Consider the following 69,818-nt stretch of genomic DNA (forward strand, 5'->3'; position numbering starts at 1 on the left):
GCAGGGAGGCCTGCTTCCTGTCCGAGACCCCCTGGCGGGACTGGCACAGGCTCCCGTGAGTGGGGAAGAGGACCGCGCTGGGCCAGGGACTCTGGACAGCTCTCCAGGCCTCTGGTCCACACGGGGCCACCTCCTCCCCAGAGGAGTCCCACCTTTGCGGAGTGTGGGGCGGCCCCTGCCTCGGAGGCACTCCCTGGTCGCTCCTGGGACGCTGGCCTTCGGGGACACTGGGAGCTCCGTGCCCAGGAGGACCCAGCCCCTTCCTGCCTGCCCGGGGTCCCCAGAGTCGCCACAGGAACGCACGAGTTTGAATTCACCTTCACGAGTTTGCAAGTGGCCTTGACCCCAGCCCCTGGGGGTGGGCACAGGGTGTGATGCCTGTCCCCACTCCGAGCACCCTATGCGGGCGCTGGGGGCTGAGCTCAGGGCTCAGCCAGTTCCCAGTGCCGGAGGCTATTCTTAACCAGCGGCTGCGCCCAGGGCTAAAAATACGCCCGCAGGCCTGTGGGAAAGCTGCCTGCGCTATTTCCGCTGCTTTGTGCTCGGGCTGGGACCCCTGGGTGCTACCAGGGTGGAGAGGGCGCCGCCCCCTGTGCTGCTGAGCCCTCGGCCTGCACTGGGCCACCCGCAGCCTCTGCTACCGTCCTGGAGGCGGAAGAGCCCAGAGTCCCAGCTCCTACACTTTGGTTTCGGGGAAACTGACTCAAGAGGGAAGCCAGTCCCTGAGGCCACAGCGGGGACTGAGAGGGGAGGCCCGGCGCCCTCTCCCTAGGAGGCCCTCACCCGGGTGGTTCCAAGCGGCTTCCCAGACCACGGACATGTAGGTCCCCTGAGCCTTGTCCCCCCAGTCAGTGGACATGGCAATGTGGGCCCCTTGCTCGTCATGTGGATGCGAAGTCCACAGCCCAGGAACCTGAGGCTTAGCTCTAAGTGGCCACTGCGAGGGGCCAGGCCACTGCCCAGCCGTCAGTGTGGGACCCGCATCTTGCCAGGACTTCCTATGGCCCCTCTCCGCCTGCAAGGCACGCTCAGGGTCCCTGTGCCTGCCAGTGTCTGGTGGGCCTCGTGCTCTCAGATGGGAGGGCCCTGCCCGTGGAGGTCTGAGGGCCGGACCTTGGTGGAGGTGGCCTGCCACGGCGGCCCCTGTGGCCAGCAGCCGTGAGCCACCTCCACCAAGGAAGAGCCCTGGCAGGTGAGCGTGCCCATCTTCTGGACGGGCGGCACCACTGCCCTGTGCCCCACCTGCCCCGCAGCTTCCCGAGTCGGCTGAGAGGCCCTGCCCACCATGCCCCAGCACCAGACCTGGGCCCCTCCACGCACCTGCTGCCTGGGGGGGCTGAGGCATGAAGCCCACCTGCAGGGCTCGGAGGAGCCACTGGAGGGGCCCGGAGGTGGCCTGGCCAGTTCCCCAACCTGGGCACTGCAGCCCGAGAGCCACGACTTGGGTGTAAAGACACCTGCTGGCCAGGCTGGTCAACTTCTGAGCCTCTGTGAGCAACGTGCCATTGGCCGGGGTGATGGAGGCCTGTGCTGGGGAGGACCTCCATGCCTGGCAGACACCCGTGGCGTCAGGAGAGGACGGAGGGAGCCTCTGCCGCCAGGCTGCTGGGCTGGGCCCGGCCGGGGAGAGAAGGGCAGGGGCCTCGTCTGCTTGCAGCATTGCGGGCAGAGGTCGGAAGCCGAGGGGTCGGGGAAGGACGGTGACCTGGTCTGGGAGGTGGGCAGCTTGGGCAGGGCCCCTACGCGTCTGTGCCGTGGTTCCCCCCACGCAGAATGGCCTCCCCGGGAGGACAGAGACGCGGAGGCACCAGGGCTGCCAGGCTGTCCCGCAGACACTGGGCTGGGCTCCCCAGCCTCCTCGGTGGGAGGCCTCCAGAAGATTCCCTCTGGGCCTGGATTTTGCCCCTGGCTCTGCGTGGGCCACCTGGGCAATGGAACCCCAAGGAGGGCTCCAGCCAGCACATGTGGATGCCATCTGGCCCCTTCCGGAGGACCAGCCTGGGCTGGGCCCCGCAGCACGTGCCCTCACGCTGGCCGTGCCCAAACGCCATCTCTGTTCTCAGGGGAGAGAACAGCGCAGGGAGGACAGTGGCTTCCCCGGGGGGCCAGGAGCAGCCCTTGAGGCCCTCGCCCCTCTGGGCTCCCTCTCCTTTCCCCGCAGTTAGCCTCAGCCGCCCGCGGACTCCGGGTCCTGCTCCCCCACCCTCCCCTCCTTGTCCCCCGCCCCACCACTCTGAGTCCCTCCCAAGCCTTGGGGACCGAGGCTTGGCCTGGCATTCTGCACTGCTTTTGTTTACAGGACACCCCAAAATACCCAGCCCGCGGGAGTCGACCGCGGCCTCGGCCCCTGGGAACACACTCGAGAGTCTTGGCAGGGCCACGGCCCAGGGAGCTCAGGGCGCGCAGAGCCGGAGGCCAGGGTTGGGCCACCCCCATCCCAGCGCGGCTTTTGGGGTTAGTCCAGAGGAGGAGGCCAGGAGGGGACCTCAGGAATGCTGTAGCTCAGTGCTGACACACAGTTTCCTGCCGCCCGGCTCCCAGCACTGGGACAGCGGGGCAGGGCTGGGGACACAGCGTGGCCAAGGGACGCAGCGAGACCAGGGCCGGGTGGGAGTCAGGAGCCTGCGTGGAGCCCAGGTCCTGGGGACTCAGAGGTCTGCGGATGGGCTGGGCCTCGGGTCTGGGAGTGGCCCCTGTGTGTCCCCTCCCCGACCTGGGTCCCCACAGATGGCACTCCCCCGTGGACAGCTGTGGAAGGGCAGGCGCTCCCTGGGCCCCTGGAGTGCTTGGGTCTGAGCCCCAAGGACGCGACCCTCAGCACCTTCCACTCTCCTGGACACCACTGGTCCCAGAGGCTTGGGCCCAGCTCAGTGGGCCCAGGAGGCAGACGGACGCCACCCTGCCGGCTGGACTGGAGCCAAGCTGGGAGCCCAGCCCTGGGACCCTCCAGCTCAGGGTGCCCTCGGAGGGTCCTACCTCGTCAGCACAGCACCTGCTCCAGGGAAGGAACCTGGGACGAGGGGCACAGCCTCCCCTCCCCTCCTGGTGTCTGGGGTCAGCGTCTTTTGAGTGAATGACGTCTGTGTCCAGTCACGTCAGGAGCATCCCCAGCCCTGGCTGAGGACACCGAGCCCTGTCCGTCCTTTCTGCCCTGGACCCGCCTTGACAGAAGGAATGAGAACCAGGACCTGGAGGGCCTGGGCCCCTTCCTGGCCGCACCACGTTCCATGTGCCTCTGACCCTGTTTCCTTACCTGGGGCTGATCTGTCACCCAACTGCCCGCGGGTCAAACAAGATCCCATGTGCAAAGGGCCAGATTTCTGGTTTGCCATGGAAGCCGCACCCCTCCCCAGGCCCCAGAAATCCAGCCCACGTGTGTCCCACGCGACACGCAGGCTCAGCTCAGGACAAGGTGCGCTGGGCAGGGGTAGGAGGTGAGGTTAGGGCTGGAGGAGGGACCTCTTCTCCTGGAGCTGCCTGTGGGCCGTAGGCCTCACGACCCAGCCACAGAGAACTGTGAACCCCGCTCGAGCCGCTCTGGGCAGACCCCAGGGGCCCCCGATGCCCTGGGGCTGCAGGTGGTCCTTTGGAGGGCAAGGTGCTGGAGGCCTTGAGTGCCACCCAAGCGCAGGTGGCCTGGGCGGCGGGGAGCAGGCGTGCTTCCTTCTCTGCAGAAGTCCCCGCCTTTCCTAGGGCCTGAAGCAGCCCTGCCCCCGAGACCTCGCTCCTGGTTGAGGAGGGAAATGCAGGCCAGCCGAGGCCAAGGACAGCCAGCCTCAGTGGGGACTGGCTCGGGGGGTCTTCGATCTTTCGTTCATTCTGTTGTCCATCCACCACTCGGTGAGTTTGTCCACAGAGCAGGACGCTTTTAAAAGAGGACGAGGGGTAGGTGCTGGGGTTTGGGGCTTGGGGAGGGGCACGGCTTCCATGGCAGACCAGAAATCCGCCTCTGGGCCGGTCCCGCCTCGTGACCGGAGCCTGGGCGGACCCTTCCCTCCTCCACCCTGCAGGGTGCTGCTTCACTCTGTGACTCTGCTGTCCACCTGGAAGGCTGCGGACACAGCTCGTGGGGTGTCAGGCAGAGCCCAAGGAGAATGCTGTTCCCTGGGGCCAGCACAGGGGCTTGCCTTGCTCATGCACAGGCCTGTGGCCCTGCAGTCGGGAGACTGAGGCCCAGAGAGGGTGCTGCCGGTGTGGGGTCTGGCCAGCGAGAGGACATCCCTGGAGCCTCAGCCTGCCCCCGGGGGCCCGGGGCTCAGCTGCCCCAGACAAAGGCTCCTCTTTGAAGCGCCTCAGCTGAGCCCCTGGTTTCCGGCACGGGCCCAGCAGCTGCCTCCGCTGCAGCCGGGCCGGCCCGGCTGCCGGGGCCCTGGTTCGTTGTCGCTTCCCTGCCAGGATTATGCTCCAGCGAACGCCGTCAGCAAGCAGAGCAATCGCGGACCACCCGCCTGGGGTTCCTCTCTCATAAAGCGGTATGTGGTGGGCTGCCCTCCAGCAGCCCCGCCAGAGAGAATCCCCTCTGACCAGGACCTGACCGCAGAGGATCCCACAGGCCGCTGAGATCCAAAGCCGCGGGCCGGTCCCAAGGCCACTGTCTTCAGCCTTCCCAGTTGCTTCTGGAAACGCAGGACCGGACACCCTTCCCTCAGGGACAGTCTCTGCTTATTTAGCCAACAATGACCAAGCCCTCACTCTATTCCAATGCCTGACAAACGGTCCCCATTTTACCCTGACAAAGACCTAGGAGGTAGGCATTGTCGTCATCCCATTTTATAGAGCAGGAAAATAAGGCACAGAGAGGGAAGGGAACGGGCCTAAGGACACACAGCTAATGAGAAGCTGGGCTTCCACCCCCGGCTGTGGGCTCCAGAGTGTTCATCCTGGACCCAGAGAAGCTTGGGGTAGGGCCCATGGGCGGATGGCCCAGCACCCCGACAAATGAGGGAAGGGGCTGCAAACCACAGTACCCTCCCCAAGGTGCCAGAGGCTGAGCAGCGGATCCCTGAGTTCTTCCTCACAGGGTCAGGAGTTGGGGTGCCTGGGCCCCGTTCCCAGGTTGAAGCTTTGGCCCCAGCTCCGCCGAGTGAGTGCTTACTAGGAGGAGGGTCTTTACAGATGTGATCGGGTTAAAGCAAGTCCGCCAGGTGGCTTGAAATAAACTGGACTGAGTCCTCAGGCGAAGAGGACCTACCGCAGAGGACCACGTGAGGACCAGGGAGACGCCGCCTGCCGGCCAAGGAGAGTCCTTAGAGGACTCGGCCTGCAGCACTTGGATCCCCGCCTTCTGGTCCCCAGGGTGGGGACAACCCTCGGCTTTACCAGCCACAGTCAGGAAAGGCGACAGGGCAAGCTCTTCTCAGGAGCACCCAGAGGGAGGTGGCTCCAGGGGCACCCAGTGCTGCCCAGAGACGGGCAGGACACACCTCCAGGTCGGCTCCGACAGCGATGGGGACAGACGTCTGCTCATCCTGCTCTACAGGTCACGAACGCAGCAGGGTAAGTGAGTGGGAACTGGGGTCTTTGGGTGGCATCTGGTGCTTAATAACACACATTTTGCTGCAGATGCAGTTGGTCAGGCGCAGGGACCGATTCACTCAACCAGGGTTCCCCACACACACCCTGTGTTTTGGCACTGACCGGTTTGCCTGTGTTGGCAATATTGGGAATTAACCCACCAGCAGCCTTCCTCCCTGCCTGCCTCTCAACCATCCACCTGCCATCCATCCATCATCCATTCTCTACCCACCCACCCACCCATCCATATGTCAGCCAGCCAGTCAGCCATCATCCATCCATCCATCCATAACTATCCATCCATCCATCCATCCCACCATCCATCCATCCACCTATCCATGCCAATTATCTATCCACCCACTCATCTATACACCCATCCATCCATCCATCCATCCATCCATCCTCCACCCATCCACCCGTCCAGCCATACGTTAGCCATCACACATCCATCATCCATCCATCCATCCATCCACAACTATCAATCCATCTATTCACAATTGTCCACCCATCCATTGACCCATCTACCCATCCACCCACTTGTCCATCCACCCATCACCCATCCATCTGCCACCCATCCATTCATCTGTCCAAATATTCACCCATCCATTCATCCATTTACCCACCATCTGTCCATCTACCATCCATCTATTTGTCCAACTATCCATCCATCCATCCATCCATCCATCCATCCATCCATCCATCCATATGTATCTATCCATCCATCCATCCATTCATCCAACCATCCATCCAACCAACCATCCATCCATCCATCCATCCATCCATCCATCCATATGTATCCATCCATCCATCCATCCATTCATCCATCCATCCATCCAACCAACCATCCATCCATCCATCCATCTATCCACATGGCAGCCATCCGCCCACCCACCCATCCATCCATCCATCCACAATCGTCTCCCCGCCCACCCACTCCTCCATCCTCCATTCTACCGCCTTCCTTCCTGCACATGGAGCCTCTCAGAGCTGGGGAACCCTCGGTGGTCTGGTGGTGCCTGGCCCTACCCCTCCAAGTTGGGGTCTGACCCTCTGCCCACAGGTGCTCAGGGCTGCCATGACTGCCCTCCTGCCCCTGCAGAGGTCTTTCCTTCTGGCTTGCAGTGTCTGCTGGACTTGGTTCCCCTCAGGGTTGCTCTTGTCACAGGACATCCTTCCAGGCAGGAGCTGGAGGGTCTGCTCCTGCCGCCTGCAGTGTGAACAGCCAGGTTCTGGAGGTAAAGTGGCTTGTGGCCCTGGGTGAGGGGCACACCCTCCTGGAGTTCCAGTGTCCCCATCTGTAAAATGGAAACTGAACCAAAAGCTGGCCCGCAGCTGCTCCAGGACTGAATGGGGTGAAGCTGGTGGTTCTGGACTGTGCTGACGAGGTGCCACGTGCCTGCTGGAGGGGCCAGCACAGCTGCCCTCCGGGCCAGTATGCAGAGGGTGCCCAGCGCAGGGCCCACGGTGCTAGTGGAATGTGCAGGGGGCCCCTCTTGGCTGGTGGCCTGGGGCCCCCGAGGGCCCCCTGGGAGCCGGGAGGCCTGCTACTCCTGGCTCCCTCCTTGGGCCGCCCTGCGGATGGCCTCGGCCTCTCCGACCTCTCCACGCCTCTTCTGTAGATGGGCTGGGGTACCTAGGTGTCCACCAGGGGCTGCACTGTCCCTGCCCGCTCCCAGCCAAAGCCACCACAACGGGCACCTAAACACGGGGTCCAGGACTCCTGTTGGGAAGAGGACTCCCGTTAGGCTGTGATCACACACCCCTTCCCAAGGGCTTCACAGGAGGCAGGTTTTGGGATGAAGACCGAGCCCCCAACAATTCTGAGGGTGGGAGTGTCAAGCAGACCCTCAGGAGACTGCCATGCCTCAGGATTCAGAGATTCAGAGAAGAAGCGACTGAGCCATAACCAAGGAGCGTCCCCAGCATGCCAAGGGGAGAGCACATGGACTCCCGCCAGAGCTCTGAGTGCCCAGGAGGACCACACGCTGCCCCTGGGGCCGGGCACCTCTTCGGGCCAGCATGGACTCCTGGGAACTCTTCCTGGGAAGCGGCCGGGGTCCTGGGACCTGCTTGCTCGGGGTGAGGCCTGCAGAAGGAGGGAGCTAGTAGGAACCAACTGTTGGTCCCAGCGCAGGCTGGGCAGGCCAGGCCCGTCCTCCCTTGCCCACCCTCTCCCCTGCCTGCCCCGAGAGTGTGGCGGCAGAGGCAGCCAGGCCCCTCCATCCAGGGCCCACGCTCTGGGACGGTCACCCACTCAGGGGCAGGTGGGACTCAGGAGGGCACTTTCATTCGCAGGTAGGGGACCTCACCCGATTGTCTCGCTGGTCGTGAGGGGACACAAGAGTCTGGTAAACATGTGGACAGCACCAACCCTTGGTTGTGGGGCGAGGAGCCACAGGGAGGGTCAGTGGAGGCTCTGCCTGAAGCCCAGAAGGCCACACCTAGAGCCCGACTCGGAGCAGGTGGTCTTGAGAACCCGGAGAAGGGGGTCTCCCAGCCAAGGTGTCTGAGGAGAGGTGGCTTCCCAGCAGACTGTGAGCGAGGGCTGGCGTGGGCAGGAAGGTGGCTGACGGGGCGGCAGCAGCAGGTCTGTAAGGGGGACGCCTGGCAGGGGTGCCGGGTGGGCCTGGGTGGAGGCTCTGGCCAGGTACCAGGGCACGTGGAGGACAGGTGTGGGGGCACCTGGGCAGAGGTTGCTCCTCCACCCTTGGCCTCCAGGTTACCACAGGACCTTCTCACCCCTGGCGAGCGGTACCAGGCTTTTCTGGATGAACGTGATAATGCCCTCGCTGACCCTCGCTGACCCCTCGGAGATCAGGAGGAGCTCTACGCCCCGCGCCCACTCCCCGCTGTGCTCGCTCCTGGTTGTTGGTTATTTCATAGCAAGGCGCAGCTATGCTATCTCACAAAGTCCCCACTTCATAAGGTCACCGTCGATGCTTTGAAAAATGTTCCTTTCTGCACGTTAAAGTGTCTCTACCTGGAGGGGGAGCTGGGGGCGCCTGGGCTCCGAGAGGCCTCGGGCTCTGGGCTGGGCGTGGAGGGCAGGGTGCAGGTCCTGGGCCGCCGGCCACTTCCCAGCCTCCACTCCTTGGCGGGCCGAGCCTCCTCCCGGAGGATCCCAGGCTGAGGCAGAAGCCAGGGAAGGCCCGCGCCGTCCCTGTGGCTGCCCTGCTGTCCAGGCCCACAGGGCCCTCTTGGGCCCTCTTGGTTCTCTGCCGTGGGCAGGGATCTCACGTGTCAAGGGCCCGGCGTGAGCCTGCTCTCAGCCGCCCAGACCGGCTGAGTCCCCCGGCCCTGGCTTCCCGCTCTGCGGTGGGGAGCAGGCCTGCCGTGAGCCTCGGGTCCCGGACAGCCCTGAGCGGACGCTGCACGCGGACTTGTGTTCTGGCTTGGTTCCCACGGCCGCCCAGAGGATGGTCTCATTTTTCCAGAATGTTCTGCAGGTGAGCCGGGGAAGCCCGCGGGGCCCCGGCCTGGCCCCTGTGCCCATCTGTGCCTGGGGCTGGGAATGGTCTGTTCTCTTCCTATCAGCCTGATAGCCTGGCCTCGGCGGGAGCCGGACCCTCCGGCATGCCGATGCGGCTGGGCTTCCTCAAGACACACTCCCAGTGGCCTAATTTGCGAAGACAATGGGCCCCGTCCACATTGACGACCTTCGGGTGACCCCTTTGGGCGCCTGTGCTGCGGTGTACAGGCTGTAATCAGCAGGGCTCCGGGGGCTCTGGCCTAATTTGGAGGGACAGGTCTTATCATCACTCTTGATTCCCGTGACCCAACCCGACAGGCCCAGGCTGCCTGTATGGCGCGACCACGTCAGAGGCGGCTTCTTCCCAGAGGCCCACCCTGGTGCTGGGGGACGGCGGCCGCCGGGCGAGGAGGGGCCGCACCGGCCCACTCGCTGGGAGAGGCCGCTGGGTGTGGGGAGGGCAGGGTTTGGTCAGCTTGGGGAGCATCAGGCCGCTCCCTGGACACACGCTCTCGACCACCCACCGGCAAGCGTCTGCTGCCTGCTGCCTGCCCGCACCAGGGACTGGCACAGGCTGGCCGCCGGGAGGGGCCTGGAGCTGGGGGAGGGTTGGGGCAACCTCTGCCAGGCGGCGCAGTCACCAGCCGCCAGGGTAGGAGAGCGGACGCTCCTGCCGAGTGCCCAGGAGCTGCCTCGGCTCGGGCGGCCGCACCCTCGCACACCAGGGAGACTGGCACTCCGCAGGGAGCCCTGCAGGCTGGCCCTTGACCTCGGGCATAGGACAAGGTCCCCACGATCCGGGTCAGGAGCCCATCCGAGGTCCCAGGCGGGCAACGGCAGGCGGAAGAGACGTCCCTGAGCCCTGGCCCTGACCCTGACCCTGGAGTGGGGCTCGCAGTGTGGGGCTGGGCCTCGGGGCTTGCCTGGGCCCACAGTCCTGTCCCCAGGTTCATTGTCTGAGGCCGCAGCCCCCAGGTGACAGTGTCCAGGCGGCCTCTGAGGTACTCAGGTCCCGAGGGTGGGCCCATGGTGTCAGTGCCCTTGAAGGAAGAGGTGCAGGGACCTGGCCCCCTGCCCTCTCCACAGGGCAGGAGCCCCGGGCAGGTTGCCCTCTGGGACCTGGAAGTGGCGCTGGCCACACGGTAGCTGCTGGCATCTTGGCCTTGGCCATCCAACCTCTGGCGCTGTTCACGGTGTAAGCGCCCAGCCTGCCTTGCTCTGACCGAGCAGCCTGAGGCGAGGAAGCCGGTGCTTGGTTCAGAGAGGGACACAGGAGGGGTCCTGGGTGCACAGGGTCCATGCCCCGGGGCTGGGTCTCCTTGGGCTGCCCGTCTGGTGCAGGAGGGCGGAGAGCTGCCGGGCACCTCATGGAATGGGCAGACCCTCAGTCCTCTGCCCCAGCTCTCCTGCTGCACCCCATGACCAAAGCCCCGCACCAGGCCAGGCCCACACTCTGTCCCAAAGGGGAGAGCCACACAGTCCCGGGCAGGTGGACAGACGGGAGCCACGGTGTCCTCCAGTTCCCCACCCACCCTCGGGACTGCCTCCACTCTCCTCCAGGAGGCAGGCGGGCCTCCTCCGTCAGGCCCAGGCCTCCTCCCAACCCGCCTCCCAACCCGCTGCCCATGGGCATCCCTGCTTGGGGCCTGGCCCCCCAGGCAGAACCCCGTCCCCAGCACTGCTTCCCTGCACCTCCAGCAGGCTCCACTACCCCCTGCCCTGGGATGCCCCCTCCATGGGGCCTCCCTGGACCCCAGGTCTCCACCAGGGTGTCCCCGGGACCCCCGCTTGCTCTCCTCTATCCACCTCTTGGACCAATCTACCCACATCTTCTAACATGGTCCTTCTGACAGTCGGCAGACCCACCTCGTTTTCCTTTCTGCCCCTGGGGCCCCACAGAGGCCCGACGTCCCCCCAGTTAGGAATAAACAGGTGAAAATGTGCGGGCAGTTCCTGTTCTGGAGTTTCGTGATGGAGAAGGCAGTCTTTGCAAATATGGCCGACCGGTGTCAGCCCAACCCCGAAGCTGGGCAGCTTCCTGGCCCTGGGCCTGCCTGGGGGTGGAGTCCAGAGGGAGCAGAGCCTAGTCCCCGTCCCAAAGATGCTCCTGGAGAGGAGCCTCCAAAGGAGACAGCAGGGCTATTCATTTAACGTATTTTAGTTCATTTCAATTTGATTCGGTTCAACTCATCCCAGGCTCAGTTCAACCGAGCAAGTGCTTTCTGAGTCCCTCTGGGGGTTGGGCTAGCCTGCACTCACTCAGTGGCTAGCCTGGGCTAGTCCGAGTGTGGGAAGGAAGAGTACCTCTCTCATGCCTTTCAGGCCCTTCCAATCCGGGAGGGCCAGAAGGCCGCCAGACGGGGTGGGCTCTGTGACCGGGCGGGTGGCCAGGGCCAGCCTTGGCCTTTCTCCTAGAGGCAACCTTCCCACCCTGTGGCTCCTCTGGTCGGAGCAGGGAAGAGGCTCTGTGTCTGTCCTGGCCCGTCTCTGCCCTTGAACCTGAAGGCAGAGCCCTGGCTGCCCTCGGGGTTTCCCTGGCCAAATCTCAGGGACTGAGGGCTCGGCGTGGTGAGGGAGGGACTCCACCTGCATGTGGGGGGCCCGCTGCCTCTGGATCTGCCTCCGGTCCCCATTCCAGTGGGGTTCAGTCCCCAGGTCGAGCCCCCTGTGGTCACTCTCCTCCCTCTCTCCCCCACCAGGCTCCAGCTGCTTGGCAAGTCTGCTATGTCGGGCAGGCCTGGCCGCCCAGCACCCATCGGGCTCCACCCTCTCTTGCCGCCAAGGTGCCAGCTGTGGGCCCCCAGGCCCGCATCTGCAGGGTGGACGGCACCGGCCTCCTGCAGTGGGGAGGGAGGTGGAGTCGGTGGAGCCAGGAGCGGGCGGAGTCCGTCTTCGGCAATGTCACCTGCAGCCCCCCTCCCGGCCCCGTCGGTTTCCAAGCCTCGCTTCTGCCGTGGCTCCCGGGCCTCCCGCGTGGCCTGTTGGAGGGCAGGTCCTGCCTGTGGGCCTGCTGTGCCCAGCCTGTGGACCTCCCACAGTGCCTGGCCCTCAGTGGACATTCAGAAAACACTTGCTGAACAAGCGGACAGATGAAGGACAGGGTGAACCTCTTCACGACGGCCAGCCATGCCCAGCTCCTGACTGGCCCCGAAGGGATGGTGGATTCCGTTCCCTGAACCTGGTCACACTCCACCTTCGACCCTGTGCCACTCCTGGCTGCTCCTGGGAGCCCCTCTTCTGGGGTCACGGGAACCTCCCAGCCTGACCTTGACCCTTCCCCGCCTGCCTCCTGCCCCTCCGGCAGCCTCCGGGGTCCTGGGCTGACCCTCAGCCTCCCTGTCTCCTCCTGGATTCTGAGTCGGGCTGACCGTCTCAGCGCCAGTGCCGAGTGAGCTGGGAAGTGAGGTCCCCAGCCCAGGGCTCTGGGCCTCCCCTGTCCCTCAGCGCCCAGCCTCTGAGGCGGGCGAGCCCTCCCGAGGGCACGGAGCCCCTCCCCCAGGTCTCGCCGGCCAACTCCACAGGCCTGGGTCTGCGCTGGGGGGACGTCCATCTCACTCCCTGACACTGCCACCCCCCACACCTGCTCCAGGGAGCCTTAGATGGAGGACGAGGTGCTCTGACCAGTGGCCACCGTCCTCCTTAATCATGCTGGGCGACTGGTTCTTCCTGGGTCACACCTGAAGGAACCGGGTAGCCTCTGCTCTCCTGGCCTCCTGCAGCAGAACCCTTGGAGGGCCGGGGCGAGGGCCGCTGCCCGTGGCCTCTCTGGTCCCTGGGTGGGGCCTGGTGACCTGCATCCCAGCTTCACTTGAGGAGTGTCCAGGAAGGCCCAGGAACCGCCTGCTGGCGCGGCCCAGGGGAGCCCTCACTAGCTCCGGGACCACCTGAGGCTCAGGAGCACTCCCTGGGTGCCAGCAGAGCCACCCTGCCCGCCTGCCCCTGCCCTCTCCCTTCCCTCCACCCCAGTCCAACGAGGGAGGGAGGACGAGGCCACACTGGCTCCCGCCTGCTGTGTCGCCAACTTAGGAGCAACTGCGCCACTCTCCGTCCTTCCGATTTGTGTTTCAGGCGCCGTGAGGCTGGGCGTTCCTTCTGTGGTGCCCCTGGGGCCGGTTGCCCACTCAGTCTCTTCGGCTGCCTGCATGTCCCCCTTTCAAGATGGCAGGACTCCCTCTGGCCACCATGTGGGTGCTCTAGTGTGAGACGTGGAGAGAGCGAGTGTGTTACCCTCCCCCGGCCCCGACCCCAGCAGCCCAGAAGCCCCGGAAGCCTAGGGGCAGCTCCGGACCCCTCAGGTCTCAGTTGGTCCTGGAAACCCCACAGCATGGGGCACCCACAGGACCACGCTGGAGGACGGGCCCGCAGTGGGATGCCGGCTGCCCCTGCGGCTTGCTGTCTCTCCTGTTACTTCTGTTGGTCTGTATTCACGTCTGTAGGGCTGTTACTTGGAAAGATCAACCCTTCAAGCGATCGAGGATGCTGTCCCCCGCTGAGAGTCTGCTTGCGAGGCTGTGGGCCTGGCGTGCCCCTGTGTCGGGGGCTGGTGCGCTCCGGTTGCTCCCCGCCGTCTGGCACAGGCTGAGGTGGGCCGCCCGCGCCCTGCCTTCCTGCTTCTGCAGAGCCTTCTGTTCTTGCTGCTCCTGAGGGTTCCTTAGTAAATGACTGAAAACAAAACCCAGAACCTGGTCTTGGCTGAAATTATGGCAGGTTTTCTCAACCCACGTCCCGTACTCCAGGGAACCAGTCCCTAAAACACAGGTCACCTTGCGAATGGGACTTGTGGCCCGAGAGCTTGAGATACCCAAGTGTGCCTTCCCCGGCGGTGACTCTCCTGCTGTGGCTCGCTGGGGGACCTACCTCCCAATCATCACCCGGGGCCTGGGCTCCTCCACCGCCACCTGATTTCCTGCTGCTGGAGACTTGCCAGACTGCAAGTCCTCGACCTGCAGTTCTCCGTGTCACCTGCTCCCCTCTGCAAGGGGGGCGGGCCCTTGCAGAATGTCACCAGGGCAGGGAGTTCTGAGGTCTAGCTTCCAACACCGCTGGCCCAGCGAGAAACTGCTCCAGCTTCTTCCAGCCCAGCCACCAGGCGCCACGGCCCCTTGGCCAGTCTTGTTTTCTGGGGCCCGAGCCGTGCGCTTGTCTCCACGGATGCTGAGAGAGGGCAGACCAGAAGCACGCCTGTTTCTACGCAGGGACATTGTCTGGCTGCTGCGCACAAAGACGTGAGTTGTCCCCCGAAGCTCCCCTGTGAGGCACGGCAACAAGGTTCAGAGGAGAGCCTTGACCAATCAGTTGTTGAATCCCCTGTGGGGACTGAAGTGGTGGGTGTGGCTGGAGGAGGTGGGCGTTGGGGCCAGGCTGTGGGTGTGTGTCTGTATCTGGAGAGCGGAGTCTCTCCCTGTTTCCTGATGACGTGAGCTGCTTCCCTCTGCCACGCACGCTCCTCCGCCACGATGTCCAGCCTCACCTCGAGCCCTGAGGAATGGAGCCGGCCTCCAAAACCGTGAGCCCCCAAAGAAACTTTTCCTCTTCTATAATTGTGCTGGTCAGAGCCTTTTAGTCACAGCAGGAAAACAAAAACAAAACAAAACAAAACAAAACAAAAAGCTGACCAAAACAGACACTGAGAAGAGACCGTGGTCAGACATTCCTCTTCTTTCCCAGAAGTAGCTGTGACCCCGCATCTTGTGGAAATTTGAATGGCAGGGTGTGTTTTCCCTTTTTGCATTGGCTTCCAGGGAACTCAGAGTCCAATTTGCCACCCCCTCAATGCAGGGTGCTGGATGGGGCATTGGACTCCTCTTCATCCCACGTTTTCCCCACCGGCTGACTGAAATCCTGATGCACTTTGTGTGTTTTTGTAGCCACCTCAAACCTTTTGTGACACTACAGAAGCACAATGCCTGGGCTCCTTGCCTCTGGCGGCTCTCTGGTTGCCCAGGGACTCTAACCTCCCTCGCAGCTGCAGGTGCTCTGGCCCCACCCACCACCTGCTGGTTTCTGCCGCCACTTCCCTGTTGCTCTGGCTCAGCAGGCGGCTCAGCACAGCTCTCTCCCCAGCCTCCCCTTGGCCTCGTCCACGGGGAACCTTACCTCTGCCCCTCTTGGCTGGAGTCACCAGACGATGGCCGCTCCAAGGAGGCCAGGTTCCAGGGACAGCAGCCTGTGCCCATGTCTCTCCACAGGCCCCCATGGGGCACCTGATACTGGGTCTGACCCCATGGGCACCAGGAGCTGTCTGCAAAGTACCTGCAGGGTCTCCACAGGATGTGGTCTCCAAAGTTCTGTTGTGTCCTGGGTGGGGACATCCTGGGAGACCCTGGGCACCTGGGGGATGTATAGTGCCACCTTAGGGCATCTTAGGCCTAAGGATTATGGGTCAGCCTGGATCCCATCTGGGCCCCAGCATTTAGGAGCTGTGTGACTCTGGGCAACTTCCTTACCTTCTCTGTGCTTGCCTTTACTCATAAGCAAAAGGGGTAAGAAGAGTAGTCCCCCGAGGGGAGGGAATAAGAGGACATATCAAGCACAGAGGAGCTGCTTCTCAGGTGGCGAGTGCTCAGTAGACGTGAGGCTCTATTGTCTAGAGTCTCCTAGGGCAGAAGCCCCTCTGCTCCCCAGAGGCCCCTGAGGTCTCTGTTCCCCAGAAGTAGGAATGGTCCTGGGCTGAGAAGAGCAGGCATGGGCACTGCTGGGTCCAAATGCCCCCGTGCCGGGCCAGCCCGACTCTGGCTGGGGGGCGTCACCTGCCCGAGGGGCCATGCTGGGCTTGAGTTGCAGGTGGCAGAGGCGGAGGTGGGCGTGGACGTGAGCCCGAGGCCAGGCCCCACCTCCGCCGCCTGGCTGGGGCTGCCTGTGCAGATTTCTGACTTGCCCCCAGGCTTCCTTCCCCTCCTCGCCCATGGCCAGTGGGCTTCCGAGGTCCCCTGGCCGGGGCACTGATCCCTGGGGCTCCTTGGCTCCCAGCCTGGAGTCCCAGCAGCTGAGGGGACCCACTTCCCCTGGCCGGCTGGAGAAGGCTGGCCGGGCCCCAGGCTGTCAGCTGCTGGGGGACGGGCTGCAGGGGCCGTTGCCCTGGAAACCCAGGCTGATGTTCTAAACAGCTCAATTATTTGTGGTTTCTCTGTCGAATGTCCCAGCAGAGCAGGCCAGGATGGTGGCCGGGAGGGCTGGGGCTTGAGCAGCCCGGGAAGGCGCCCCTCCTAGGCCCTCGGCCCTGCCTGGGCCTCTCCTCGGGGAAATGGTCCAAGGACACTGAGAAGCTGGGAGACAGGAAGGGTGTGTTTGGAAAAATGTGCTGAGGTCATCAGGTTTGCTTCCAAAAGAGCTTCTGTGGGCCAGCACGGGCCAGCGCGCTCCTCTGTGGCGCCCACTCCTGCCCGGCCCCTGGCAAGGATGCCAGTGCGTCCCGCAGGGCCTGCAGCCACGCGTGGGCCCCAGGCCGTGGCTCCTTATTAGTCCATCTGCCTCTGCGGCTCCCAGGACTCCAGAGCCTCCCTCTGCTCCTCTGTGGGATGGGGACAGCGTCCCTTGGCCAGGAGAGAAAGAAGCCTGAGCACGGAGGCCCTGAACGCAGGAGAGCAGCCACTGGGAGGGCACCGAGGTTCCGGGGGCAGCGGTCTGGGGACAGGCAAGTTGTGAGGCGTCCCCAGGTCCAAGACGTGCAGCTGCTTTGCTTTTGAGAAAGTAACTTGAACCAGGCATCTTGCCACCTGGGCGCCCGGCGCCGTGGGTGGGCAAGCAGGCTGGGAAGCTCGGTGACTGTGTGGGCAGCACCCACGCTGTGGGGGACCAGCTCCGACTCCTGATCAGCCAGAGGCCGGGCCCACGGCAGACCCGTCCCCACGCCGGGCAGTGGAGGGTGGGGGACTGGCATGGGTTGCCGAGGGCTTATGAGCTGTGACGTCTTCTTGAAAACCCTCCAGCGGGGGGAGGGAAGCTCTTCAAGGCACGAAAGCCGTTTGTGCGTTCTGGAATGTGCCAGAAGAGCGAGCCACACTCCGGCCGCCCGCCACTGCCTCCAGGGCTCCTCAGACACCTACTTGATGGCAGCGCTGTGTCCTGCAGCCTAGCCTCGCCCCCCAGATCATCCCAGTGACACCAGGCCGCCAGCCCTGGCCAGGTCCACGCCCCGTGCCCTCCCTGCACCTGACCCAGTGCCAGGTGCCCCGACTTGTGTCTGCAGAGGGCACCAGCCCCTGGAGTGGGGGAGCTGGTGTCCAGCAGCAGCCTTGCCGTCCCGTCCAGGCGCCCCGTCTTTCCCTGGGCTGCGTGTCCCTCTGCTCTCCCAGGGGCCAGACTTGCTGTGAGGCAGGGGCCGGTGGTTGTTCCCGAACTCCACATGGCCGGATACCACCAAGGAGCCCGGCTTGTTCTGACTGGGCAGGTTTGGGGCTAGCCTTGGATCCGACCTCTCTCACCAGCTCCCAGGCTATGCCAGCACCGCAGGAGGGGGCTCCGAGCCGCAGGGCTGCAGATGACCCTGGGGCAGGAGGGGCGCTGAGAGGACCAGGGGAGGAATGGCCAGCCTGGACTCCCCATGGGAAGGGAGCGGCGGCCCCGTCCTCTGCCGAAGGACAGGGGTTACGGACCTGCGGCCCAGGCTCCCGCACCCTCCCAGAAACCGCCGGGCTTGGCCCCTTCCTACGCTGGAGAGGGACGGGAGAGGTGGCTTCCCCTGAAGACGTCTGCTCCCCTGCAGCCCCGGAGGCCTGAGCCGGCAGGGTCTGGGCTGAGATGGGCAGGGCCACCCTCTCCCACCTCCGCCCAGGCTCTCTCGCACTTCCCAGCAGGACAGGCGTGGCTTGGGGTGCACTGCCTCTGGAATCTGTCGCAAACCTGCCGTCCAGCTACCACGGTGCAGATGAAAGACGCCCAGCTCAGCCACCATTTGGTTTGTTCACAGGCTCGGTGGCTCAGGAATTGGGACAGGGAGCAGCAGAGAAGGCCTGCCACTCAGTCTGGCGTCTGCTGCGGGTTCTGGCTGGACCTGGGGGTGCTGCTGGCCAAGACACCTGGGTGTGGCCTCATCATGTGGCGGGGGCTTCCTCCCAATGTGGTGGTGAGGGCACAGGGACTGAGACACAGCCACACTGTCATGACCTGGCCTTGAAAGTCACCCAGCTCCACTTCTAGTGCGATCTGTTTGCCCAAAGTCACCAAGTCCAGCCAGGTTCACTTACGGAAAATACAGTATGGCGCTGGCCGCCCTGGCCACATCCTCCCACACACAAACTCGCTGCTCCTCGTCCAGGCCACACCCCCGTCGCCCTGACCACACCCCCTTCGCCTGCGCTGGCAGGATCGAAGCCAGGATCCCACCCTACAAGTGGCAGACACTCCCCCATGGGCCTTTCTGGATGCAGGTCCTCTGCACAACCCCAGAATAGGGTTCCCCTCAATTTGTGCGACTGTGAGCCAGAACCCAGCTACCTGCCTGCACCCCAACCCAGCGGGCAGGCAGAAGAGGCCTCATGGACACCCGACTCGGAGTGTAGCTGGTCCACCGCCATGCTGAAATCCAGTGGGCGTGTGACAGGGGCTCAGCTCCTGGGACGGGTCCCTGACGTTTTGTCTTTGTCCTCTGGTCTCTTGGTTCCATCCTCTGAGTCTGCTCCTCTTTTCAAGAGAAAAGTGACCGTGCTGGCCGTTGGTCAGTGTCCAGCCTGCCTCCTGCCTGTGGACGCTTGGGGGCGAAGGCCTCTGTTCTGCAGTCCCAGCAGGGCTTAAGGACTTCCTGGGTTTCTCCTGCATTGGTTTCTAACCCACGGTGCCAGGTGGAGCCCTTCCCTCCAGGAGAGGTCCCCCTCCACCTGGCCATCTGATGGGTTACCATGGAGCCCCTTTGACTTCATGCCAGGACTTCATGCGACACTCTTAGAGAGCCATGGGCACAGCTCAGCGGTCCTCACTCGGCTCCTCCAACCTGGTGCTGGAGCTTGGCCCAGCCTGGGAGACCCGGGGATCCGGGAGTGCAGACAGCCTGTGTTTCTCAGGCAGAGGGGCTTGGCTGCCTGCTCTGTGACGGGCCATTCTTGGCTTGTCTGCTCTCACCCTGTGTGGGGCTGGGCTCTGCTGTGCGTGCGGGCAGGACTGGAACTGCCCACCCAAAGATTCTGAAGAAAAGCAGAACAGGGAGGGAGGGAGCCAGGCCGGGAGCGGGGTCTCACCAGGGGGCTCTTTCTGTGTCCAGTTGTGCCTCAGGGTGGGCGTGGACTCCCAGCAAGTGGTGTGGGAAGGTGCTGAGATGTCAGGGCACCCCTACCCTCTTGTTGGCTGGAGAACCAGGTACAAGAGCCCAGGCAGCCACTGCTGCCCCTGGAGAGTGAGGGGGGAGACCCAGAGGGTGAAGGAAGGGGGTCTCCTATTTCTGTGTGCACCACCACACTGGTCCCAGAAGCCCTCGTGTATGTGACAGACTCAGAATAGAATAACAAAGGCTTAAAGGACCGAATGAGGTTTCAACCACCAGACATACGGGTGGAGGTGGAGCTTAGAGTTGCGTCTCATCGGTTGATTGCCAGCTACGCCAAGCACGAAGCCTCCTTCAGTAGAACATAAGACAACTCAGACTCAAAACGGACTCATAGCCACAACATCCAGCTGGAACCCAAAATGACTTGACATTCAGAGGACCAAGAAAATGTGACCCACTAACAACCAACAGATGTTAACCCTAAGAGATTTATTATGGCTTAGATATGAGGTGTCCCTCCAAAGCGCACATGGAGACATGCAAGAAAGTTCAGAGGTGAAATGACCAGTCAGCGCTGAATGGACTAACTGGGTGGTGACTGTAAGCAGCAGGGGTGTAGCTGGAGGAAGTGGGTCACTGGGGTTGTGCCTTTGGGGTATATATTTTGTCCCTGGTGAGCGGTGCTCTCTCTGCTTCTTTGTTGCCACGAACTGAGCTAAGCTGCTCTCTCCTCCACCCACTTCCGCCTTGAGGCTCTGCCTCAACTTAGGCCCAGAACAATGCAGTCAGCCGTCTATGGACTGAGACCACTCAAACTGGGAGCCACAGATAAACTCTCCTCCTTTATGATATCCTTTTCAAGTCGTTTGGCCACAGTGATGAAAAAGCTGGCTAAAACATGACTCATATGTTGGAAGTATCAGACAAGGACTTTAAAAGAACTATTAAAATTATGCTTCATACAGTGATGAAGATAAACCAAAACGAAAGAAAAATTATAAATCTCTGGAGAGAATAAATATAAAGATGACCCACAAGGAAATATTTAAACTGCTACATATTAAGAAGACAGAAAGGGGTAAATGGAAGAATGAAAAATAGAGAGGACAGATGGGCAGCAAATAAGAAATACAGTAGCTCTAAATCCAACCAGATCAATAATTACACTAAGTATTAATGGTATAAATATATTAATTAAAAGGTATGAGATACCTGAATAAAAATGTAAGACTCAACTTTATACCTATAAAAATGTACTTTGAGCACAGAGACACAGGTTGAAAGTAAACATATGGAAAAAGGTATACCAGGAAAGTAGACAGCATCAGAAGGTCAGAGTAGTTACATCAGTACCAGATAACGGACAGCAAAATGTGCTTTTTAAGATACAAGGGACATTTCATCACCAGGAAAAGGACAGTCCATCTGGAAGTCAGTTTTAAATGTGGCTGTACCTCCTAGTGGAATCTCAGGATGCCCAAGCCCAGACTGACAGAATCGAAAGGAGAAAAACACAGTTCCACCACGCTCAGCAACTGATAGAAGAACTAGGCAAAAATCAGCAAGTAAACAGGAGATTTGAAAAACACTATTGACCATCCTGACCTATGCTTTGAAATTTGTAGAAACTATATTTAAATATTGTAGGATAGACATCCTTTTTAAATGCACACTTTACATTCACAGAGATAAACCAGCAATTTTAGGACAAAAAAATTAATAGCCTTGATGGAATTGAAAAGTTTCTCAAAGAATAATAATTTACCAAAATTGACAGGAGAAGAAGTGGAAAATCTGAAGATGCCTATGTCCTTTTTTAAAAATTACAGTCATTATCAAAAATGTACATGAGTTTCTTAGGGATGTTGTTAGCAAATGGCCACCAACTTAGTAGTTTAAAACAACACAGATCTACTCTCAGGTGAGTCTAGAGGTCGGAAGGCTACCATCAGGGTCAGCAGGGCCGGGCTCTTCCGGAACCTTCTTTCGCAATTCTCAGCCCCACTCCTTCCTTGTCTACATTTCTCCTCCTCCTGCTGACCTTGATCCCCGGCTTCTTGTCCAGTTCTGTGCTCACCTGGCTGGTCCACGAGGTGCCCACCTCAAGGTCCTTCACCACATCTGCAAGCCCCTTGAACCACATAAGGCCCCATGGTCACGGACTCTAGGGACTAGATGTGGCATCTGGGAGGACCTTTGGTCTCCCACCCGGCAAGTGTGACTTTCTAAATGCTCAGTGGGGCTGTGGGTCACGAGTTCTAACGGGAACTGCCAGGAAGCTCCTCTCCACAGCCCGCTCCCTGGACTGGGGCTTGAAGACTTGCAGCTGGCAACCCTGTGTGTACCTACGCGCCCTGGCAGCTGGTGTGGGCTCTCGGCTGAGACCTTGCTGGGCTTGCTGGTGGAGGACCCCTGCAGGCTCCCCACGTGGCCTGGGCTTCCTTGCAGCTGGGGGGGCTGGGTGCCAAAGGACATGGAGAGAGAGAGACAACCGGGAGGAAGCTGGGCCCAGCCCTGGCAGCCCACTGTGCCTCCTCTCCCGTGTCTATTTAGTGCAGAGGTCACAAAGGTCACAAAGCCCCACAAAGTCCGGGGAGAGAAAGGCAGCCCCCACTCCTCCTTGGGGTGGGGAGCACTCAGGCCAGAGCAGCCGTGCAGGCATTTGGAAAAGCAGCCTGCCGAGCCGTGTGGGGCTGACGGGCGGGAAGAGCTGCTCTTTTCTGAGGACTCACGTGTTCTGGGGTTGCACATTCTGGGCAGCTCCTGGGGGCAGCACATCTTACAGGACCAGCACGAGAAGCCTACTGGCTTCTGCCTCCCCCTGTGAAGAGACTGTGCTGCTGGGAAGAGAACCGGCAGGTTTGTTTCATGTCTGGGTCTGAGAAGGATCTAGTCCCCGTGCCAGTACCAGCCCAGGAACCCAGACCTACATCAGTGGGCCAGGGATAGGCAGGAGAAAGGTCCCTTGAGGTTTGGAAGAGACAGTCCCCAAGTCCCCAAGGCTCAGCTTTTCCCTCTGGACACTGCGGATATGAAATCTGGTAAGCTGCAGCCACCTTGCCCTGGACTAAGACTGAAAGCACAGGTGGAGCAGGGCAGAGCCCGCAGCCTCTTGGGTACCCTGGATCAAACGATCCTGATGTCCACCTGGTCCTAGGCGGTTACATCAGTCAGTGCCTTGCTGGATTGTTCAAGTCAGTTCAAAACAGGCTTTTTGGTATTTGGAGCTCAGCGACGTGTAGTATTTTCTCATTTTGCAGCTGATGATATCAAGGCTCACAAGGGAACAGAGTGTGCTGAGTCTCGCGGCCCTAAGGACCCCGGAGAGCTTGCTAAAGTGCACAAGCTGAGTCAGTAGGCCCAGGGCGGGGCACTGGGCTCCCAAGTATCTAACCAGTGCCTGTGACGTGGCTGCCACCCACTCGAGGGTCACACCTTGGTATCCAGAGGGTCCCCAATGTGCCCAGGCCACATAACTGTGTGACAAAGCCAGGCCGCACACACAGGTCCACCTGACTTACAGGCCCATTTTCTGTCCACCACACCCTGGGAATGGCCTGAAGCCAACCTGCCCTTCTTCAGCCACAGGTCTGCGGTGTGGGGCTCCTGTCTGTGGGGAATGTGACCGGGATGCCTGTCCCCTGGAGTCAGAGGAGCCCCACGGTGCTGGGGCCAGCCCTGCACCCATTGGCGGGGGAGCCGAATCCTCAGCTCTAATGGTGAAGATCTGTTGCGCAGGTCGAGGGCCGGGGGCAAGCCAGCTCACCCCTAGAGAACGTGCTTTCACAGGACTCTGGGGGCACGACACACCCATGAACAACGTCCCCATAGCAGAGGCGGCTCGGGTCCAGGGCTGCAGACGCCTCGTCGGGATGCTGACTTGCATCCCAGGTGGGACTGAGGGTATGTGTGTGTGTGTGTGAGTGTGTCTGTGCACGTGTACGTGGATCCACACGTGTGCCTTTGTACAATCGTGTGTGTGTCACGAGCGCGCCTGCGTCTGCCCGTGTGTGCGTGGTGAGCATGCCCATGTGCACACGTGACAGCGGTCCCGAGGGGTTGTTGGGAAGGTCAGGAGGAGGCCTGGAGCCCCAGCCACCTGGCTGCGAGCCCCGGGGAGGGAGTGTCTCTGCACCACGTGGATGCCGGGACTAGATGGCCCCAGGCCACCTGAAACGTAGAACCTAATTCTGTGATTCCAGAGAGAACAGGTAGCCCCTGGATGTGCACGGGGCCTGGAGAGTCCTGTGGTGTCCAGGGCTCTGGCCGCGATGCCCACGTGTGCTCACACACCAGAGCAGAGGTCACCAGATGGTGTGCACTTACGTGAGTCTTGAGGAACACGCGCGATGCTCGTGTGGCGGGCCTCGTCCAGTCAGCCGCGGGCCGCGGGAGGGAAGGCCGAGGAGCCTGCTGAGGGACGGGTCTACCAGCAGACGCCTCACCTGAGCTGCAGCATCGGCCCTTCCGCAGGCTCCAGCCTGCCCTGCAGCCTCCATGACCACACGAGCCGGTTCCTTGGATGACTCTGCCTACGCACACGCGCGTCCTCTGAACCATTTCTTGGCGACGCCTGACCTAGCGGGCCTCTGCAGCGTCTCCCGGGGCTGCCATTGCAGGTCACCTCTGGAGCTGGCTCCCAGGTCCCTGGCTGACCAGGGAAGAGGACTCAATGGGCTCAGGGGCCAGGGGTCCAGCACAGCCAGGGGTTTAGCACTGGGTCTTGGGTTGACCCAGGCCAACCCAAGAGGCTGTTCTTGCTGAGGTGGGTGGAGGAGGGACAGAAAGTCCCAGAAGATGTGTGGAGTGTGGCGTTTGGTCTCGGACTCCAGTGAGCATCCTCAGGATGGCCTCCCCTGCAAGCCCACCAGCCAGGGGAGCTGCTGGGCAGAAGGGCCGGCCCCGGCCGTGGCGGTTTGGGATGGCCTTGGCTGGTTTAAGTGGAGGAATCCTGGTGTGTGCCCTTGTCCCATGTGGGTGGCTGTGTCACATGGGGAACCTGGACACAGGAGCACCAGGCGGCTCTGTGCCACCTTGTGCATCACTGCAGGTGCAGACCCTTCTGCCTGGCTGCTCCTTCCTACCCAGGTGACTTTTGGCCCCAGGGCTGGAGGCTGGCCGAGCCTCCAGGAAGAAGCCAAGGAAGGAGCCGCACCTCCAGGAGCCCCACGCTGGCCCCTGCCTGCGTGTCTTCGGCCATGGCCACGCTGACTGCCGGGAAGCTGGGAAGCAGGGTATTTCGGTGGTCGGAGGCCACCCTGCAGGCTGTCTGCACCGTTAGTGGAGGGGACTGACGGGGGGCAGTGAGCGCTGTCTGCCTCGGTTCCTCCCAGGACTTGATTAGGGACCCAGACGGTGACACCGTGCTAGTGGGCTTTCTGCTGCTGGGGGGACACACCACCCGCCAGCTTTCAGTCCACAGCTCTGTGGTTCTGGCCCTCCATCCAGCCCTCCGTCCAGCGGCCTGTTGCTTTGGGCCTGTGGCGCAGCCGCCCGGGGAGCGAAGCCACTCACCTCATCACCAGGGGTGGCTGGCTGCGGACGGCAGGTCTCAGTGCCCTTCAGACATGCCCTGGTGACCTAAGTCCCCCAGAGGCCTCTGCCACCGCCCAGCAGCCTCTCGGGGCCAAGCCCTCAACACGGGGACGGTGGGGGCACTGCAGTCCCAAGCACGGCAACCACAAGGCGATGGCAGCACTGCCCTCAGACCCCACCGGCTCCTCCTGAGTCGCCGGCCCACGTGCTTCCTCCCCACCCTGCACCCTCCTGGGCACGGGCACCTCCATCCCCTGCCTCGGTTCCCCTCTCTGTCCCTTGCTCTTTCCTGTCTCTGGGGTGTCTTTCTGGTCCAAAGACTCTGGACCCAGAAAGAAGGTTCCTGTCCCAGCTCTGCCCGTTAAGGTCACAGGCCACCTGCAAGCCGTCACTGGCCCCACTGGACAACAGCGGTCCAAGGCTGGGCTCACTCACAGCAAGTGTCCTGCAGGCAGGGTCTGTGACATCGCCACTGCGAGGCTTTCCTAGGGGTCTGTGGGGCTGGGGCTGGGTGGCCTCCTCTGGGAGGAGCTGTGGGGTCAGACAGGGGCCCTGGGAGGCTGGCCCACGGCTGGGGGCCTTCCAAGAGATGGAGGTAGAGGACACCTGTGTGACTTGCCCATGGTCACGTGGGGGTCAGGTGTCTGGAAAACAGGCTCCCATGCCATGGCTGAAGTTCCGGAAGGTACCTCCACTGAGTTTGTCCCTTACTTTCTTCTGTCTCAAAAAAACAACAACAAAAGTGCCCAAGGAAACTACAGTGAAAGCAATACGGTTCTTCCTGCTGGCCCTCCCTCCTCCCTCCTCCCTCCTCCCTCCTCCCTCCTCCCTCCTTCCATCTATCCCTCTCTCCCTCCTATTCCTCCCTCCCTTTTCCCTCCCTCCTTCCCTCTTATCATTGCTCCCTCCCTCCAGCCCTCCCCACTCCTTCTGTCCTCCCTCCTCCCTCCTCCCTCCCTCCCTCCCTCCTTCCATCTTCCCCCCTTCCCCCTTCCTTCCTTTGCTTGGTGGCTCCTGGGGGCCCAGCCCCCACAGGGCTGTGAGCTGCAGCTCTGGGCTCCACCCCACTGGCTTGGTTGAGGACACCAGCACCCTACTCCCCCGGCACCTGGGCACCCCACATGAGCTGGCTCTGCCTGGACAATCGTCCTTTGGAGAGACTGTCCCAAAGCCATGAGGCTTCTGGGGCATCTCCCAGAGGCCTAGTCCTCCCAGAAGGGAGGCCACAAGGTCCCTACTTGGCTGTGCTCACAGGTCTGATGGAGGGCTTCCAGGGACACTTTTCCCCACGTAACCTGCAGGGATGCTCGTTCTGTGGCCAAGCACTCTCCACTTCCGGGCAGGCTGTCCCCCTCTTGGCCAGCTCCGCCTCCGAGGCCCTCAGCCTGAGCAGCAGCAGCTCTTCCATGGAACCACCTACTGTGGCTTAGATCTGCCCTGGGAGGTGCGTGCGGAGCCGCAGGATGCAGCCGGCCTGGCGGCCGGCCGGTACAAAGTGGGCCTTGCTCCTCCCGGGCTTCTCCAACCCACCGGCCCCCACCCGGGGGCCTTCCTAGAGCAGCCGCACGAGAGCAGACTTCCCAGAAGGAGTTTCCATCTCAGACTCTGAAGTACTAGCCGTCCCGGACCCCTCACCAGACACCCAGCTTGGGGACCCCACCCCCCAGGCTGATTTGCCCGGAGGGGCCTCCCACCAGATCCAGCTGGTGCTGACCAGGCGTCCAGGGCCGGTGGGTGCAGGGCAGGCCACGCAGGTCTGCGGGACAGAGCTGGCAGGTCAGGGGACGTGAGCGGTGCTGTGGGCATTGGCACAGTGCCCGTCCCTGCCACACATGGCAGCCTCTGTGGGCAGAGGTGGGCAGAGGGGAGCAGAGGCAGCAGAGGCCGAGGGACGGGGGCGCCAGCTCCCCAACCTCACCTGCCCATCCGCCCACAGTGGGGGTCAAGCCCTGTCCCCCTGAGTCTTAGAGTGAAAGGAAATAAATAAATAAGACAAAAAAGGATCCTATCAGATGCCAAAAATGAGACGCGCAGGAGGAAGTTTATTCGGATGAGGAAATCCCTAATGCGGCTGAAACTATGCTTGGAATGGCTAATTAGCGCTGCGGCCTCGGAGGAAGCGCCATCTGGCAGCCGCGACCCCGCAGGTTTCCCTGTGCTCAGAGCTTATCTGCAGGAAACGGCTGGACCTTCTGAATCCCAGAGAGCTGTCCGTGACTCACCCTGGGCAGCGGACCAGCCTCCACGATGGGGACACAGTGGCAGCTCAGGGGACAGCCTTCCCAGGGAGGGATGGGAGGAGACAGTTCCTGCCCAGAGCTCCTGGGTGCACATCTGCTGGGCCCGCCACACCCGCAGGTCCCAGTGACTCACTCTGCATGTGCCGGTGGTCACTCCATGAAGGGCCCCAGGGCACAAGGGTTCGGGGCCAGATGGTGCCCCCAGCACCCTGGGACACTCGGCCATGGCCTGACTGTGCATATGAGGCCAGCTGGAGCTTCCAGATGTTCCGTCCACCTTGGAAATGAACGTCTTCCTGCGGGGCGGTGGCCCAGAGCCCCGGCCTGAGGAAGAAAGGGCTATTCCTGGAGGCTCAGATGACCCGCCCCGCCTGCCCACCAGCTCTGCAGGAAGAGCCCGGGAAGCCCCGCACTGGAGGCGCAGAAGGTGGCCTGGTTCCACCTCTGCCTGCGGGTGGGGCTGGGGCCCAGGCTGCACCGACCTGAGCAGAGCCAGGTCCGAGCTGGCGGCCGGCGGGAAGCCACACAAGGACCTGGCAGCGTCCTCGGCTGGCCACGCATTCCCCAGAGGTCAGGGTTTGTCCTCGGCTGCCTGCTGGCGGACATGCCCACGGGCCAGCGTGCAGGCCGCCTGGTGCTGGGTGAGTGGGTCTCGTGACAGGCCCCCGCTTCCCCGCAGCCATGAGCCCGCTTTGGGCTAGCGACAGTCCATGGCTCAACGTCCGTAGTGGCCCATGGGGTCCAGGGCCACGGTCCACAAGGGTGGCACAGGATGCCCAGTCCTCTCAGAACGCAGCTCTCCCAGTCCCTGTCAGGCACCCTGTCCAGCGCTGCCAGGACTCCTGGCCTTCCAGGGAAGGGGCCGCCCCTCTGGGCTCCCTGCTCTTTAACCTTCCACGCACCCCTCCCCCAAGCCCCGGACGCGAGAGGGCCATGGGGTTGGGGAGGTGGGTGGGACTTCGCTTCCCCACCGCCCGCCTGGATCATGTCCACTGTCTGCCAGCAAAGGGATCCTCTGTGCGTCCAGCAGGTCTCCAGGTCTGTGCCACCCGCCCTGCTCCCACCGCACATTTATCCTGCAAAAGATAAATCCCCTCCGGCTGCTGGGGTCTCTGGGGATCATGCCCTTGCGTTGGCACTGCCAGCTGCCGCCACTGCGTGACACCCTCTCAGAGGTGCCGGAAGCTGCGTGTCAGCCCAGCAGAGCACACGGCTCACTGGAGTGAGGGCAGCTGCAGGGCCGGGGCGGGCTCAGCTGGGGTGCAGAGGGGGCGCGGCGGCAGCTGGGTTTTTCGTTTAATCTCTAGCTTTGGGGGTCGTTACTGAGGACTGAACCCAGGGGCACTTCACTGCTGGGCTACATCCTTTTCTTTTAAAACTTTGAGGTCTCACTAAGTTGCTGAGGCCGGCCTAAACTTGCGGTCCTCCTGCCTCAGCCTCCAGAGTTGCTGGGATGACAGGCTTATTTCCTCCTTGGACGCTGACTCCAAGGTAGCCCACAGCTGCCTGCCTTCAGGGACACCAAGTCCTTCATCCAGCAAATGTGGTGGATCCAGCATTCATGCAGGCACAGGGGTGAGGAGAGATGGAAGCAGAACGAAACCCCTGCCCCAGAGAGGCTCATAGTCCAGAGAACAGAGGCCCAGCCTAATAGCCAAAAAAATAGAATTCTAAAGTCACCCAGAGGGGAACACAGGCTATAGGGCAGAGGGAGCCAGGGCAGGATTGGGCAGTGCTCCAATTTTAGAAGGAGGGTCTGGGAGGGCCTTGACAGTTCACAAAGAACTGAAAGGTGACGGGGAGGCACATGGACACATGGGGGAAGCATGGACTGTGCAAAGGCCCTGGGGCAGCGGGATGGTCAAGTTGTTCCAGGAACTGCAAGATGGACAGGACCTCAGGCCCACTGGGATCCCTCTGCTTCCCCGTCCTGGCGGTCTGGCTAAGTGGCTGGGCTGACACACGCTTGGTCCATTTTCCCCCATTCGCTCTATCCAGGCGCCCCTCTTGTCTTCCTACCTGGGAGCCTCTCCAGCCCTAACCTTTGGTTCGGCCTCTGAAAGTCCTCCTTGGTCAGTAAGTGTAGTAGATGTGCCCATCTCACCATCCTCAAGTGACAGCTGAATGCGGAGGTCTGGAAAACCCTCCTAGTGCTGGGTCCTAATGTGACCTGCCCTGGCCTCACCAATACCTGTCTAAGCTCACAGAGAAGAAGTGGAAATAGCTCACATCCCCTGGTGCAGTCCCTGGAGATGGTGCTGCTCTCAGCCTGCAAGGAAGAGCAAGAAGCTGCAGCTCATGCCTTCTCTCTGCAGGTGGTGACCTACAGGTGGCAGTCACAGGTCAGCTGGTGACAAAGAAGGGGATGGATGGTGGGTCTTCTTGCTCGGGAGGTCAAAGCCTCGGGCTGGCTGTGGAAACACTTACAGCTCTTTGCTTTCTGGGCAAAGGGTAGGACTGTTCTTAGCCCCCTTGAAGTCAGGCACCACTGCAACATGAGCGGAAAGGACTGTGTCACTGTGAGCAGTGTCCACAGCAGCGGAAGCACAGGTAGAGAGGATTCTCCATGGACCTGGGTCCCTGGAACGTGTGTTGCGCGGGGGCCCCTCCTCCTTAGATGTGGCACAAGTGAAACTCAGTCTCGGCTACCTCAAGCCAGGGAGCAGCATCCTCCAGCCCAAGGGCCAAACTTGGCTCTGTTGCTATAAATAAAGTTTTATTGGAACACAGCCCATTCGCTTATGTACCGTCTAGAGCTTCTTTTGTGCTACAATGACAGAACGAAGGTTCACCAAAACTGGATGTCCATAGAGCCTAGGATATTTATCATCCAGCCCTTTACAGAAAAATCTTGCCAGCTGTGAAGCCACGGAGGTCTGGGGGGCTGGCTGCTACTGCAGCATGACCTGGTTCACCCCACTGAGGCCTGTTCAGTTCTGCCCAGGGCTTCTGAACGCCAGGTCACGAGCTACCACAGTTTAAAATGTGTGACATGGGAAGCTTCTCCACCCTGTGCCCACTAGCTGCTCCTGAGCCCCCACCACAGCTGCCACTGAGCACACAGGACAGGAAGGTCCAGGGAGGGATGTGATTGGTCACCTAAGACTTCTCCGTCCTCTGAGCCACAGTAAAATGGATCCCCGAGTAATTTTAGGTTTTCTCGCACTGCCAAAGCCTGAGTGCAGCTCAGGTCGAGAAGCCCCAGAGCCTTTCTGTCCTCCACCTCCATCCAGGCCCGAGGAGAAGTGAGAAGTGGTGGCGTTGACGTCCCGCTCGGCCTGGCTCTGCTTTCTGCTTCCTTTGGCATTCAGCGGCCCCCTCCCGGGCCCACACGGCAGTGGCACGGTCGGCCCTGGGAGGCATCGCCCTGCAGGTTCCAGCATCGGTTTCCCCATCCTGCATCCCTCTCCCCCCATGGGTGCTGCACAGCCCACTGTGATGGGTCCGGGGTAGGGGCACCTGCTCTGCCACCCATCACGGTGGCCGGGGAACCTGGGCTTCTGCCTGGAGGGGCCTTGGTGGTGTGGAAAGCCTGGGAGAGGCACCCATCCCGCCTCCCCGCTGCCCTGGCCGGGCTTCCTGGGCGCCTCTCCTGGATCTCATACCACGCATTCCCCAGCGCAGCTCCAACAGGCCCAGGAGCCGGAGTCCTCGCAGCTCGGGATGGTGGCCCTGGATGAAAGTTTGAACAGCTGCAGGGCCACCCGCCCACGATCTCCAGCCACATACTTTTATTTTGATCAACCTCTTAGGCTTACGTAACACACTTGGAAGTCAAGAGGCAGAGCCGCATTATCAGCAGCCCAGGAAGGGCTGGCCAAACACTTGTGCGAAGAAATCTTTCCATTGACAAAAGTCCCCTGGCGTGCCCACTCCCCGTGGCTCCACAGGCTGTGGGGCGACGGAGAAGCCCAAGCTCTGTGTCAGGCTCCTGGAACTCACTCTCCGCTTCAGTCCTGGTCTCTGCCGACATCATCAACCACCAAGACTGGTGACTAAGTCCTCACCATGTGCCTGGCCCCGTGCAGGGCCCCACACTGGCTATTCTGCTGGCAGCTCTGTGACCAAGGGCTGTGCTCCTGTGCCTGCTTTGGAGGAGGACACAGCTCAGAGAGGAGGCGGTGGTGGCTTGGGCAGCATGCCCCCACCCCATACTGCCCTGGGCAAGTGCAAAGCAGACATGTCCCCTCCTGCAGGGGAAGAGCCAGTCCCCAGAACTGGGCCCATGCAAGTGTTTAAGCCACCTACTGTGCCATGACCGCAGCACCACTGGTCAGTTGCCCATTTGGACAGCAGGCGTATAGGATTTGGGGTCCTCTTGTCCATGCTGTTGTCTGGGCCCCAGGGATCAGAAGACCAGAGACCAGCCAACAGAAGCCTCCTGGCTGGGGACACCCCACTGCCCTGCCCACCCAAACGCAGCTTTCACAGGGTCTCTGGAAACCTGCGCCCCTGTAAATCCAAGAAGATGGAACCGGGTGCGTGTGGGCTCGCGGGCTCCACCGTGCAGCCGAGGGGCCCCGCCTCCCGGGGCACTCAATGAATTTGTCAGGGGGCTGGAAACAGATGACTTCAATCAGTGGGGAAAAAAAATGACTGCATGGCCACAGTTGACTGCAGGAGGCCGCGCTCGGATGCCAGGCCCTGCCCGGAGGCCTTCCAGCAGGCCAGGCCTGCTCCGCAGCGGCGGCCCGGGCTCCCGCGCGGGGCGGCGCGGCGCGAGCCTTGGAGCGCCCGGGAGGCGGGCGGGCGGCCAGACTGCGGGGCGCGGGGCGGGGCGGGGAGCGGCGGCGCCCCCCGCCCGGCTGCCTCGCGGCGCTTTCATGAATGGCCCCGCTTCCCAGGCCGGGGATTGGCTGAGCCCCGGGCCGCGAGGCCCAATCAGCGGCCGCGGCCGCCCGTCTCCGCGCCGGCTGGCGCAGCTGTCCGCTGCCTGGCCGCCCCCTCCCGCGCCGGCGGAGGAGGGGAATCTTCTCTTTTTTTAGTTCCCGGACCGTTCAGGGTTCTGGTGCAATTGTGTCATTCCGAGGCTTGGCTGCAGCTCCTGACAATAGCCGCGGGGCTCCCCTGTGGCTGCCAGGGTTGACACTCACGATCTTGTGACAGGGAAAGGGCTTGGTGGTTAGAAACGCAGCTCTCTGCCTGCGTCTCAGATTGGGTCCTGTTCCAGGGGACGCACTGCGGCCCTCCAGCATGAGCAAAGGGACAGAGAACAGAGGCTGCTGGGGACAAAGTAGGGGCTGTGCAGGGAGTGGCTAGGCAGATCTGGCCAATGCAGCGGGCTAAGACGCGGCTACCAACCAGAGGGCTCTGCACCCCCCGGGTCACTGGCCTTGGGCTAGCCTCCTATGCCACCTGCATGTGAGGGTTGGGGCCCCAACAGGGAAACCCAGCCACTGGGCTGCATATCCCGTTAAATAGGGGAACGTTCTGTTTGCTGATGGTACAAAGAAGGCGTGTGTTTACAAATGCCACCGGTAGCGTGTGGTTCACGGGGGTTTCTGGCCTCCCACCCAGATGACGTGATTGTGTGGCTGACACAGAGGGGCCTGCCTTCACCATGAGACCCCCTGGCTGGGGAAGACCAGACTCAACAGAATCCAGAACCCAAAAGCTGGCCAGGAAGTGCTCTTGCAAGGGGCGCAAGTCCAGGGTGGGGAAGGCCTTGAATGCCAGCTGAAGGAGTGGCTCACGCTGGGGACTTCTCTGCCCCTCCGCCCACCTGTCGTGGCTGGGGCTGACCCTTTGAGGCACTCCTGGCTATTCCTATTGAAAGGCCCCCAGGGTGTGGCCCCCACTTGAAAGATGAGAAAATACGGCTCCGGGTGAGGGCCTCGCAAGCGGGGAGCAGCGAGCACAGGACTGGCTGGGTGCTGCCTTGTGGGCGAGCTCAGCCCATGCAGCCAGGCCCCTGCGAAGCTGCTGCAGGAGGATGCAGCTAGATCCCTGAGCACTGGGTTCCGGCTGAGTCGAGGCTGCAGTGAACAGGACCAGGGCCGCCGCAGTGTCTCTGTGCCCAGATGTCTGAAGGCCAGCCTCTGGCCTCCCCTGCAGTTATGCAAGGCTTGGAGCGAGCAGCAAGGGCCCAGCCGGAGGAACTCAAAGGTTCCCACTGCAGGCAAGTCCTCGATGGCCATCTGCATGGCACCTGCTGCCCTCGGCCAGCACAGGCACTGGTTCAGGTCTTGATTTGGAGACCCATTTGCACCTTAAAAATAATTGAGGACCCTAGATAGAGTTTGTTGATATGGATTTTCTGTTGCTATTTGCTGCATTAGAAAAGAAAACCAGCCAGGTGCAGCAGCTGGGAAGGCTAAGGCATGAGGATCTCAAGTTCAAGATCAACCTGGGCAATTTAGTAAGACCCTGTCTCAAAATAAAATAAAGAGCTGGGGACGTGGCTCGGTCGGAGTGCCTCGGGTTCAGTCCCCAGTACTGTGAACAAATCAAACAGCTGCTGGGAGTTGTGGTGGCACAAGCTGTCACCCCAGCAACTCTGGAGGCTGAGGCAGGAGGAGCACAAGTTCAGAGTCAGCCTCAGCAAGGAGGCCCTAAACAACTTAGCCAAGACCCTGTCTCAAAGTAAAAAATAAAAAGTGTTGGGGATGTGGTTCGGTGGTAAAGCATCCCTGTGTTCAATCCCTTGTACCAAGAAAAGAAGGAGGAGGAAGAGGAAGAGGAGGAGGAGGAGGAGGAGGAGGAGAGAAAGAAATGAATGGAAATGTAAATCAACTACGTGCCCAATAAGCGTGGATCCGTTTGCTGTGAGAGCAGCGGTATCACCGTGGGTTGGGATTCTGGGAAACTGCGCTGTACGGTGGGGGCGGGTAAAGGAAAAAGGAGATCATGTCTTGGTACTTCCACGAAAATGACCAGCTGGTCCGAGTGCCCCCCACATTCCTGTGCCCTGGAAACCGGGTTCCGTGGTCCCCACTGCAGCCGTGTTGAGAGCTGGACCTTGGGCGGGTGAATGATCACGCGGGCTCTGCATCCCTTCCCGGGTAGGTGGCTGGATGGGTGGCCAGGGGAGTGGCTCTGTGACCAGAGGCCAGCACCCGCCCTGGGACTTCTCTGCCTCCAGACCATGAGCGCCTTTCCTTCATAAATCACCCAGCCCCAGGTGGGACGGTAGCGACTCGGCCTCCGCCCCAGACCTTCTGTGACGACACTTGGAGAACCACAGACCTGGGCGGCACCGCGTGCCCGGCTGCAGCTTCCCTCCCAGGCTTCCCCGGCTCAGTCTGGCCACGAGAGGCCCTGGCCGCCTCCTCTGAGGTGCTGCCGCCTGCATGGACCAGGTGAAGAGCCGTCTGGGCTGCGCTGAGTGACAGCGCGTCGCCCCTTCCAAGAGCAGGGCCCTGCCTGGGAACAGCACCGCCTTGCTCTCCTGCTCCCGCAGGGAAGGATGGAGGCGAGGGTCCTCGGACCTCGTGGACTGTGGCGTCCGAGGGCGGTCCTCCTGGTGGCCTCCCTGGGCTCCACGGGAGGGTGTTTGTATTTGGGGCCTCCAGCAGGACAGCCCAGCGGGCACCCTGGCCAGCACCCTGCTTTACGTTTGCAGGCCGTGGGGTGCGCCTCCAGCCACGCCGTGGGGAGAGCGAAACCCTGGGCGGCGGCGCCGCTAGGGAGCAGCCATGGCTGCGGACCAGGAGAGGAGCCCCAGGTGGCCTTGGTGTCCTGGGCTGCAGGCACCTCACGCTCCCTGTGCGTGAGTACAATGAAGCCTCCCTCACAGTCCTGGGCACAGCCTCGGCCCAGGTGTGGGATGGGGAGGCAGAATGGGGGGCTGCCGGCCGTCCTCGGTGGCTCTGCCCCGCGGGCACATCCCTCTGGCTGGTGGTCTTGCTCTTTGTCTGTCTGGCTGAGGAGGGTGGGCCAGGCAGCAGGCACACCCAGCTTCACCCGCGGCCTGCGGCCTCCACGCCAGCTCTGGGCAAGACTGTCGCCCAGCCTCTCTTTGTCCTCTTTGTCCTTTCATCTCCCACAAGGACACCTGACGCCGGGCCACCAAGTCCAGCCTGGTCTCATGTAACTTCATTACATGTGCAAAGGAACATGGAGCCGAGAGAAGGGTGTGGCCTCCCTCTGACTCCAGACCACCTCTGGGTCACTCCGGTGGCAGAGCCTGGTGCCTGGTGTCAGTGCCCGTGCACCATGTCTTTCTGCTCCCTGAGAACACCTCAGGGAAGCCAGCCAGCCCAGCCCATCGGCACGGGTCCTGACGTGGGTGGGAAGGCACCCCTGTTCTCTCGGGGCTGCAGGGGGGTCACTCGCTGAAATCCATGACACGTCAGCACGCCTCCCCTGCCAGGGCACCCTCCAAGCCACATGTGAGGCTGAGAGAGAATAGCTGGTTGGAGGGCTCTGTCCCTCTATCCCTCTGTCCCTCTGTCTCTGTGTCTGTCACTTGCGAGTGTGTCTGTGTGTCTCTGTCCATCTGTCTCTGACTCTCCAAGGCTCCTTCCCGTAACAGCAAGGCACAGTGGCCAGGCTGTTTAAATGGCGCCCCGGGAGCACAGGCCCCTCGCTGGTTCTCTTCCCTAGGGAGAGGGCAGGACAGAGGGGCTGAGGGCGGGGCAGATGTAACACACCTGGGGGTCTGCAGCCCGGTGGCCGAGCACAGCCCGGGATGCCAGGGCTGGGGAGGGCTGGGCCACCCGTGGGCCCCCGTGAGCCTTGGGAGAGGCTGGGGACCCCGTGGCTCTGTGGCCAGGGAGTGAGCCCTGCACTCAGTCCTCACCAGCACTGACCTCCCTGGGCGGTTGTGGCCTGCTTGAGGGCAGGCAAGGCCACCGTCCCCAGAGTCCATCAGGCTGGGTGCTGGCCTGCGGGGCTCCTTCCTTTGCTGCTGCGAGCCTCAGTTTCCCCTGGAAAGTGGAGGCACTATTGTGGGCTGGAGCCCGGGGACCACTCCATCCGTCCAGCCACGACAGGTGGCCATCTGAGGCCCATGTGCCCTGCTGGGCTGTTGGGCTGAGAGGCTGCGCCTGGAGCTGAGTGGAGAGAACCAGGCCCCACAGCAGGGGAAGAGGCCACCGTGCCCAGGCCCAGAGGGAGGAGGTGGCCGACGTCTGGCCCACAGGATGGAAAGGCCCGGAGTAAAAAGGCCTCCCTGTGAGCCTGGAGGGACACTCTGGGAGGGGAACGTGGCCGTCGCCGAGCCGCAGGAGGAGAGGCCTGCTGCCGTCCTGCCTCCCAGCTTGCCTGAGAGCTGCAGGCCTTGCAGGTGGCCTTCCTCCACTGTCCTTTTTCCTTCCATCTGTGAAATGGGACCAGATCACTCACCTGTCAGGTGTGGCTAGACCCGCGGAGGCCAAGGGTGCAGCCCGGGGGGCCTGCCCAGTGCCGCGGCCTTCACGGACCTCGCTCAAGGGCAGGGCAGAGCAGGTTCCCAGCCTTACGCTCCTGCGCTGTATTCAGATCCAACCTCCTTCACACGATGGCCAGGTGGCAATGGTGTAAGAGGACACAGAATGGCCACCTGCCACTCATAGCCACCATGGTGGCCCTGTCGCTGGGGCAGGAGATGGCTCTGGACGCACTTTGCAGCCTTCAGGTTGGGCGTGGCTCCTGCCTGGAAGCCCCAACAGAGACACTGCAGGGGCAGCCGGGCTCCCCGCGAGCCGGTTCCAGGCCACGTGGCATGTCCAGGGCTGGCCGGAAGGGCGACCTCTCCTGGTAGGGAGCAGCGGGGGGGCAGGTCGGATGCTTGCTCCTGGGCACAGCTGAACTTAGCCTGCGGGATGCAGCGACTGGACCCCTGGCCTGGTGCCAATCGCACTCCAGTCCTGTGCCAGGCACTGAGGGGTGAGGAAGGCCTCGAAGATGAGTCATGTGGGGTCAGGTCCAAAGCCCCCGTGGCTCCCTGTGGCCTGCTGCCCCTGTCCACCTGCTGCCCGGTGCCTCCCCCCTCACCCCTGCGGCCCCGTCCAGCCCTGTTGGAGCCGGGGCTCTGCTCCAGCTGGCAGCCCCGCTCCCCTCTGCTCTCTTCTGGGAGGGGGCGGCCCAGGCCATCCGACATCCTCCACTCCATACTGTTCCCTGCTGCTCCTTTGCCAGGACGCTGGAACCACGTCCCCGGGGCCTTGAGCAACAGGGACCCCCCAGTCCTGGGGCTGGAGGTCCAAGGAGAAGGGTCTGCAGGGATCACGCTGGCCAGCACGGGCGGCCTGCTCTCTTCCCACCTCTTCCTTCCACGTGTGTCTTCTGCCCAGTGTCCCCTCTTCATAAGGACGCCAGGCCGGTGGGTCTGTTCCACTCAGTGGCCTCATCTTAACTCCACCACTTTTGTAAAGGCCCGGCCTCCAAATGGAGCCCCACACGGAGGTCCTGGGGGCCAGGCCTTCATGGTCAGTGCCCCCTTGACGGGGAACACCTCTGGCCGCTGCGCCCTCTCTCCTGTGCTCTCGGGAGCTGGCCTGTTGCCTGTCTCCTCCACAGGAAGGTGGGCCCCAGGGCGGTCTTGGTCCCCGTGTGTCCATCTGCTGCTGTGTCTGTCATTCCTAGCGTGCCCCGCAGGCGGTGAACAAGTGTTCACTGGGTTCATCACCAGTGGCCGTGTGGGGGACAGTCTGTAGGTTCTTGAGCCAGGAGACTTGCGTGCCACCTTGCCTGCGAGTGAACAGGGCTGGAAAGCTCCTGGGCAAGGCCTGGCCCTGGGAGACGTGGCCAGACTCCTGCACAGAGCTGCCCTGGCCACTCCAGGGTCAGTGTTGCCCAGCACTGCCCTCTGGCTCAAGGAAGGCTGCCCGGAGGCCTGAGGAATGCAGAGGCTGAGGGAACAGAGGCCGGGCCAGGCCCACAGAGCCCAGAGCCTTGGGGCAGGTGGACCCTGAAGGCGGCATGAGGACACCGTGGCCGCTTCTCCTGGGGCAGCTCCTTCTCCCTACCTGCTCCAGATCCACTTCCATGCTGCCTCCTCCCTCTGTTCAGATTCCAGAGGATCATGAGAGAGGCTCGCGGGGAACTCGGCCTCCTTTGAAGGCTTCTGAAGGAGGGACGGGCTGCAGAGCTGCCCAGGGGCACAGGGCCTGGTGTCTTCCTCTGAACGTGGAGGATCAAATCACAGTGGGCCCTGCATCTTCCAGACCTGACCGCGTCCCCTGCACGTGGTGGAGGGGCAGGTCACGGTGAGGGCCGCTGCTCCGGGCAGGGAGGACTCTTGGAGGCGCCGCTGGTCTCGCTGGGTCTGGGCGTTTAATTTAATGCCAGAAATAGAGAAAAAGAACCTCAAAAAGCCTGGTGGATTCGGGCTGCTCTGTAGATGTCCTGGAGGGAGGGCCAGGCTTTGGCCTCTGGCCTCCCACAGCACCCCACGCCCCCCCCCCCCAAGCCTCAGAATCCCCAGCTGTCAAGTGGGGCTGTGGCAGCCATTTCAGCCTGGCCTGGTCTTCCTGTCCTCGTACCCAGCCCAGGCCCTCTCTCCTTCCCAAGGACTTCCTGCCCTCCGCCACTCACACATCCAGTTGCCTCCACCTGTGGCCGAGGTGGCTCGGCCCCTCTCTGCCCCCCGCAGGCCCTGCCTCTCCCCACCACAGCACTGCAGGAGCAGCCCTGCGCCGCCCGCTGGACCTGGCCCTCCAGGCCTGGGGCCCAGGCAGGAAGAGGCTCCCCTCCTCCAGCTCTCCTCTCCCAGCTGCTCGGTTCCCTGCGTCCCTCGGCCCCCAGCCCGGCTCCCCTCGAGACCCATGCAGCACCCCTGCAGGCGCCAGGATTGGAGGGTGCTGTTGTTACGGGCCGGGGCCTCCTGGGAAACTGAAGTGGCTCCCAGGCGCCCCTTCCAACCCCGATTCTTGCCACGGAGTCGGAGAGACTTCAGACACGTTCCTCAGAGTAACGGGCAGCGAGTTTATTAGAAGACATGGGAAAGCAGAACGGGGCGCTCTCAAGGGACGGAGTGGGGTCTTCGTGCGGGCTGGAGGGGGGTCTTCGTGCGGCCTCCACTTCCTGTAAGGCCCAGCCCCGTAACACTGTGGGGCCGGGGCCAGAGGCGCTGGAGGCACCAGGACACCCTCCGCCGCTCCCCGTCCTGTGGGATCCGGGGCTCCTTAGCCCCTTCTCTTCCCCCACCCTACTCCCAGGGTGACCTCATCGGTTAGTTCCCATGGATCTAAATATCCTCGAGTTGATGATTTCCAAATCCGCCTCTCCAGCCGGACCTCTCTGAACTCTGGACCCGCATATCCGGCCACCCACTGGACAGCTCCCTTTGGGGTCCCCAGCCATGTGGCAGACTGTGGCCAGGATGGACTCCTGACTCTCTCCCCAGGCCCTTCCCAGCCCCCTGCTCTGTCTTCCCCATGCCCATGGACCCAGCAGCAACCCCTCCACTAGCCACATCCAGGAACCCCCAGGTTCTCCTGTCCTCTCGGGGTCCATGTCCACCTTGGGGATGCGTCTGCTGAGCGTTCTGCTCCGGCCCAGCCTGGGTGCCGAGCAGGGCCTGCAGACGCCTTGTGCTGAGACCGGGGCAGGATGAGAGCCACCCCACCATGAAGACGTGGACACCGGAGCCCCTGCGGGGACACACAGGGTGGGGCCACGTCCTCCCAACCCCAGGATGGAGCCCCGCTGGCTCCTGAAGAAGAATGCCGGCCTCGTCCCTCCCAGAGGCCGCTCGGCCACACAGTGGAGCTCCCCAGGGACACCGTCCAAAGGAGGCCATGTGGACATAGAGTGAGGGCCCCTGGGGGCTCCCACAGTTTCCCCAGCCGCAAACAGTGAGCAGAGCGCCAGTCCCCCACGCCGCCAGCTCAGGGTCCTCGGGCCACACCCCCATCCCAGCCTCCCTCCTCCTCTCTCAAAGGCCCAAGAGCACCTTCCCGCCTGCCGCAGGCACCATTCCCACCGGAGATCTGGTCTGCAGAGAGCCGGCTAGAGAGGCTGACGTGACGGGGAGAAGTTGCGGGCAGAACAGCGCCAGGCAAGCGGGGTCCCTCCTGCTGGGCCTTCAGCCTCTTGGCGGTTGTCATTGCAACAAAATATTTGGTGAGCAGCTAGTGTGTGCTGGACACCCAGCCAGGTGCAGGGCTCAGAGCTGGGAGCAGGAGGGACGGGTCCAAAGGTGGCAGAACCGTATGCAGAGGGCCAAGCGGTGCCCATTGTCCTACCAAGGAGCAGAGGTTTGAGGGGGCCGACGTGCTTGGGCTGGGGTCAGTGTCCACCCCTCACATTCTGTCTGCTCCTCCTCAGGCCTCCACTAGCTGAGCACCTACTATGTGCTGGGCCTTGTGCTATGCTGGAAGTGAAACAGAAGTAAGAGGAGCAGCCCTTCCCTCGGGAAGGTTTGAAGCTGGTGGGGAGAGAAGAAAACTGCCAGGTTCATCAGACAGGACGGCTGCAGAAGAGATCAGGGTTCGCCGGGCAGGTGAAGGGCACGCACGCGTGTGTGTGGCTTTCTCTGGGTACACACATGTGAACGGTGTCCGTGTGTGCATGTCTGTGCGGGTGTGCACTGTGTGTGAGGCACGCACGCGTGTTTGTGGCTTTCTCTGGGTACACACATGTGAACGGTGTCCGTGTGTGCATGTCTGTGCGGGTGTGCACTGTGTGTGAGGCACGCACGCGTGTGCACAGACGTCCGTCTCATCACTTTCCATTGCTATGACAAAATACCCAGAGCTGAAGGTTTAAAAAACCAGAAGTCTATTGGGCTCTCAGTGTTGGAGGCTGAAAGTCTAAGGTCAGGCAGCTTCATCTGTTGGGCCCCTGGTGGGGCCTCCTTGACTGGGGGACAACGTGGCAGAGAAGCAGAAAGGAAAAGGCCACAGGCAGCAGGGGCCAAGTGCTGGGGTGGCCTCACTTTGTGACAACTAGCTCTTAGGACTGACAGGGTTCCCAGGGGAACATTATTGTCTCCTGATGGCCCCCATGATCTGGTCACCTAGGTGCCACCCCTTAAAGGTCCTGCCTCCCTACACCTCCAGGCTGGGGTCCCAGCTGGCAGCACAGGGGCCCTTGGGGACACACTCAAGGTGCATCCAAGCCATGGCATGTGTTTTCGTGCCCATGTGCACGTGTGCCGAGCATGTGGGATTCCCCACGGCAGGACGCAAAGGCAAAGGCCAAGGGTGGCGATGTGGTGGGAGGACCTCAGGACTGAAGAAGAGCAGGGCGGTGGAGGGGTGGGGAGGAAGACGCAGCCTGGGGTGCTCAAAAGGGTTTGAACCCCCCTTAGAAGGCAGAGGGAGCCCGCACCGTGGCGCACGCCTGTCATCCCGGGGACTTGGGAGGCTGAGACAGGAGGATTCCAAGTTGGAGGACAGCCTCAGCAACTTAGTAAGGCCCTAAGCAACTTAGTGAGACCCCCATCTCAAAAGAAAAAAGGAAAAAGGGCTGGGGATGTGGCTCAGTGGTTAAATGCCCCTGGGTTCAATTCCTGGGGCCAAAAGAAGGCTGAGGCAGGGAGGAAGCCACAGAAGGACGGTCCCTGGCTGCCGTGACAACAGGGAGGAGAGGACATGGCCCAGAGGGCTGCACTGCCCCTGCCCAGGTGAGTGAGGAGGGAGTCCTGGGGAGGCCACACGGAGCTTCTCGCAGGAAAACTGTGGCATCTGGGATAAAGTCCAAGCGGGTCGGGTGGCGGAGGAGCTGGAGGAAGGGACACCAACCCTCAAGGGCGGCAGCCAGAGTGCCAGCGAGCACTGGGCGCTTCACCTGGGACCCCAGGAGGCAGGACAGCAACGCCATCCCAGGGCCCCGAGAAGGCCACCCTGGGAAGGGCGGGCTCAGCGCTGGCAAGGCAGAGCCGCTGACCAGCTTCCACACAGCACGCCCTTCGGGAAGCTGGGTAGACGGCTCCCGAGCTGAGCGCACGCGCCCCAGGTGACTCTGCTGCTCACCTCACAGCACCCCAGCGGGCCAGCGCAGCCTCGGAGCCCCAGACACACGTGGTCAGAGCCCTGGGAGATCGCCAGTGCCCTGCCAAGGGAACAGGGACGCCTGGCCCGAGGCCCAGCCCCTCCCGCTGTCCCCCAGGTCGCCTGTGCAGCAGCAGCCCAGCTGGGCCTCGGTGTCCCGAGACAGGGGTCTTCTGAATGTGGCCGTGCCACCAGGCAGCAGCAGGATCCATGTGACATCACCCGGGGGCTCCCAGCAAAGTGGGAAGGGCCTCGGCACAGGGGTGAGGCGCCAGCTGCAGGTGACCTGGGCCTCCACTCAGCCGTGCAGCTCCTGCCTCTCAGTACCCTGCAGAGCCCGTCGGCCCTGCAATCAGGGAGGCCGAGGGGACAGAGAGGCCTGGGACTGCGGCCCTGTCCCCGGAGGGCCCTGTTTGTTGGGCGTAACGGGAAGGGTCAGGGGTCATGTTTAAATGCGGGGGAGCCCAGGGCGGTACCTCCTGGCCACTCAACTGTCCAAGTGGCGTGGGCGGGCGGTCCCTTGGAAGGTCTGGAACAGAACACAAGGCCTTGGTCACTCATCTGACCTGTCACGCAGGGGCAATCTGAGAGGACAGAGGCAGACCTGACCCCTAGGGAGGGACAGGGACTTGGGAAGATCCCAAAGCCTTGGATGGAGTCCAGGCAGGAGAGCAGACGACCTGCACACGGACACGAGTGGACGGGGCAGCTAGCTGGCCACAGCTCCCTGTGCCCTGCCTGGCGGCCAGTCCACTAGTCCAGGGTCTGCAGCCAGAGAGGTGCCCCTGGCATTGCGGGGAGCCCCCCTCTATGTGCAATCTTGGGCTAGCTTTGGTGGCCCCGTGTGGCCCCCGTGTGGGCCCCATGTGGTCCTTGAGACTCCCACCATGCGCTGAGTCCTCCCGGGGCCGCACTGGCCACCCAGAAGTCTCACACCCAGCATGTGCTGGAGCTCAGCCGCAGCGCACTAAGGAGGTGACCGGCAGGGGTGGACGAGCAAGCATCTCTGCCTGGGGTGCAGGCTTCCTTCTGCACCTGGTTCAGGAACCTCGGCCAGCTGGCTCCCTAGGGCTGCAGAACAAATCAGGGTCATCCCTTGGTGTGGGCAGTGTCAGGACCACGTGGATGCACACATGCACAGACACTCAGGTCCCCTGTATAGGACACGGCTGTCCCGAATACAGTCTGCACACACCCTCCCGGAGACCGCAGTCACCCTAGTCGATTACAACACCCCGCACAACCTGGGTGCTAAGTGAATCCTCCTGCTCTGCTGTTTAGGGACGAGGACGAGAAAATCTGTGTGTGCTCAGTCCAGACGCGGCTTGGAAACGCTGCTCATCCGCGACGGGTTGAACAAGAAAACTCAGAGCCTGGACACGCGGGGCCGCAGTGCCACCAGCCTCAAAGCCTAGTGGCTCTCTGCTGTGTTGCAGTGGGGGTCGGCGTGGCTGAGCTGAATGGAGGTGTGGGCTGGGATTGGGTCTCCCCGGAGCCTGGGGGCCTCTCCGGGCTGTGAGGAACCTTCCCCCATGCAGCTCTCGGACGCTGGCACCTCCGAGGCCGGCTGGGGAGGGCTGTGACTTGGAGATCACTCTTAGAGGCCCCCCGACATCTCAGCCCCACCCGCCTCTGCCCTCGGTCCCGCCTGCGGAAACCCCTCCACTTCTGCCAGGGTGTGGAACCCAGCCGGCGACACCCACCGTATCCACGTCCTGCCCTCACAGCAAGGGGACCCCACAGGGCGGACACACCTGAGGTGGCGACGTTGGCCCCTCCTCACCTGCCACCAGCCATACCCTCCTTGGCTCAGAGCCTGAGTCCTGGCCCCTGTGGGGGAGCAGTAGGCTTCGCGGGCTGTCAGCCAGGCAGGGAGGAGGAGGGAATGCGGGTGGCCATCTTCCCTGGGGCTGTGACCTCCCTAGGATCAGGGCCCACATCTGAATCATTGCCAAAGAGTCACCATGGTGACCAGTGCCGTGGTACCCACGAGGCTCCCAAAGCCACCTGGGTGAGTGTGGACGGCGGCATCTGTCTGTCCCCAGACTCAGGGCCTGGGCAGAGTGGCCCCCGCCCATTGCTCCGGGGCCAGGCACCCTGGCAGGTGCGCTCTGCCTGGCACAACGCCGTCTCCTCGGGCTCCTCCATCTCTGCCACCCCTGCGTCGTGCACAAGCAGCCCCCGAGGGCGAGGCACGGGCTCCTGGCTGTGGCACGCTGGCACAGGCTTCTGCCCTGCCCTCTGGGTCTCACTGTAAACTGGTGGTCACGACACTCGCTTGGCATGAGGCCAGCACTGTGCTGCAGTGCCCAGCCCATGGCCTCCTTTCCTCCCCAGAGAAGGCCACAAGGCAGGTGAGGGTAGCTGAGGCCAGAAGGCGTCACGTCCAGAGCCGGGACAGTCTGGGTCTAAGCGCACAGGAAGGGCTCCCCCCACCGCCACCGGGAGCCCCTGGGCTCGGAGCAGAGCGCTGCAGGCCGACCCTGCCCTCCACACGTGCCAGGTGGCCTTCAGCTCGCCACCAGCCCTCTCCGTCCTGGGCCTGCAGCGACTTGCTAGGGGCTGCAGTCACAGAGTGCCACCGACCCGGGGGCTCCAATGACATAGAGTCATTGTCTCGTGGTCCTGGAGGCCGCAGTTCACCGTCTCAGTCAGCAGAGCTCTCCTTCTGGTCCAGCCCCAGGGTCCGTCCAGGCCGCACCCCTGGGCTGGTGGGCGGTGCGTCCTCCCGTGTGCACATCTGGATCCGGGTCCAAATCCACCCTTTCCATAGGGACCCTGGTGCACTGGTGTGGAGCCCTGCCCGGGGTCTCACTTGAACTTAAATAGATCCATAAAGATTCTTCCTCGGAAGAAGGGACATTCTCTGTTGCTGGCCGTGGGAACTTGGCAGAGGACACAATCTGCCACCACAGGCACAGCCGGAGCAGTGTCCTCGCTGGTGCTGCTCCTGGGTGGGGCTGGTGAGCAGCAGGGCCAGTCGGGCCCGGGGCCCCACCTCCACGCCTCGGGCGTCACACTGGCCCCTGTTCTTTCTCCTGCATGGCTGCTTCCAGCATTGATCCTCTGCCCTGGGTTTATTTGTCTGGGTATCAGGCGTGTGACCAATGGGTATCGGGAAGAGCCGGAGTGGGCTGCTTCCCACGACGCCGTGGGGACACGTTCAGACTGGAGGAGGACGCTGGGTAGAGTGCGGGCCAGCCGCTCAGGAGCCATGGGGCCCGGCTGCTGTTCCTCCCGGCAGCGGCTGCACTCAGCCTCCAGCCCCGGGAAGTGGCTTCTCTAAAAGCAGAACCTGGGGGAATTCTTTCCTGTGAAAGCGGAAAAGAAACTTCCTTCTCCGCCTCTCCCCTGGCTGCTTCTCCTCTCTGCAGGCCCCAAACCAAACAGGGGCTCTGGTTCAGCAGGGGGCAGGGAGTGAAAAGCTTTGTTTAAGGCTATTTAAAAAGCAACACACAGTCTTTGGCCTCGGCCTCCCGGAGGCACCTCAAGCGGGGTGGCTGATCCGGGTGAGGCTGACTCCAGAGCGAGGCCTCCGGGACCTGGGCCACGTTCATCATTCACTCGGTCATTCGTTTTTGCTGCACAGTAGTATGAAGGGTAAGAGTGGAGAACCCAAGGGGAAGGTCCCCCGTGACCTACGCGCTGCGCCTCGCCTCCGGGCGCGTGGGCTACCCCACCTTCTTTTCTGCGTGTGACGCGTGCGCATAAAGCAGCTCTGCTCAGCACTTGGAGTGAACATTGGTTCTTGACCTGCCCAGCATCCCTTCCACTTCTTCTCCCTCCGCTTGTTTTTTAATTAATAATCTTTTTAAAAGCAGTTTTAGGATTGCAGAGAAATTGAAAATAAGGCTGAGAGCTTTCAGATCTGTCCCTACCCTGGTTCCCCTGTTATGAACATCACGCGGGAGTGCGACGCATCGTTACAGCAGATGCGTCAATATCGATGCATTATTGTTAACTGCAGACCACGGACCACGTTAGCTTCAGGTTGTCCTTGCTGTAAGTTGGGTAAATGTGTACGGTCCTGCGCCCACCGTCGCGGTACCACGGAGGGCCGCTCCACCGCCCTCACGTTCCTCCGCCTCTCCCTGCGCTCCCCGGCCACTGAGGACCTGTACCCTGTCTCTGGAGTATAGCCTTCACCACAAAGTCCATCGTAGAGGTGGACGTGCAGGATGCGGCCTCTCCAGATGGGCTCCTTCCACCTGGCCATGCGCATGCAAGCTTCCCGCATGACTTCCTCGGCGCCTAACTTTTTATCATGGAAAACATCTCGTTGTCTGGACGTGCCACCCTTGGCCACTGGAGGACATCTGGCTGCTCCTGTATTTGGGCAATCAGGAGTTAAGCTGCTGTCATGGCAGAAGCGATGGTGGATCATGAGAGCCAACCTGCTGGGGTCTGCCCACTGCAACCAAGCCCTGGGTGGCCTGTGCTGACCCGCCCACAGCTCCAGCCAGCCTCGCTGGGCAGGTCCAGCCACTGAGAGCACGCCTTCCCTCCAGCTGCACTGATTGGCTCAGGGAACCCCACGGGATCCACACGGGACCAGTGAGAGTTTGGTTGGGACTGGGGTTGCTACCTGGGCGGCCACAGCTGCCTACCAGAGACGTCAGCTCAGAGGAGACAGGTGGACCCTGGAAGGAAACAGCATCCTGGTGACATCACTGATGCCCTGGGTCCTGCGGGTCCCAGAGGCAACATCTGGGTTCTTGGTGACCTGCACCCAGCTCAAATCTCCTTAAGGGTGAATGTTCTGTCACTTGAGACCATAAGTCCTACCATGTCACTGTACCTACCACCTCACTACCTAACACGTCACTACCACCTCACTACCTACCACCTCACTACCTACCACCTCACTACCTACCACCTCACTACCTACCACCTCGCTACCTACCACCTCGCTATACCTACCACCTCGCTATACCTACCACCTCACTACCTACCACCTCACTACCTACCACCTCACTACCTACCACCTCACTACCTACCACCTCGCTACCTACCACCTCGCTATACCTACCACCTCGCTATACCTACCACCTCACTACCTACCACCTCACTACCTACCACCTCACTACCTACCACCTCGCTATACCTATCACCTCACTACCTACCACCTCACTACCTACCACCTCGCTATACCTACCACCTCGCTATACCTACCACCTCACTACCTACCACCTCATTACCTACCACCTCACTACCACCTCACTACCTACCACCTCACTACCTACCACCTCACTACCTACCACCTCGCTATACCTACCACCTCACTACCTACCACCTCACTACCTACCACCTCACTACCACCTCACTACCTACCACCTCACTACCTACCACCTCGCTACCTACCACCTCGCTACCTACCACCTCACTACCTACCACCTCACTACCTACCACCTCACTACCACCTCACTACCTACCACCTCGCTATACCTACCACCTCACTACCTACCACCTCACTACCTACCACCTCGCTACCTACCACCTCGCTATACCTACCACCTCGCTATACCTACCACCTCACTACCTACCACCTCATTACCTACCACCTCACTACCACCTCACTACCTACCACCTCACTACCTACCACCTCACTACCTACCACCTCGCTACCTACCACCTCACTACCTACCACCTCACTACCTACCACCTCACTACCACCTCACTACCTACCACCTCACTACCTACCACCTCGCTATACCTACCACCTCGCTATACCTACCACCTCACTACCTACCACCTCACTACCTACCACCTCACTACCTACCACCTCACTACCTACCACCTCGCTATACCTACCACCTCACTACCTACCACCTCACTACCATCTCACTACCTACCACCTTACTACCATCTCACTACCTACCACCTCACTACCTACCACCTCACTATACCTACCACCTCACTACCTACCACCTCACTACCTACCACCTCACTACCACCTCACTACCTACCACCTCACTACCTACCACCTCGCTATACCTACCACCTCGCTATACCTACCACCTCACTACCTACCACCTCACTACCTACCACCTCACTACCTACCACCTCACTACCTACCACCTTGCTATACCTACCACCTCACTACCTACCACCTCACTACCATCTCACTACCTACCACCTTACTACCATCTCACTACCTACCACCTCACTACCTACCACCTCACTATACCTACCACCTCACTACCTAACACCTCACTACCTAACACCTCACTACCTACCACCTCACTGTACCTACCACCTCACTACCTACCACCTCACTATATCTACCATGTCACTATACCTACCACGTCCCTGTACCTACCACCTCACTGTACCTACCACCTCACTACCTACCACCTCACTACCACCTCACTACCTACCATGTCCCTGTACCTACCACCTTACTACCTACCACCGCTGCACCTCCTATCTCATGTGTCCACCACCTCATTGAACCTCCCATGTCACTGGACCCCCTTCTGCTGTACCTACACCCTCTGCCCCACAAGGCCGTCATCTTCAGGTCTCACAGTGACGCTCCGATGGCGTCACCATGAAGAGAGCTGGCGTTGTCTTCCTGCTCTAGGACCAAGGCGGGCCACGCTTCTGTTCTGCGTGACCCATGGTCAGCCCCAGCCCTGGCAAGGCGTCTGCGGCAGTGGTCAGCCAGGCCCTGCTGCTCGCTGTGGCCTTTGTCCCTGGGTCCTTGGGAGCCGCAGGGAGAGCTCGAAGAGAGCCCAGGGAGTAGGATCAGGGAGCACCAGAACATCCAGGATGCCCTGGGAGGTGGCCAGCACTGTGCGGAAGGCAAGGGGACATGCGGCCTGAGAGTGGCCGGTGGGCGGGTGCTGCCAACGCCGGGCCAGCGAAGTCCCTGAGGAGGGAACCTTTGGGCAGCATTGGACAGACGCCAGGAGACACGTGGGTGCCGGCTGGGGGAACGGAGCTGAAGGCAGGAGACTCAGCACAGGTGCTCGCTGGCCCTGACACCCAGGCACTCACGGGCTGTGGCCAGGGGACCAGGGCCGGCGTGGGCCACAGGACGGTGGCTGCGGCAGGCAGCCCAGCCCAGAGGGTTCTCTTCACTTTGGGCAGGCTGCGTCCGTGGGGTAAGTGGGCAGTTCTTTAAGGTGCCTCCTGCAGCTTCCCCTTGCCACCAGGGTGGCAGGACAGCAGTGCTGGCCAAGACCATGCCGTGGGCTTCATGCGGTCACGCGCTGGGCCCAAGGGACCGGCCCACCGCGTCCTTGGGGGCATCCCATTCTCCGGGTCTAAACGGATCTCGTTAGTGCACGTCAGCGGCTGCGGCCTTTCTGCTGAGTCACCAGCGGGGCTTGGGCCTGACCACAGGACATTTTTGAGATTCCAGGGCTGGCTCCGCAGTGGCAGGCTTTGGCCCTGGGCAGGTCGGCTCACCCGGCTGGGATCACAGCCCGTGGGGCTGCGGTCCCTGGGGAGCCGAGTCCTGGGAACTGAGGCCAGGAGGCAAGGAAGGATGGCCACGTGGTTGGCGCCCTCTGCTCCTCCTCCAGCGGGGCCGGGGTCAGCACAGCGGGCAGAACAGCGGGCAGGACAGCGGGCGTGAGGGGCTCTTACAAGCTGCGAAGTCTTCAGGGTGAATAACCAACACACAACTGAACGGGCCGCAGCACGTTTGCGTGGTTTAAAATTCACACAGAACCACAGAGTGTGAGGACGGAGAGATGTCCCCAGCCCACCCCACCCACCCACAGACCCTCTTCCTCCCGGGGACCAGCCACACAGGGACATGTATGCATCTCTGAGCAAGAGGCCCCACATGCCCTCCCAGAGGCACATGTATGTGCGTGCATGCTCACGCAGACAAACAGCGCACACGCATGTGGGTTGCAGTATCTCAAAGGAAACACATCTTTGCCTTTGATAAAGGACATCCTCTGGGTTTCGCTTCTTTAAAGTGGCCAAATTTGGGGACCAAGGGAGGAAGGCTGCTGGGGAATGTCACATGTGGTCAGGAAGTTGGTGTGTGACAAACTTTCCTGAGACGCTCAGCAACCCCAAAGGTGGGCAGGGCCCCTTCCCAGTGTTTGGCGTGTCCTGACAGAAGCTCCCTGTAACTCAGAGGGGCTGGGCTGTCCACTCTGTGAGCCTGAGATCAAGTTGAGGACCAAAGTAAGCCCTCGGGTTGCTGGGGTTTGTGCTGAGGTGGTGCAGCCGAGAGCTGGGGACGGGGGGTCTCCTGGAAGCTGGCACTCAGGGCGCACGCCAAAGACTCCCGTCACCCATGGATCCCTGGGATCCATCGGGCATGCCAGAGCTGCAGACCCGAGGGTCTAGCTGGACCACAGCCCACTCTGCTTCACAGGAGCTTTCTCTGGGCCTCCTGTGGTTAGCCTGCCATGGACACCGGGTAGCAAGTCAGAGACAGGACGGAGCCCTTGGATTGGGAGGGTCGTCAGTGCCCACAGAAGGGTCATCAACTGTCTCGTTGGTCTAAAGTGACTAGATTTTCCAGGAGAGTCCTTATCCCTCCCGTCAGACACCAACACTTCACCAGAACTGAGTCCTGAGCACAGAATGTGTGCCGAGAGGGGTCCCTGTTCTAAAGTAAGCAACCCCCTCAGGCTTCGTTTAAAACTACCAGCAGCCTGGAGAATGGCTGGCTTCTCTCTAATCTGAGAAACCCGGCTGCCCCGGCCTCCGCAGCCTCCCGGCCTCCTGTCTGCCTCCTCCATGTGTGAGGAAGGCCCTAAGCACGTGAGGGGCTGAGCCCTGCTGAGTCTCCCAGCTCTCTCTCCCTGGCCTCTCTGTTCTTTTGGCCCAGAAACTTGTGCCTAGAGATGTAGGAAAAACCCAGAGTGGTTCCTTTACCCTCTGCCGCCAGCCTTCCTGGGGCAGGGACAAGTGACAAGTGGATGACCAGTGACACCCAGCCAGGGCCATTGATTTTCACGGAGGGGTATGGGAGGGGCAGGAGTGTGGAGCCAGCATCCCCCACACCCAGGGTACTCTGTCCACCACCTGCCAGTGCCTCAGCCCCCAGGAAAGCTACCTCACTCTGGAACAGGCAGCGGAGGGACGAAGGGGCGGGGGCAGGACAGGAGCCTAGTCACCTGTGCCATGTCCCCAGCAGGGCCCAGGGGCCTCAGAAGCCAGCAGGGCACTGACTGATGAGGCTGCAGGACATCTGGAGGAGGCAGGAGGAGGCTGGAGTCTGTGCATGGCCCAGAGCCTTCCCCAGGGACTCAGCTGCTCTCAGTGGGGCAGAGCTGGGACCCTCCGTCCTCCTGCTGCTTCCTGTGGGAACAGGAAGTTTGGGGGACAGTGTGGGTGTGAAGGGTGAGCAGCTCTGGGTGCATCCGAAGTTGGGGAAACCCAGGGGGACCTGGGGGCACCAACCCCCCAGGAAGTCCAGGCCACAGCTGGACTGCAGCCCCTGCCCCAGCCTCGCTGACCCAGCAGGACTTCAGGGCTAACCCAGCAGTCAGCAGGGGCTGGGGTTGGTCAGGCCGGGCAGAGCTGGGCTCTATCCTCGGTGTACCCTGGAGTGACTGTCACCTCCCTGGGCCTCGGTCTCCCCTCCATGTCTGCCTCATGGTGGCTGGGAGGGGAAAGCTCCAACCCCTGACCCTTGACCCATGGCCAGCGCGGCTCCCCCAGGACTCCGTGTTCAGTCTGGCCCTGGAACGGCCATCACTGGGAGGGTCTGGCCTCTGGTCTCAACCTGAGCAGTGGAAGGTCCTCGAGCCAGAGTGTCAGCAGGCAGAGAGGGTGTTGGGGCGGCTCCCAGCCCAGCCGGAGCCCCGGCCAGGCCCCGCTGCCCTCCCTCGGCCTCTCCTTGGCCCCGCTTCCTCCCTGGCTTCCCTTCCTTGCAGGCAGAAGGAGCTCTATGTGTTTCTATTTCTGCACCTTCCGCTTCCTGGCGGTGGCCGGCGGCTGCTGCAGAAAGTTCTGGAATCCGCAAGGCCAGCTGGGCCCGGGCAGGATGTGGGGGCTTCAGTTTCCTCCCCGGCAGCATCAGGGCCTGCCAGGGGCCTGTGCCCGGGTGTGGGGGAGGCCTGGGGCCAGCGGGAGGATGGCGGGGAGAAGGCGTGGGCCGGCCCGGGCAGCCAGCGCCTGAGGTCCCCGGGGAGGCCACGCCTTTCAGTCACTAGCCATTAGCTCCGAGATATGTATTATGCACCCACTGCATGCCAGGTGTGGCTGCTGCAGGAGATCCTGCCCAGGATGAACAGACACACGTGCTTTCTGCTATGGCTGTGGCCATGGTCGGCCCGGAGTGGCCCACGTCTGCTCAGCTAAGGACAGACAGGATTCAAACAGGTGGGGGGACCCAGGGAAGGAGCTGCCCACCACCCTCTTGGCAAACCGGGTATGTGTGTGTAAGAGACGGACAGAGGCAGTGAGGAGAGGCGGGCGCCGGCCTCTGCAGGCGTCCTCGGAGCCTGGGCTGCAGAACGTGTTTCTGAGAAGCCCAGCATTCCAGGATTTGGGCGTGAGTTCCTTGCAACACCTCTGGGACTGGACCCTGACTGGTCACAGGCAGGTCCTGTGCAGCTGGGGTGCCTCGCCCTGGGTCTGCAGGGCTAGGGCACCAAACAGGTGGCTGAGCAGGGTCATGCCCGCTCCTTGGGCCTCCAGAAGGAGGTTCTGGGCCTCCAGGAGGAGCCTCCCAGAAGGAGCCGGGCTGCACGGCGGGAGTGGCCAAGCTGGGGCCCTCACAGTGGCAGGGAGACGCTGCCGCTCCCTCCCCCACAGCCGCCCCTGAAAGCAGCCCTGAGCCCATTCGTTGGATCGAACTTGAGTCAGGGCTTCATTTGATTAAAAATTAACTTCCGGGAGCGACCTACGCAAGAGCAGCCAGAACTCGTGGCGGAGCCACAGAGAGCGTAGCGAGGCCTGCGGTGCCTCCCCAGGAAGCACCCCTTTACGTCCTTCCCCTGGGCCTGGCCACACTGCCTGGGACGCGGAAGGGGCTCCAGGGGCCGGGGAGTGGGTCCCGCGGCCCTGCTCTCCCGCAGCAGCCAGTTCACCTCTGCGCGGCCACCTAGCCGACGGTCACGCTGGCTCCTAGTGCCTCCCGTGGCGGGGCCTGGGCACAGCTGAGGACCGCTTGCTGGTGGACAGATGGTGGTTTCGGCTTCCTGTCCTCAGCCCATGGGCCTCAGCCTGGGCAGATCCCGCAGGTGGGGCTTCCGGGTCACAGGTTGGGAAGCTTGGCAGTGGGTCCCCTGGGGAGCCCCTCTGCCCACGGCAGGGTCACTAAGGAGCTCGGCAGGAGCCTTGTCCTGTATGTAAAGTCTTTTCTCTTTAACTGACCGTAGTTAGCATGTTTCAACGTCCAAAAGCCGGGAGACACTGGAGAGTCTAATAAAGAAAATCACAACAGCCCAAAGCGCTGCATACAGGTCTCTGGTCACCAGGCGACCCATCCGTGGGCCCCGCTACTGCTGGGGTGCAAGGCCGCTTCCTTCAGCACTGTGCCAGGAAGTCCAGGCGGGACGGGTCACTCCTGCTGGAGGCCGGGCTCAGGCCCAGGGCCTGGGGAGTGGGCCGGTCCCGGGGCCCGGCGTTCCCAGACCTCTCACGACATACCGAGGACCACGCTGCGGTTCCAGCCTCTTGCCTCTCACTCGGCGGATGGTGACTGCTTCCCTGCAGTGCTCAGTCGCTTCTGGACACAGGGTTTTTAATGGCTGGACAATGTTGCATGAGCAGATTAATAAACAGGCTCTTTCCACTTCCAGCTCGCAGGCGTGCTGGGCGACGCGGGGACCGCCCACCCGCACACTCGACCTGGCCCTCGGGAGGTTCCCGGGGCAGTTTCTCGAGGCACCACAGGAGGATGAGCTGCTTCCTGCCAACCCGTCCCCCGGAGAGCCAGAACCGACTGGATCCCCCAGCGTGGAGGGGGTGCCGCCCCCAGCAGCGCCGAGGGTAGCACCTTGTCTGCCTGCAGGTGGCCTTTCTTTGCTTAGTAGGGAGGAGCAACGGCTCTTTATAGGACTCGTGGCCATTCGCACTGGCTTTGGAGATTCCCGTTTGTCTTCTGCCAGGGATCACACAGCTGGTGGCTCTTCTTGGTTTGTAAGCGCTTTCTGTATATTAAGGACACAGCCGTCTTTTCTTTTATGTGCTGTGGTGTTTTCTCAGTGTCCTCGGAATAATCCATTCATTCTTTTTTCTTCATAAAAGGAGTTTGTGATCGAGTGTCCAGAACCTCTTTATATCAGTATTTTCTCTTCCAAGTCCAGGAACATCTTTTTTCATGTCCCTTCTGCGGCGAGGGATCCTGCAGGGAGAAGAGAGCTCACCCACTCCTGTGCAAGAGGTGGCCCCCAGCAGATTACGTGGCTGCCCACGGCAGCTGGGCTCCGGTGGCAGGTACCCTTGGCCTCGTTCGCGTCTGTACACGGCGAGTCCCGAGCTCCTTCCTTCTCCTGGCTCTGACCCGGCCCTCCAGCCCCTGTGTTCACTCACTCATTCATCCACCAGCCAAGACCCAGGATCCAGGAGCAGTGACCTTGGAGCCAACCAGCAACGGGGTCCGGCCCAGCAAGGCAGGGTGTCAGAGCTGCGGGGCACAGAGGGCGGGGGCGGGATGCTGGGGGTTCTAGATGTGGCGTCGGGGGGCTGTTCACACAAGCATTTGAGGAAGGGTGGGCTGAAGTGGCGGAGCCACGCAGGGGCCAGTGGTCTGTTCCAGGCAGGGGACCACGTGGGCAGAGGCCTTGGAGTTGACTCTGGAGCCAGTGAGAACAGGCCTTGGGTTGCCCTGCTAACTCCCTCCACTCCCCAGTCCTGAGGCACTGCCTTCGTAACCCTCGGGGTGGGCACATGTGCCATGCCAGGGCACCGTGCTGGGTCCCTGTACGTGCCTTCTAGGGCAGCCTACTGGAGGGCAAGGGAGACAGGAATGGGCCCTGGGGCATGCACCTGGAGGTGTCCTTGGCCTCCAGAAGTCCCCACCTTGCAGGTGACGTGTCTGGAATACATGACCCCAGCCCATCGAGAGGGTCCACGGGCCTGTCTGTAATGTCCAGTTCCTGTGTTCTGCACGGCTTGAATTACAGGTAGCAATTCCAGAAAAGAACAAGTGTTTTACTTTTGTGGCTCCTCACTGCTCCAAGGTCCCACAGGTCTGTCCCCAAGGAGCCGACGGCCTGGGGTGTGGGTACATTCTGCTGCAATGACCACTCCCCCGATGGCCGGGCTTTGCACGGCAGGACGTGCTTGGTGGGAAGGAGGAGAGGCTGCTTCTCCCGCCATTGGCAGCCCTCCATAAGAACATGGAGACCGTATTCAGGGCAGACCAGAGCCCTCTGGGAGGCCCTAACCCCTCAGAGGAGGGCCTTGGGGTTCAGAGGGGCAGGTTCTTCTGAAGGTCACCCTGCAAATACTGGTGGAGGTGCCCGGGCCAGAGGGAGGACACCACAGAGACTGATCATGGCAGAGCAGGCTCTCCTTGTCCTGGGGCAGCTGTGTTTTCCACCACGGCAGTGGGTAAAGTCCAGGTTATTTCTCTCCAAAGCGAACATGGATTTACCAGGACACAAGTAGTGAAAATCAGAAAAGAGTGCAGGGGCCCTGAGCCAACTCCAAGGGACGAGCCACAGCGAGCACTGTGAGCCACTGAATGCCAGCAAGTTGGACCACACACTGCCCAAGCTGCATGGAGGGCAAACGGGCAGCTGGCAGGGCCCCAGTTACCGCAGGGATTGGATCCTCAGTCAAAACTCCAGAACCAGAAAGGTTCCTGGACCTGATGGCTTTATGGGTGAATTACACCAAACGTTGAAAGAATTAGCACCAGTTCTTCTCAAACTCTCCCAGAATATGAGAGGACAGAATCCTTCCTAACTTATTCTAGGGGGTCAGCATTACTGCAATACCAAAGCCAGATAAGGATGTCACAAGGAAACTACAGACCAATGTCCCTTACAAATACTGGTGCAAAACCACTCAATGAAACACTAGCAGCTTGAATTTAACAGCATATTAAAAGCATATTAAAAGGATTGTTCAGCATGGCTAAGTGGGATTTATCCCAGGAATGCAAGGTGTTTCAACATAAGAAAATCAATCACTGTAATACGTCACAGGAATGGAATGAAGGCAGGAAAGCCCCACATGATCCACTCAGTCGAGGTCGAAAAGGCATTTAACAAAACCCAATGCCTTTCATGATTAAAACTCTAAGGAACTAAAAACAGAGGGGAAATGGTTCAAGATGACAAAGGACATTTATGGAAAACTCACAGCTAACATCATCTGTAATGTTGAAAGACTGAGAGCTTTTTCCACAAGATAGGAAACAGACAAGGATGTTCTCTCTCACTGATCCTTTTCAACATTGTGCTGGAAGCTCTGGCCAGAGCTATGAAAGAAGGAAAGAAAGAGTCAGGGGAGAGAGAGAGAGAGAGAGAGAGAGAGAGAGAAGGAAGGAAGGAAGGAAGGAAGGAAGGAAGGAAGGAAGGAAGGAAGGAAGGAAGAAAGAAAGAAAGAAAGAAAGAAAAAGAAAGAAAGAAAGAAAGAAGGGAGGGAGGGAGAGAGAAAGCCTTCCAAATTGGAAAGAAAGTGGTAAAAAACTCTATTCACAGATGTCATGATCCTGTGTATAGAAAATTCCAAAGAATTCATAAGAAATGTAACAAATGGTTTCAGCAGACCTGCGTGGCACAATATCAGCGCACAAGTCAGCGGTGTTTCGGGACTGGAGGGTGCGTCTCAGTGGTAGAGCACCTGCCTAGCATGCTCGAGGCCTTGAGTTAAATTCCCAGCACACACCCCCAAATTCTCTGTGTTTCTATACACTAGTAATGACTAATCTGAAAAGGAAATTAAGACAGCTAATTAAAATACCATTTAAAAGAACTAAATACTTCAGAATAAAACTAACCAAGGAGGCTAAAGATTTATATTCTGAAAACTATGAAACTCTGCTGAAAGAAATGGAAGCTCTAAGTAAATGGAAAGACATCCCATATTGTCGGCATTGTCGTCAACACTAAAATGTTCTACAGATACCACACGATTCCACTAACAAAATGGAAAATGGAAAAGCTAATCCTCAAATTCATATGAGGTTCAAGGGCCCCACATAACCAAAATCAACCAAGTTAGAGAAATGCACTTTGCACAGCCAAGACTAACTACAAAGCTATAGCAGTTGAAAGAATGTGGGCCTGGCATGAAGTTAGACGTACAAACCAACGGAAGGGAACAGAAAACCCAGAAATAAACCCTCACGTGCCGAGACCTTCAATGGGGACAGAACAGTCTTTTCAACAGAGTGCTGAGAAAACTGGACTTCCACATACACGAGGATAAATTTGGACCCTTCTACAAAACCTAACTCAAAAGGGACCAAAGATCTAAATTTAAGAACTAAAACTTTATAGTGCTTTAAAAGGAAAACGGGGAAAATCTTCATGAACACACATTTCACAATATCATGGATACGACACCAAAGGAACAGAGAGAAGCCGGTTTCATCACAACAGAGATACTTTTCATATCAAAGGATGATTAAGGAAATGAAAAGATGATCTGAGAAGGGTAGAAAATGTTTGTAAGTTGTGTATCCTGCAAGAAACGAATATAACGAGCCTCTACAATTCAATAACAAAACCAAGGCAAATCAAAACCAGGTAAGAGATGTGAAGAGACGTTTCTTTAGAGGAAATACACAGATCCCCACAAGGCACGCGAAAAGGTGCACGCCACCACTGGCCATCAGGGACGCGCAAGTCAGAACCACAGGAAGCAGGACGGAGCTGGTGGCAGTGGGCTGAAGAGGGGGATGACAGTGGGGACAGAGTCTCGTTCAGGAGAAGGACGTGCTGGAGACGGATGCTGGTGACGGGGCCCGGCAGTGTGACTGCGCTGGAAGCCGGGATCTCACTGTCAGGAGCCCACAGGGATGAGCCCCAGTGCATCTCAGCACGACCTGGGGGCAAAGGACTTGCTGGGGAGAGGCGGCTGCCTCCAGCTGCCCCTCCCCCGGCCGGCCTGGTTCTCCTGGGAGCTGCGATCACGGAAGGGAACATCCCTCCACCACTGGCCCCTGGATGCTCCAGGACAGCACAGCTGACCCCAGGCCCTGCGCTCCTGCTGGTGGACGCTCCGCACAAGCTTTATTCAGGTGTGTGACACACACAGGAAAGGGCAGCTGTCAGAGGGGACAGTTAGAGGGACCAGCCAGCACTTCCCCAGGAACCCAGTGTCCCCTCCAGTCATCGCTACCCTGGGGGAGCCGCCAGTCTCTGCCCTCAGAGATCAGTAACTCTGAACTGGACATCCTGCAGAATGTGCTGCCAGCTTCCCTCTCCTCTGGTGGTGAGACTCACCATGTCCATTCATTGCGGCCGCCGGAGGAGGCTGCATCCCGACTGGCCCCTGGCAGCCTGGTGGCACCCCAGCCCCCAGAGCAGAGGCCCTGGTGCCATGGTCAGCATGGGGCACACCGGCCGCTCCTTGTGCTGCCCAGACTGGGAGTTGCTGGTCTTTCTCTGTTAGCCTCTCTGGTGGGGGGTCGAGGTCTCCAAATGGCCCTGTGGGACCCTGCGATGGGGCCACTTCCTCTGCTCCTGTCTATGCAGGTGACCGGGCCCTCGGGTCTTCCTGTGGGAGGTGGGGCTTTGCTGTTGTACCCCCGCACGCCGTCTGCGGAGAGCGTGTCGTGGACTTAAACCCCAGGTCAGAGCCATCCCCTACAAGGGACGAAGCAGGAGGGGAGGACAGGGCCCCTAGGCCCTGTCAACTCAGGTCCCTGAGCCCTCAACACCCCAGCCAGGCAACTCACAGTCCCCATGTCCTGTGCTACATTCTGGTTCCAAAAGCCATGTGTCCCAAGGCTCAGTCCCCAGCCTGTGGCCCATCAGGAGGTGGGGATCAGTGGCAGGAACCCGCCCTTCCTCTCCTGGCTGCCTGTCCTTCTCCACTGTGTGCTCGGCCATGATGCTCCGCCTCCCACAGGCCCAAAGCAAGGGGCGACTGATGGTGGACAGAACCCTGAAACCAGGAGCCAAAACAAACCTTTCTTCTTTAAGTTGATTCTCTCGGGTATTTTGTTGCAGCCACAGAAAACTTACACCCCCGACCAAGTTCAGTTGGCGAGAGAAGATGGGGGTCAGCTGCCAGCAGCTCCACCCGCCAGAAGCACAGGCAAGTCCTCGCCTTCTGAGCTGGCGCCACTTCCTTTCCCGTGGAGGCTGCAAGCCCACCTGCCCGCTGGAGAGCCGTCTGGACCCCTGGGACCCATGGGCCTCCATGGGGACGGCCTCCTAAAGGTCCCCACCTCTCCTGTTGCCACACTGGGGACCACGCTTTGGGCAGAGCCCTGGGTGGACAGGCCACACCCAAGTCGGAGCAGCCCAGAGCCTGGACGCGGGTCCCCTGGCTCAGGTGCCCTCACCTGTGTGTCCAGGGAGCTGGAGGCCCCCCGTCCCCACCTGCACGCTCATTCCCAGAGTGCAGACACCCGCGCCCACAGGTGTCCCTGGCCTGAGCCCAGACCCAGGCTGTGGGTGACCAGGGCTGCCTGGCCTGCAGGCATCACCCCAGCGGGCACTCGGGCAGGGGCGTGGACCCTCAGGGGCTCACAGGGCACCTGGACTAACATGCATGGCCACCCAGAGCAGCCATGCAGGGAGGTTCCCGGCCAGCCTCACCATAGCCGACTGGAACTCGCTTAATTGCTGTGGGAGCAAAGAGCCTGGGCGCCAGTCATGTGGCCATGCGGGCTGGGCACCTCCACGCCTCGCTGCCCGGTGCCCAGGCCAGGCTGGGCCAGGAATGCTGGGCAGAGCAGAGGAAGGCAGAACGCTCTCACCACAGCCCAGGCCTCGGTGGGCATGGAAGGAGCCCGTGGCCAGACCACCGGGCAGAGCTGCCCCCCTGCTTCCTCTGGCCCGGACGGCTGGCCCCCACCCCAGCCCTGCTGCGGCCCCTGGAGTCCCAGCCCAGCCTCCTGCAACCAGCTGGCACTGGCTGCTCCTCGGGGCTTCTGCAGGTCCCCTGGGCCACCCCACGCCCTGCCAGCACCGAGGACAGCAGGTGCTCCCGGACCTGTCACCTGGCCTGGCTGTCCTCGGGGGCCTCTGCTGCCCGGTGAGCAGGCCCCAAGCCCCGCTCCTCCCGCACCCCTCCAGGTGACCCCACTTCTGCTCAGCCCTTTCAAGCCTGGCCCAGCACGGGGACGCTGGACCAGGTCACCTGGAGAGGCTGGCTCTCCTGGGACACCCGGGGGCTCCCCCAGGCGCCGCCTCAGCCCCGGCGCCGGGGTTCTACAGCCATCCCTGCCCCAGAGGACAGGTCACGCTGCAGTCAGAGGGAGGCCACACGCCCTGACTGGGCCTGCCGTCGCAGTGGCCGATCCCTGCAGGGGCTCCCTCGGCGGCCCAGAGGGACATGCTGGCCTCCGGCAGTTCCTTGACTGAAACCCCTCTCACTCTCCGGTGGCCAGTGCCTGGGGACACTAGCCTGAGGGTCGGGCTTGATCCTCCAGCGGAACGTGGGGGCTGCAGGGCAGAGACGGCTCTCATTTTGGGGGCGTTAGAGGGAGGCTCCAGCTGCCCTGGAAAACACCTGCCCAGGGCCCAGGGGCCGGGCCCTGGGTCCAGCTTGGCCCCCGTGACCCGGGCTGTCCCTGTGCTGATGCTGCCCCATGGAGGGGCCTGGGGAGGCGGGTGGCAGGGCTCTGTGCTCGGGCACGTGGTCTTCACCACACACGAAGCAGGACAGGGACCCATGGGAGCCGCTGGGAAGCTGCTCCTTCCCACGCCCTCCCCGCCGCTGCCCTCCCTGCCCCGCGAGGCAGCACAGCCTCCTCTCTCCCAGGCCCAAGGGAGGCGGGCCCTGTGGTGTGGTGGGCCTGCCGGCAGTCCCTTCTTCCCCTGGACTGGGCTAGGGGCTTCGGGAAGAGGAGGGCTGGGCAGCCGACCCAGCTGACCTGGGGAAGTGGGCCAGGTGGGCCCTGCTGGCAGCTCCACCCTCTGCTCGTGGTATAGGCACCAGGCTCTCCAGCCCCTTCCCCACTTTCAGATCCTCAGGAGAGCCGGGCTCCGGGCTGCCCCAGGGCCTTTGCACAGTTTTCTGTCCCTGGGATGCGCGCCTGTCGTGGCTCACCTTTCCCTGAGTCGATCGGACCTGCCCTGCCTGGGAGGGCTGGCCGCCCCTATTCAGACACAGACCCGGGACTCACCTACTTTGCCCCCTGACATGTCAGCCACCTCCTGTCCTGCCAGTGGGCAGGCGCCTGCAGGGAGGGCAGGAGGAAGCTGCCCCACCTGGCGCTGGCCCCATGGACTCCTCCCCTTGTGGCCTGCTGGCTGGGTGCAGAGAGAGGGTGAGGCAGGGAGAGGCCTGCGTCTCGGCCCCTCCGTGTCTTGTGGGGAGGTCGCCTTCCTGTGGGCTTGCGTGTGGGGCCAGCAGCCAGGGCCGCACAGTGACCCGCCGCCCTGTGCTCTCCTGCGCACCACATGCTGCAGTCCGTCTGTGGGCACCTCCATCTGTGTCCTCCACGTGGTCCCTGCAGCACTCGGGCCTCCAGAACCTTGCTAAGTGCACGCAGCTGGGTGCGTGGAAGAGGCTGGCAGAGCAGGAGCTGCGAGGAACCGGGAAACGGGCCGGGCGCGGAGCCGCAGGTCAGGGCTCCGCTCCTCTCAGCATGCCCACGGCAGCAAGAGCACAGAGAAGGGGAGCTGTGCTCCAGGGTCACACAGCATGTGAAGGGAAAGGAACCTGGTCTCCCACACGCTGGCCTCACTCCCACCTCCTCTCCGTTTTTCTGTCAGAATCCGCTTTTTCTTTTCAAGTCAAGTACGATTCACATGCAGTGAAGCACTGGACCCGATGCAACGGCTAGTGACTTCTTACCTGCATCCACACCTGTGTCACCTCCACCTGGTTCCAGACACCAGAGGTTTCCATCCCCGGGAGAGCTCCCTCGTGCCCTGCTAGTGGATCTCCAAAGGTCAGCTTGAGGCTCTCAGACTTTGCATAAATGCACTAACATGGTGTCTTCACTTTGGTTCTGGCTTCTTTTGTTGAGCACAACATTTCAGGCTCCGGGCTGAAGTGTGTATGGTGGCCTGTCATTTTTCTTTGCCGAGTAACATTCCATGGTACAGATCTCCCATCTGCCTGCTGGTGGATGTGAGGGTGTGTCCAGTGGGATGGTGATGAGTGTGGTTTCTATGAACTTCCCTGCAGGAGGCAGCTTTCAGTGGACACCTGTGCTTGTCTCCCAGGGTGGTGGGTTTGCCGGGCCACAGGGGAGACCAAGACTTAGCCTTATGAGGAACCGTGATTCAAAGGTCTTTAAAAAATTGCTACAGAATATTGCGAAGATCGGGGAACTAGGGAAGAGGGGAGTGAACTCTGGAAGCCCACCCTGCTCCTGCACAGCAGTCAGCAAATCCCTGCCGTCCTCCAGAAGTATTTCCCTACATGTGGCAAGATGGTCTCTCAGAGAGAGCCTGTGGGGCAGCCCGTCTCCAGGGAACCCCTCGGCTTCCCAGCAGGGGCCTCTGGAGACACCACCCGCTCTCGGAAGGCCAAGGAGGGCAGCGTCGGGTGGGCCACACATGGATGGGATGGGAGGTGGGGGAGCCCCTCCCCTGCTGTGAGTCCCCATGGCCCCAGAGGCCAGGCTGCCTCAGCCTCCCCACCTGGACTCAGGCTCGGCCTTTCCTCCCTGCGTTCCCGGGACAGTGGTTTTCTGGGCTGCCCTGGGATTTGGTGGTGCGTGTGCAAACGCTGGCTGGAGCCCGGCTGTGCTCCCAAGTCCCTGGCTGGGCTCCCCCAGCCAGACGAGACCCTGGGCTCACCCGGGGCGGGGGCCTTGCAGCCCACAGGGGTGCAGGGGAGGGGCGGCGCCACGTGGCCCCTCAATCCTCATCTCCACTCCGGAGTCGGTGGCTCAGGTCTCTCAGATTAGCCAACGGGGCTGCTGGGGCCCCAGGCACGGAGCCTCCCTTGCGATGCCGGGTGTGGCCCCCACCCAGCCGCCCAGCCGGGACCCCAGCCCCACCACAATGCCCGCCTGGCCTGGGTGGCACTGAGTGTCCCACTTGAGAAGGGCTTTCGCCGGGCTGCCTTTTGAGAGGGGACAATTGGCAGAGGCCTGGCTCTTATTCATGCAGAACAGCCATGAGAAGCCCTCCGGCCCAAGCCAGCGTGGGCAGTGCCCGAGAAAGGGCCCGCCGGCCGGAGGCCGTCGCTAGGAGACGCCCCAGGCATCTCCCAGGCCCCGCGGGGCTCCCTCACCCGTCCCGGCCCTGCCTATCCCGCTCTGTCCCTGTCCCCATAGGCATCAGCCACCTTGCACTTCCACTGTGGCTGAGTAACCACGCGCCCTCCTGGGCCGCCGTTGTTGGGCTACCCGGGATATTCCCAGCATCCCTTGCTGCTTTGAGATGGAGCCCCGCAGGGTGCCCTGCATTCCCTGCATGCCTGGCCCTCCCCAGCCCCCCGACCTCGGCCCCGTGTCTCCCAGCAGGTGCTCCCATGGACGCGGAGCAGGGCCCTGGATGCTCCCAACACGCGGCCACCTTCTACTGTGTCCCCTTCTGAAGCTGCGCCCTGCCCCACACCCCCAGCCCGGCAAGAGCGGGCAGGAGGAGGACCCCCTGGGCGTGCTCAGGCCCGGGGCCAGGCAGGGTCTGGCCTCGGACTGGGACTGTGCCTTTTGCCAGTGGAGTGATCTCACTTGGGCTGCCGGCCCCTCGCCCTTCCCCAAGACCACGGCCGGCCCACCACCTCTCTCTGGGGGTCCAGCCCTCGGGCGGGACCTCTGAGACCCTCGGGGCCCTGGGGGCCTGGTGGGGCCACCTTCCCTCTGTCCAGTCTCAGTTCCAGGTGTTTCCCTGCCTGCTGCAAACACCACATCCCCGGTCCCTGTCCCTGTCCCCTCCACCCTCTCATCCGACTCCACGGCCCCCAGCCTTACACCAGCCCCATGGCCTGGCCACCAGCTCTCTGGTCCTGCTACAGTGCGTCAGGTGCAAGGGGTACAGGAGGGAAGGGGCTCGGGGGCCAGGGCTGTGGGTCACCTGGGCCGACCTGTTCTCCTGTGAAGCCCAAAAGCAAGCAGCCAGGCCAGCGCTTCCCCTGCCTCAGTGTCCCCATGGGGACGGTGTCCTGCCTCATCTGCTGTCCCTGAGCTCATGTGGGGGGCTGGCCCTCCGCCTCTGCGGTGAGCCCTGAGCGGCCGCCCAGTGGAGACCTGGTGGCAGCAGCGCCGGGACCGGTGAGCCGGAGAGAGTGCTGGCGAATTCTCCGGAAGCCTGTGGGCACTGCTGACCTCGGCCGGGACTGGACCCTAAACCTCAGGTAAGTGGATCCCACAAGGTGAGGCGGTGCTCAAGGCCGCCGCAGCCCAGTGAGGTCGGTGTTTGGCCAGCGTTGGCGCCAAGGCTGCCTCCGTCCTCTATGTGGTGGAGAATCGAGGAGCACGGGACTCCTCAGTGACCTCCAGCTCTCTCAGGCCCCGGTGGCTTGCGGCAGGCCACCGAGTGTCGACGCCACGGACCTGGCAGACCTCAGCGGGCGGTTTGCTGCCAGGCAGGCCGAGGGGGTCAGGCGGAGTGCGTCACCTGCCCTGGCCCCGGGGACATGGGGAAGGAGGACGGAGGCTTCCGGCGCTCAGGAATCGCTGCCGACTCCGCCGGGAAGCCTGCCGCGCTCCACCAGGTCGGTCCTGATGTGGCGCCTCGCTGGCTCCCGACGAGGTGGGAGAACCCAGCCCTGCGCCAGCCACTCCGCAGCAGCCTGACCCGGCGCCGTCCACAAAGCACGCAGGGGCGTCAACAAGGCGCAGAGCACAGTGGCCACGTGGGCCCTGTCGCTGCTTGGGGTGGGGTCGGCCTGGGCTTCCGGCAGAGCGGCGGGGATGGAGTTGGGTAGAGGGCCGCGTTCCATTCGGAGAAGTGAAGTCTAAGCACGCGGCCTGCTTCTCCCCAGCAGGTCAGGTGCACACCACCATCCCCAGACCAGGGACAGCATTGCCACAGCCCCTCCTGGCGCCCTGCCCAAGGGGAGCGCCCCTGGAACCCCAGCCTGCCATCACCCTGATTAAGTCCGCGTAGGACAGGCGTGCTATGTTCAGGGTCAAAGTCGAGGTGAGTCCTTCACTTGGGGACACAAGAGGACTCAAACCCACTCACTGAGAGGTCCCGCCAAGGCACCCGTTGCACACGTCCCCAGGGTCTGTGGGGCCCGAGCCCCGCTGCCCACCATTGCCCTCGGCACGTGTGCTGGTGTTGACTTGGTCCTTTGTCAAGAGAGCTTGATTAGTCTCACCCTGGGCAGCGTCCTCTGTGGAACCCGCTTGCCAGTGTCCAGCCAGGACCTCACCAGGAAAGCCTGAGAGCGAGGTCAAGCCTGCTCCGGGGGAGGGTGGCCCTTCACCCACCGCCTCCCTTGCTCCCAGGCCCTGCTTTGTCCCAGGTCCTGGGCTCTGGGTAGCCCTGGCTGCAGCCCTGGGGATGTTTCCCCCATGAGGAACTTGGGGCCAGGAGCACAGTCGCTGGTCCAAGGTCCCCACGGGTATGCACAGAGCCAGTGTGCACAAGGCCCACCTGGGGCAAATCCGCTGGCCCAGTCATTGTTCCACAAAAGGCCCCGAGGCCCACAGTGTGCCAGGAGCTAGGCCAAGCACTGGGCTCTCTCCTTGTGCCCATCCCCCTATATCTGTGCAGGTTGCCCCAGGACAGACGAAGCCTGCAAGATGGAGAAGGGGCACTTCCAGGCTGGAGCAAAGGCACATGCAAAGGCCTGGGGGCATGAGAGCACCCAAGCATGAGACTCAAGCAGAGGGAGGCAGGGACTGTGGGTGGTGGCAGGTCCAATTGGGGGCAGGAGCTGCTCTTTTCCTGGCAGGCCATGGGAAGGAACTCGATGCTGAGAAGGCGGGGGCAGAGCTGGTGGGGCCAGCTGCGCTCTGTTGGGGGGACAGTGGTCTGGGGGGAAAAGAGGAAAGAGACCACAGCCAACAGGTCCTAGAATGGAGGGAGAGGGCCAGAGTGGGGGTTGAGGAGCGGGACTCAGGCAGCAGAGGAGAGCTGGGCAGGGCTGGGTGGCGGGAGCAGCTGCCCAGGCACCTTGGAACCAGCCGGAGTTGAGTCTGCGGGCGGGTGGGGAGGCTGCTTGGCCAGAGCCCAGGGTGTCCAAGAGGTGTGGGGGACGAGGAGGCCTCCGGGTAGGGGCGGGTCCACGCTCCGCAGGGGCCTCTGCTCAAGGTCCCGAGGGTCACGCGGGCTCCCGCACACAGCGTCCATCAGCAAGCACCCAGCGCATCGGCTTCCGCAGCCCTTTCTGCACACGCTGGGCCCTGCCGGGGCTGGCCCCTCCCCACAGAGCCCTGATTCTTCGTCCACCACGTCCCACGTGCCTGGGTGGACAGCCCCGACTCGCCTGGGCCTCTGCCTGCCGTTCACTGCCGTGGGCAGGGAAGCTGGGCATGCCCGTGGCCTGGGGTGTTGCTTCAGACCCTGGGGGCAGGGTGGGCAGGCACCGTGGGCATGTGTGCAGGGCCAGCCTTTCCAAGGGACCCGACGGTCTCCGGCTCAGGCTGGCAGTGGCCGGTGGAGGGACCCCGTCACCTTAGAAGCCGGTGCCACCTTTCAGGGAGCCATGCCTGCCCGTCACCTGGGGAGCGCTGCCAGCCGTGGCCTCCTGAGGGGCGACAGAGCTGCCCCTCCTTGAAGTCCCTGGTCCATTCCGGAACGCAATCGCCGATTCCACCCCAGGAAGTGCTGGAATAAAGGACAGGAAGAAAGCGAACACTCAGACCTTTCCTAGTGGAAACCCCTCAGCCCCAGCCTCAGGGCAGCCCTGTGCCATGGCCGACAGAGAAAATCAAGGCCACCGCAGGGGGCTCCAGGGTGTCCCTGCCCCAGCCCACTCCTCAGACTGAGCAGGGGGTGCTGGGCACGTTTGCCAGGCCCTGCCCTGGACAGGAGGCCGGCTCCTGACTCAGACTCAGCCAGCAGTGCCACTCCTGGCTCCCAGGCGCGGGGACAACCCGTGTGCAGCTCGCCTCAGGTTCCCCTCTGCTGCCATCCCGAGTGCCCGCCTGTGGGGCTGGTGGTGATTCCTTGGGAAAGTGGACTGGGAGCCCCTGCTCGGTGATGGGCCCAGGAAGGGGCTGAGGCCCACCTGCCCGCAGCAGGCCGCTCCAGAGCTGAGCCAAGCATCAGCTCCCTCTGCCTGAAGCGTCCCCAGAGGCCATTTCAGAGGCAAAGCCCAACCCTAAAGGAGCCACCACAGGATGGGCCAGAAGAACAGGCGTCTGTCTGGCTACTCCACGTGGGACCAGGTCCCAGGGCCCAGAAGGAAGAACCCGGGCCCCCTGTCAATCATCTGTCCCCCTTGGCCTCCCTCTGCCTCTCCATTGTGTCCCTTCCCAGCATGCTCAGGGACAGGAGCTGGTGGCTGCCCCCTCCCCTGCCCCACAGCTCTGCCCTGACATTCCTGGGACCCCAGGTAGCTGCAGCCTCTTGAGGTCCGCAGACAGAAGTCTGGCTCCCTGGCAGGCCGCCCCCGGGGTCATAGTACCTCTTCTCTGCCCTGCTGCGGGGCTCTGGCTGGACCCACCGGCTGGTCATTGCGTCAGCAGCTCTGCCTCACGCAGCACCCACAGGTTGGGCTCCCGGGATGAGTCCCGGGGGGGAGGGGCACTTCCCGCCTGATGCGCCTGCAGCCTTGGAGGCTCCTGGATTCTTGTCTGCCTGCTGCGAGGGAGTCTGGCGGTGGTTTGAGGTGGAGATAATGTAAAGCAACCCCAAGCCAGAAACCTGAAGCCCTCCTGTCCCCTAGGGCGATGGCTGGCACTGAGGTGGCTAAGGCCCCAAACCTGCTGTCTACAGCTCCAGATTCCAAGATGGCGGCCAGGCAGCTCGACCCTGGCAGAGGCCCTCCCTCTCTGGGTGGTTCTTGGGAACCTGAAGCTTGCTGCTGCAGACCAGGGTGTGCTGGTGGCCGGAACTTCCTGGCCTGACCAGCCCCTGGGCCGAACGTGGCTTCCCAAGGTCCCTGGCTCCTGCTGGGAGCGCCAGCTCATTCTCCAGGTTCAGAGGAGGCCACTGGACGGCCAAGGAGGTCACAGGCTGGGAAGACACCGGGAACACGTCCAGTGGTGTCCAGTCTTCCCAGGCCTCCTTCCCAGTGAGTGGCCATTCTGGGCCAACCCAGGGCAGGATGGAGGCCAAAGCCTGTGGCCGTGTCTGCCAGGCTGAGTGTGGTCTCCCCGCCGGCTCACCGAGGCCAGTCCCCACGCAGCCCCAAGCCCTTCATGGGCGCTGGAAAGACAAACAGCCTGGAGCCTGGGACGTGTCTCTGGACACTAAGTCCAGACAGATGGGGCCAGGACAGAGCCCCAAACAAGCCACCTCCACTGTGAACAGGCCGCAGCCTGTGTGCAGGGAGCTGCCCAGACGTCCGCGGCCACCAGGAAGCCACCAGACAGATGGGCCCGCACCCAGTGGCGCAGGGCAGATCTCCTCAGCAGTCTGCACGGTGCCTGCCCAGCACAGGCCCTGCCCATGAGGCCAGAGAGGGAGGAGAGAGGCCCAGGGGCAGGGAGGCCAGCCCCACAGTGTCCACCATGTGACCAGACCAGTCAGTCCCTGCCCACGTGGCATTGGGGTCCTTCTTGTGCCGTCAGTGGTCAGGGCCTGGGAGGGGGATGGGTGTCCAGGAAGCCTGCACAGGCCTCCGACCCAGGAAGGCTGGCGGCCTTCTCTGCCTGGACCCTGGGAGAAGAGGAATAGCTATGTTTGTGATGAGAATTGCCATCAGCCCAGTGTCCAGCCTCTGCGCCGGGGCTTCTCACCGTCCTCTCCCTGCCTCCCAGCAACCAAGGCCGGAGATCGTTCCCACTCTGGGGATGGGGACACTGAGGCCCGCTGCGTGTCTGTGGAGCAGACAGACCCGTCAGCTCCTGGTCCAGGACACCCTCGCCGGCGGGGCCCTCCCAAGACCAGGCAGCAGCCCTGGCCCCGGATTCCCTGCTCTCTGTGGAAGATATGGTGGCCTCCCAAGTGGGGTCCAGGCCGGGCCGTGAAGCCCACCCACTCCCAGCGTTTCCCAGCTGGCCCCAGATCCTGAGACACGCCGAGTCCCGCCCCGAGGTCCCTCGTGCCCCGCTCTGCCCTGGTGAGGGCTGGGCTGGATCGTGGCCGAGACACCGTGTCCCCATCCCTGGGCCCTGGAGCTGGACCTCACAGGACAGGAGACTCGAAGACGAGCTAGAGTCAAGGACCTGGAGGCGGGAGAAGGTCCTGGACTATCCGGGTCCCCAGGGTCCCCTGGAGGGTCCTCATCAGAGGCAGGCAGGGGGTCAAGTCAGGGAAGGCGTGACCCGGCCGGAGGAGAGCAGGGGAGGGGCCGCACAGAGTCCTCCAGCGTCTCCTCCACAGCACCGATCCCCAGGCCCAGCCCACCCTTTGGCTCGTGGCCCAGCCACCTCCACTGCCCCCCCCCCCACAGTCCACCTCCTTGGGGACTGGGGCTTCAGAAGGAGGGGAAGGTGTGCAGGGAGCTGCCCAGATATCTGCAGCCACCAGGAAGTCACCGTGATTCCTGAAGGAGGGGTCAGCACCTGAAGGAAGGCTGGCCACACCCCCGCTCTCTGAGTCTTCCAGGGCAGGAGGCTGACCTGATCCCAGTGGACTCCCTGGAGGGACGCGGGCCACTGCAGTGGGCAGGTGTGGGGCTGGTGGGCACCTGCCCTGCCCACCCCTCTCCTCCATCCACGTTGGCTCTGTGGGTCTCTCTGGGCCCAGAGACAGGGCTGTTCTCAGCACAGACCCCTGGAAAGCCACTCTGAGTCCCAGGTGGTCAGGCCACGGAGGACCTGGGTCCCTGTGGACGTTCCCAGCGTTCACACACTGGGTCGGGCTGGAGGGTCCAAAGGGAGGGTGAGGAAGGGGTGAGATGGGGAGATGCATCCAGAAGGAGGAGCTCGTCTGGGCAGGGGCGAGCCAGGCTCCGTCTTGCCTCTGCTTTTGACCCCTGTGTCCTTG

Source organism: Sciurus vulgaris, assembly GCF_902686455.1.
Source record: "Sciurus vulgaris genome assembly, chromosome: 11".
NCBI classification, from domain to species: Eukaryota; Metazoa; Chordata; class Mammalia; order Rodentia; family Sciuridae; genus Sciurus; species Sciurus vulgaris.